We start from the raw sequence: 72,089 nt of genomic DNA, 5'->3' as shown, positions 1-72,089 counted from the left end.
TAGAATTATGGCGCGACGTGCGTCACTGTCGGCTCGGTGCGATCAGACAGGCAGCACTGTCTGCAGCACGCTGTGCGGGTGTCAAATGGCATTAGACTGTTACTTCCCGACCCACACTCGAGGCCTGCACATTGAAATTAAAATTATACTATAATTAATTCTCAGACTCTCAGTTTCGAGTTGTATCTCACCGGCGTTCTGAAGGCTGCTGGTCGGGCCGCCGGGGAAGAGACAGTCGAGATAGTGCCGCCGGCGCCGCAGTCAGAGACGGAGAGTTCTCTCTCTGAATCGTCGTCGGTGACAGTGGTGGCGTATTTCTCGACCCTAGCGGGTGGCGGCCGGGACTCGAGGCGCGTGACAAGTGTGTCAGTGTGACGCGTCAGAGGCTAAAGCAGCAGGTGGGGTGCAGTTAACTTGCACACTGCGCACAGCGCGCGGCGCGGGGGCTGTCCCAGGGCCGTCACGTCGTCATAGTACGTGGGCTAAGAATGATTGACGGCCCTGGGACTCAAACTGCTGGCAAGAGGCTGGCTGGGCTGTGGGCAAGAGACAGTGAGGTCGATGTGAAACTGGTACTGAAAGAAAGTAAACAACAACGCTCGCTGGCTGCCATTGGGTCGGAGCCGGACTCTGAGGCCGCCAAATCCTGCCAGGGGCCACCAGTGCCACGAATGATCCAGTTGTTCCGATCTCGTCGTGGTGGCCCCTGGGGTTTGGCGGCCCTGTGCAGGTGCACACTTTGCACGTGCCTAGGGCCGGCCCTGCTCTAAGTGTGAGCGCGTCATCTGCACTTCTGCAGCTGCGAGAGCAGCCAGACTCCAGAGAAACAGTACGATGAGGTAAGATCAGGCCCGCAACACCTATTGGCTCCAAAGTGCTTCAGCCCCCGCCCCCCTCCTTCTCGTGTGTGGCAGCCCGGGCTGAGACAGCTTCCCGGGCACACACACAGCTGCACCCCAGTACTTCACAGTTCTTTAAAGGACCATTCACTTTTTAACAAGGCTTTGTTGGTTTTTCACCCCTTCTAGAGCCCCTGCATCGCCACATTTAAAATGCAGTGGCTGGTGAATGGTTTTAATCTCTAGCTAAGCAGAGACATGTGCGCTTTTGGCCACCATAAGTGTGGCAGGGTATGCTCAGACGTGAGTCCCTTGCTCACTCTGCCACTGGATTCAAGCAAGCCGGGCTGAAGACGGCTGGAATGCCAGAAACCGGTCCTCGGAAGCTTGTTTCCGGTCCAGGGAAGACATGGCTTGGCAGTTCGGGCTGGACTGTTCCCATGAGGCACAGGGTCAGACTGATTTGCATATAGCCATGTCTGAACTGGGGTGGCAGAGTGGGCTAAAGAACGTGATGGATTAAACCCAGATCTTTTGACTGGGTGTGAGTGTTTGATTGATTCAGATGCTCCGTCCATCACCACCCCCTTTTGTACCGCTTTGTAAGACTGTCTGTGAGCTTGGAAAAGACCCTGTGCAAGCCCACCCGAGCGCGAAGCTTACTGAGAACAATGCCTATGCCCTATTATATACATATATAGGAGGACACATACTTGCTCCATCGTTGAGGTTGAACAGATCCTCAATTGGTCAAGATCCCCCAGGGCCGCCCTGCGCATTTTGACGCATACGTACAGACCAATATCCACCCACTGTTTATTTTCGGTTAACAAAAGTGATGGGAAAAAGGAAATCAGTGGAGTGTGTGGGGGCGGAGTGGGAGGGGGAGGGGCGGGCAAGGGGAAAAAAGTTAAGAAATCGACAAGATATGCAGGTGACAACGATGTTTTAGACCGCATTGATTTCCTGCTAGAGGAATGCGAGGTCATTCTAGTAAATAAACCAGCAACTTCCCCATGTATTGCGGTTAATCAGACTTCTACCAGTAACACTATTATTATTATTATTATTAATTGAGTTTTGTAAAGCGCAAACAACCCGGAGGCCTCGTAGCGCTGTGTATAGTCAGACTATTATAAAGTAAAAGAGGATTAGATGAACAGGTGAGTTTTTAGTTCCTTCCGAAATTTTAGAAGGTTGGGTTCACTGCGAAGGGAGATGGGCAAGGAATTCCCAATAAATAACACTAGCCCTAGAAGTTTGCCAGTTATTCCGGACATGTGGTAGTAAGAGTAAGAGTGCCCCCCATGGTGAACAGGAAGATGTAACATATATTGCGAGAGTCTACCCACCCCTATCCGAACCCTATTCTCCAAGCCAGCCTACCTCAGCACTCTTATGTAGTAACAGAGTCACCCCCCTTTTAGACATAACAGATGACCTGGGGATTGACAACATTAACCAGCCATTAGTGACAGCGGATAAACCTACACTAAATTCTCACTGCTGGGACGAGAGCAATCAACAGTTTATCAAAGAGCTAAGAGCAGAAGTGGGGGCAATGAAATCTATGATTGAAGGTGTAACAGGGCTATTGAAGCGATTCATGTGGAGCAACCCAAGACCATCTCCCCTATCGAGTCCACCCCGAGAGTAGATTATCAACTATGCCATTCTCCCTCAAATCCACATCCAGTCACCATGCCTATAAGGGCTCCCCCTTTACATAGGTGCTTGCAATCTCAACCCTTCGTCAATCCACACACATTCAAGCGCTACTAGAAAACAATACCCCTAAAACTAACCCTAACACTAACCCCCACCCCAACACTATGGTATGGAGGGGTTGGCACAACCACTTTGGCGTACCAAGCAACAACATGCACCGGGGAATAACTCCCAGATGACAAGGCAGGCCACAGATAGCCCCTCTTTCATTGTTGCCTGTCCAGAAAATCTACATAGTAAGGGGTTTGAGGGAGAAAATTCACTAACCACCAAAGCAATTCACTGGATTCGCCATGTTAGGGGATCTCGCTCTGTGATACGTGACGACATTGTAAGGGCAAGAAGATGTACAGCTCATGACCAGCCTGCCTATTGCATTGAATTAACACTTCTAGGAGTTGAGCTAGCTGAAAATCTACTCGCCCTAGAATTTCGAAATTGCCCCCAGACCCATCCCTTATCCAATTCAAAAGTGATATCCCCCTAGCACGGTTCAATACTAAATTTCCCCTTACTATCGATGGGACAACTTGTAGTTCACATTTGTGGGCTGTTGATTGACTTTTGGGGAAGGATCACCAGCAGGAAAGGTACTCTTCCATTTATTTTATAAGTCTCACACAAGAGGGCACTCAGCCCCTAATCCATAGGGGGAGCCAGGCAGGGCATATGAAATAGAAGGGCAAGGTTTAGTGAACATCCACAGGGGGGTAGATTCTGGTAGAAATACAATTTTAACAGTAACAATCCAGGACCCCATTAGCCCCCCCCAAGCCACTCTGAGTTCTGCACTGCTCCCTGGCCCGAACCCAATTATCAGCTCAATACAGTATCCTGGAATGTGGCAGGGTTAAACAGTAAATTGGCCCTTCCCCATTGGAACAACTTAACAGAGGGATTCGACATATGCTGCTTCCAGGCAACCTGGAGCCTTGTCCCCTTATAGAAGCCAGGGTATATTTGTTATTGCTCCCCAGCACCAACTAGGGGGACAGGTCGACCAGCAGGGGGTCTGATAATATGGGCTAAGACTGCTTTGGGGGGCTTAATTATCCCCCCGTCACTGGCAGCGCAGACATTTTGCGGATCAGCATCGAGGGCTCCCCAGGAAAATCTGTTGAGTTTTACAATATATATATGAGGGGAACAAAAGGGGGCAGACCTCCACTACACTCACACAACTGGAGAGGCTACTGGATAAGAGCTCCGGTCATATTACACTAATAATAGCGGGTGACTTTAACACCACATTCGAACCTTTAGATAAAGACGACATAGGTGGTACAAGTGAAGACAATCTGAAGTGGGCTGTTCCTCTCCTAGACCCTCCCCCAGTCAAGAAATGGACGCAGTTGGTGCTTCAGGTAAACGCCCTAAACCTAGAGTATGGACTACGTGCTGTGAATGGAAGAACGCCATCAGGTAGTCAGGGTGCAAACACTTTCAACAGGATAAGTAGTCAATTTCGCATAGACTACATCCTTTTAGACTTGAGGCTCTGTAGAAGTGTGGTCAGTATGAATGTGGGGTTTACAATGGATAGTGATCATAACCTCCTCTGCATAAGCATGAAGTCTTTTCTGGGTGGCCAATCAATGGGAAATCGTTTCACAAGTATTTCAATGGAAGTTTTTCCATTAAATGATCACAGCAGGCTGAAATGGTGGAAGGTAGCCTTACAAGAAGATAAGATTAAGGCCATACAGCAAGATCTGATGGCTGGCCTATACGAAATTGCAAAGGCTGATTTGGCCGACTCCCATCTCTTTGATAGAATAAGGGCTTACTTTGTTGCAAATGGATGCATCTCAAGGGTCAGCAAACCAAAAAGTGGGGGCAGGTTCCTAGTATACAGGGATTGTAGAATCAAACATCAAAACCTAGCCCTTGAAACCCAAAGACATGGATCAAATTAAAGTCTCTAGATGGCAGTATAAGGCAGCCTTACATTATGAGAAAAGGGCATTGGATGAGTTCAGCTGGCAACAACTTAAGGAAGCGTATGCTGATAAAGATCTAAGATCATTTTGGTTCCTATTCATTTGGGGCAAATAAACTGGGGCTCAACCTCCCCCCAATTATAGCGCAACCCAAGCCTGGTTCAACCAATTCAAAAAGCTCTATTCAGAAACTGTCATTCCACTCGCTGGATAAAGCGGTCTTCCCCACCCAGTTTTCAGGAGGCATCTTCTTCACCTTGAGCGTAATCGAGGACTCTATTGGCCGAATAGTACAGTTCAAAGCCCCAGGGCCTGATGGCATCCTGGTGGATCTCTTCCTTCCTCATATCGGAAACTGGGCCTGCTATATTCTTCTCCTTTCTAATGCTATAGTGAGCAGTGACCCAGTCTCAGGGTCTAGGAAGAGGGCAGATGTGGTCCAATTTTTAAACAAGCATTGGCATAGCCAATAGATCTCGCCTCTGGGATCTTGGAAGTGTTTTGCCAGAGCTATTGGCTTTACCAATGTCGGGTGGTCGGGACTTACTCATGGAGGTGTTTGGAAAAAGATGCAATTTAACACAAGCATTGGCATAGCAAATAGGTCTCCCCTTTAGGACCTTATAAATGTTTAGGTATCCAGTACAATATCCTTGGTGCAACAACATCAAGTGTTGCATGGCTAAACATTTATAAGGTCTCAAAGGCGAGACCTATTGGCTATGCCAATGCTTGTTAAGCTTAGTGTTGGCATTTCTTTTCTTGGTCCTCTCGTTCTTTGAGCATTTATTACTTTTCCCCTTTCCCCTTTGCAAATATCTTCTTTAATCAGTTATAAAGATTGTCATTTGCTGATTTCGAACTTGGATAACAGCAGAACGATAGAGACAGCCTGGGATTTGCAGCTAATGCAGCTGTTTCTTGATACATGTGCACAGGCGAGCTAAAGTAAGTCCAATACAACAACCTTCTGGCATGGTGCTGTACTCCAGGGGTGTCTGGTTGCAAGGATACCCCCAAGGTGTAAGACGGTCAATCACTTGTCCTAGTGGCTCTTGGTTGACACTTAACACCTTTGTCAGTGAATTGCCCTCTCCAAGAAACAGCTAACAGGGACAGGGGGTGTGTCTTGCTGAAACAAACTACAGAGTAATGAGCAACATGTGCGAATAATCATGGCTACAGACCAAGAACATTAAAATGCAGGACTCCTCGTCATAGGATCGAGAGCGGCTCACAGTTAGCAGGCTTGTGTAGTCCTGAGACCGCGACCGGCCGCGCGTGCTCGGATTCATGAGTGCACAGGTGCTCGTGTTCAGCCCTGCTCTGCAGCTGCACTTGTTCTTATTCATGTTGGTTAACTTTCTATATCAGATGTCCTTGGCTAAATCAACTTACAATTAAAAGATCTTGTGACACTGATATCCATTTCACTTATATAAAAGCTCCAATAGTTCATACTCTGCAATGATCTTGAAGGCTTTTTCACCTTCCACTTCTCTTTCCTTGTGAATCTGTTTGCTGAGACCTGTAGCGGTACAATGATATCTTCACTCAGATAAATGCAGTATACCTGCTTCACTAAGTGCTGTGCTATGTTTATTTCTACTGAATATGTTTACTTTTTTTGCATACTCTCCCTTCTCATCTATATTTCTCTATCCCTCGCACTCCTTCCCTCCTCACGTTCCCTTTTCTCTCACCTGTCTCAAACATCTCTGTTAACTGACCCAAACTTAACTTCCATGTTACGATATCCTTCTACTCTGGATTCATTCGGTCTCCGTTCTTTGCCTAGTACTTGCGACATCGCCTTTAAACCAAGGCATCAGAGTCATACGCCCTACTTTTAAAAAAACAGGAGTACTCACAGGCATCATTTGCGTGAAGTTGTGTGCACCTTTTACAGTGTTGTAATAGTTGTTGAAGTTTGGCAGTGGTTTTGTCCTTGCTGCTTTGAAGCTGCTTTTACTACACATCACTGTTACTGCATAGAAAAAAAGTTTTACACTTTACCAAAGTGGTGACTGGGCGCTGTGATCAGAGCTGAAGCAGCTCTTTGCTGTGAAGTTGAGCCGTGATAAGGAGGTTGCAGCTGCAGAAGATGATTTCATTAGTGTGAAATGAATAATCGTGTGTGCAGTTCTAGATTGCAATGACAGTAGGGGTTTCATTATCTTCCCTGAAATTCAGGTATGCAACATATTGTGTTTCCAAGTATTGTTATTCTGAAAGCACCCAGTAGAGTAGACCAAACAAAATAAACTACAGTCATTAGGGCACACATCTTAGACCAGCATGCCCACCACTTTTTTTGTATAATCAGAAAAGCTGAGCTAGTTGCTTGTGCTCTCGCTGATCATTGATATCTGTTTGATCTTCCCACCAATACAGTCAGGAAATTCTGCAGTAGAGAGGGATGGGTGAACACGCGAGGGGGGGGGTGAGCGGGGCAGCGTGGTGAACGCGCGAGGGGCGGGGGTGAGCTCGGCAGCGTGGTCAACACGGTATTTAGAGCAAGATGGCGTTGGACTGTCCCCAGTCCGTACGGACATGCGCATGCTGTCTGCTTTGGACAGATGCCGAGACAGCCATCATTGTCCATGCAGATGCGTGCATGTACCCACAGGGAGAATTGATTCCAAAAGGTACTCTCCAGGGCAAGAGCAGCGCAAGCGCAGCTTTCGCCAGGCAAGACCAAAAAAGGGGACAGAGGTGAGCCCTGCAGCTACAGGCCAATTAGCCTGATAGATGCGCTCCCAAAGGTTTTTTGCAGAGCCCTGCTTTTCAGATTCAGACGTGGGTGGAAGGTAATGTAATACTATTGCAATCCCAAGGCAGGTTCAGAGAAAAGACAGGGACGATCAACCAGGTATTCCGTCTTCTGCTCCTTTACTGGAAAGTTTTAGTGATTCAGGCCCGGACTGGCCATAGCGGGCACCGGGCAATCCCTGGGGGCCGATTTTGTTACAGGGCCGATTTTGCAGCATAGCTGCAAAATCGGCTCTGTACCAAAATCGGCCGAAAACCGGCCCCGGCAAACAGCTCGGCGGCACCTCCACCCCCCCGCCCCCCCCCGAGTGGGGGGGGGGGGGATTGGGCCGAGCACTTTGCCAGGGCAGGTTGTGGTTCCCAGTCCGGCCCTGTAGTGATTGGTCAGGGCAGCCTATATCTAGCCTTTATCGATCTAAAGACAGCCTTCGACTTTTCCCAGACAGAGGTTGTGGCATGTTTTAAAAGAAATGGGAATCCCGATACCCATCCTTAATCGGGTTGTCCGTCTGCATGAAGACAGCTTTACCCGGATAAGATGGGGCTCTCCGGGCCAGTTTATGGGCCATATCACAGTCAATAGAGGAGTCTGTCAAGGCTGTGTCCCAACCCCATGCTCTTTTCCCTGTACATGAATGTAGTGGTAGCTTTTCAATCACAGGAACCTGCCGATGTTCCCTCACTGTGCGGAGAAAAGGTAGTAACCTTTTAATTTGCAGACAACACCTTGTCGGTGTCTAAAACACCGGAGTGGCTCCACATATTATTAAACAGATTCAAATTAGTTTGTGACACCAGAGGCCTGGTAATAAATACCTCAAAAACAAAATACATGGCCTTTAATCTGCATAAGCCATACAAAGGCAGACCAACCTTAGGAGGGGCACCCCTGAAAAGAGTCAATACTTTTGACTGCCTGGGAGTTAGACTCACTGAGAGAATGTCCTGTAAGCCTCATCTCACAAAGATGATTTTGAGCCACAAACGCGTCACTGGGGTTCTAGCGAAAAAACATTGTTCCTCTCACAGTAGACTTGTTGCTGCTGCTCTACAGGTTTATGACCTTAAAGCAGTTAGCTCTGCCCTGTATGTGGCAGAGCTATGGGGTTTTGACAACACCTCCGAGCTGAGTAGAGCAGAGCACAAATTTCTAAGGAGCTTAGTGATATTGCCCCAAGGAACCCCACTAGTCCCTCTTTTGATAGATATGGGACATCCTCCCATAAATGATATTGCCAAACTCCCCCCATTATTGTTTTGAGCAAGAACCAGAGGACTCCTGAGCTACTATATTATGCTAAAGCCCTGTCAGAGGTCCTTCGCTAGGGCACCTGCAATAAGATAGGATGGATAAGAAACATGAAATAGCGTGTGTCCCAAGTAGTGAAGATTTGGAAAAAGCAGACTCACCCCTACTCTAAAAAGACATAGTAAGGCGCCACTACTGGGAGTGGACTGCGCAACAAGATTTTATCAGATCTGATCAGGGGAATTTCACAGTTGAATTCTTAATGCATGAGCAGACCAGACTCCTGGAACCCTATTTCGACCTAATCCAGGTTCCACAGGATAGGAAAATGTACATACAATTCAGGTGGGGCACTTTGCCTGTTAATGAGATAACAGCTAAATGTCATACCAGCGAACCGAGCCTTAGCAACTGCTCTTGATGTAGGGCACCCGTGTAGTACGTCGCCCAAGTGCTGGTCGTATGTCCAGTTTATGTGCGTTTAAGATCTAAATGGATAAAACCTGTTTGTCAGTAAGTGGGCTCTTGGAACTACCGGGATGTCCTGCGCATCCTTAGGACACACACCAGACCTCTGTTTGTTGTTGCAGTAGCTAAGTTCCTGGGTCATACGTGGGCAACCAGGAGAAAGGCTCACGTGAGAAGTAGGGTTGGGTGGAGCTGGCGTAGTGCCTCTATGCGAAGTTCCAAAGAGTTTGAAATAAACTCAGTGGAACTCCACTCCGCTCCCTCCCCCTCCTAAATTAATTACAAATTACAAAAGAAGGCACTTACCTGCGTGGCTGCCTCCTCCTCTGCCTGGCCTCTCTCCTTCCTGCTCCTTGCCATCCTTCTTCTATGAAAAACTCCTGTGTTGTAGGTCTTGCACGTGCGCATGCCAAAATATAGAACCATTTTCAACACTTTATAACTCAAAAACTACTGAACAAATTTACATCAAATCACAAAAAGCACAAGCTGCAGAACCCAAAATCTAGCTTCTTGCCAAATGAGGTATCATTTTATTTAGCAGTCTCTGCTGTAATCTGTCTTAAAAAAGTCTATGGAAAATGCATGCCACCTTCCCCGGGGCCTGTCAACCTATTTCAGGGTGAGGGATGCTTGTGACCCCCATGTTAAGACCTAGTTGGCCCCGGGAACTCAACCCCCAGGGCGTACTACCATATTTAATGGGGAGGGTGGCATACGGCCCCCTCCCTGGCTGATGTTGGTCCCTGAGACTCCTGGGACGTGGCAAAGTGCACAAGTGGCACGTAGTCTCCTCCTTGGGCCATTTGCAGCCCCGGGGACTCCATTCCGCCTGTCCCATAACCTATTTAAATATGGCATGCTGCCCCCCCAATTCCGGGCCACAATTAGCCAGGGACCCCATCAACCTGGGGCCCAGCCTTTTAAAAATAGTTGAAGGGGGGAAACGGCCTTTGTTACCAGTAAGCTGCTCGCTCGGGAGGGCGCGCACAGGGTCTTTTCCAAGCACGCAGACAGTCTTACAAAGCGTGCATGTCTCTGCTTAGCTAGAGATTAAAACCATTCACCAGCCACTGCATTTTAAATGGTAGCGCTGTGAAAAGTAAGGTCTTTCAGCAATATGCAGAGTGGTGATGCAGGGGCTCTAGAAGGGGTAAAAAAACAACAAAGCCTTGTTAAAAAGTGAATGGTCTTTTAAAGACCTGTGAAGTACTGGGGTGCAGCTGTGTGTGTGCCCGGGAAGCTGTCTCAGCCCGGGCTGCGACACACGAGAAGGAGGGGGGAGGGGGCTGAAGCACTTTGGAGCCAATAGGTGTTGCGGGCCTGATCTTACCTCATCGTACTGTTTCTCTGGAGTCTGGCTGCTCTCGCAGCTGCAGAAGTGCAGATGACGCGCTCACACTTAGAGGCTTCTCTACGAGTCAGTATCTATCGTCTTCCGCGGAAGGTTTGCACCTCCCGAAACCACACGTCTGTTTTTTCTCTCAGACAGGGGGCCTATTTTTGATGCACCACTTGATGTGATGACACACGGGATCTCTCTAGGGCTGGTGGGCGAACCTCGCCATCACTGCACTCTCTGCTCGCCAGTGTCTGTGCAAGGGTTCATTTTCGGGTTCTCTTTATTTCTCCCACAAGGCTCTTCTACTTTGATGGGGTTGCCTGCCCATCAGGACGTAACTCTTGTATTTCCAAGAACGGATGCATTCTTTCATAACCAACTCACCTCCAAGAAGTGGAACCGGAGAAGAGCCCTCTCTCACCTATCGGGGAGGGAGGTTTTGAGCGCATTTCGAGGTCCTGGCCCGCTGCTGTGGGCACTGATTGAATCAGGTGGATGTATCCTTAGAGAGTCTTTGCTGCCGCCCCTCTCTCCAATCAGGTTACAGATGGTGGTCGAGGCCTCTTTCGGCCACCTTAGCTAATGCTCAGTTCTACGACTGATATCAGCTTTTTATGCTTCTTGCATGCTTCATCTGTCAGCTAAGCATCATTTATGCTCATGGTTTAATCAGATCGTAGCTGCTTGGGCAGAACCGCGTCAATATTGAAAATGCACCAGGCCGATCTGAGGCAGACTAGGAGAAGTAAGCACGCCGGCTCCAGAGAAGCGCTGTACTTGGCACTTGAGACAGGCAGGCGCGAAACTGAATCCCCAAACCAAGCCATAGTAAGTAAGTATTTGTAAATTACGTAGCATATAACATGACAAATAATTGTTGACGTTTATTAATACTGTTTGTGTTTCAGTTTAGAACATAAATTGGACAACCTGATTTATTATTCTTGGGTCGAATCGAAGATACAACTTTCGTTCAATATCAGCAATGCGCCCTGAGATTGTTTTAGCGATGGGTGTTCATATCCGTCGTAGAGCAAATTTATAGCATTTTGACTTTGGGTGGGCGCTTAGCTAGAGATTTAAACCATTCACCAGCCATGGCATTCTAAATGTGTTTACATCTAATATTTAGGGATAGTGAGGTGCGTTTTCAATATTGTAACACAGCAACAGTTCACTAATAGCACTGCAAATAATATCTGTAACATATGAATATGTCAGGTTCTGCTTTGATCTGAAAGAATGAAAAATAAACTCATAATTTCTTTGCAAAATGTCTGTTTCAAATACCGTTTTCCTTTAATTTATTTTGAATAACGGGGGATGTGTGAGAATCCATCACAATCTGTGTAAGAATTATTCAGGGTCAATAGAGCACGCCCCTGAAAAGCTGGGGTCCTGGCCCAGAGCCCACTTTGCCTATGGGTTAAAGAATGTCTTAGTAGATCTATAAAAACAAAATGGATGTGAGATAACGCTCAATATTTTTTCAATGAGTATCCTGATAAATGTATACAAGAAGTACATTTTATCTTTCCTTTCTCAGGTTTGCTGAGTGATATTGACCTATACCACCTGCCGTTCTTGAATGCCCAACCAATAGCATGCTTTGTATTATGTGGCTTGTCAGCCATGTTCCAACATTTCAGTCATCAAGTGCAGACTGTGAACCAGGATTAAGTCACTTAAACATTATCAAGTCTAAATCAAGAACTAGACTGGAGAAGAATCACTTGGTTATGCTGATGATGACAAAGGCCTAATTCTTAAATAGCAAAGTTGACCTTGATATACTTTATCAGCAATGGAAGAATGGCATGGACCAACGAAAGAAGCAAATGTGTCACACATCTAGTGATGGCACTTGACTTGTCTGAGCCACCCTTTCCCACAGTCTATGTTTGGCCTAGATGGGCACATTTCACACACTTCCTCTTAGCAAAGAAATTAATCATTACATTGTACATCAAAATGTAACTGTGTTATGTAATTATCAACTTACTAAATATATATTCTATTGAATAGTCTTCCAGCAATCCCCACCAAATGATTAGTGCTCCAATCAAGAATATTCAGTAAAATCTTATAATGGGCCCCCCTACTGAGTCTTGTCCTTTTCTAAGCCTGAAGTAAAGGTGCAACTAGGATAAACAATTAATGTCATGATGATCTGTCTCCACAGTGCAAAACTGTCACAAGACCCTGTTAATTAGAGCTGTAAGTGTGTAATCCACTTGTTCACTCTCTCATTACAACCAAATCTTTTGAGTGGTAATTGCCACAGATGTATATACTTGCAGGCTGCACTTGCATACTTGGCACGCATAGCCTTGGCTGCAGCGCTTATAGATCTTGCACTGCTGCACACAGAAGAAATAAATTAGAGGGAACATTGGACACGGCCCACCTCCTGAGCCGATATTGGCCCCTGGCAACCCATACCAAGGCTAGGCCAATGTCTAAAGGGGGACAAGAGCTGCATGGCCCCCTTCCCAGGACCGATTTTGGCCCAAGGGACCCCATACCCCTTGTCCCAGCCAAAAAAGGGTGGGAGCCTGCCCACCTAGGGCTCCCAACACACCTGATTGGGAGCGGATGTATTGTTTGCTCCCACTTGGCTGGAGTTTTGAAATTGCTCCCACTGAGCTAGAGCAAACACAGTTTTCCCTGTGCATATGAGCCAGCCCGGGAGAATGGGGTCCACAAGGGCATTAATGGTTCATGGAGGGCGGGCCACCTGTCCTCTCTCCCCTTTCTAATTGTGGCCAGGGAAGGCCTCCCTCCCCATTACTTATACCGCTGGGCACGGGGGATGGGGTCCTTGGGGCTGAGATTGGCCCAGGGAGGGGAGCTGTGGCCCCCTCCCCCTTTTTGACCATGGCCAAGCCCTGGGAGTTGGGGTCCCTGGGGCCAAAATTGACCTGGGACGGGGGTTACCTGGGCCCCCCTCCCCCGAATATATATATTTATCCCCCCTGGGACCTGACCCACCCGGGAGCATAAAAAACACAAGCGCAGGAGACTAAATTCACAGCAAAATGTAAAAAATAAAAAAATGTTGGGCCATAGGCAAGGTCACGTTGGGACCCCACCACCAAGTCAATGGTGTCAGGGTATTCCTATCCTGAACCCTTGTGTTTTTTTTTGTGGTTTTTCTTGAGACTCAGGCCAAGTGCCAAGATGGCTGCCACCACTTCCTGCATTAAGTGGTGGCAGCCAATCAAGTCATTGCTATTTTCACTTGGATCTTTCAATCAATTGGGGGGTGGATCACTTGTCCTGCCAACCTGGATTCCTCAGGTATTTGGTATGTCCCTCAGTAAAAAACCCTCATGCACTCGAGTTGTTGTCGTAAATAGCGGTATATCTTGATTCTCCGCTATGGCACTCGGGTGTCTGCATAATCACAGGGTAAGTTTGTATGCAGCCTCCACCAGGAGGTAGTCATCCAAGGTTATGTGCAGTAGTGTCCAGTGATTTGTGAAGGTGGTGAAGTTTAAAATAACTCGATAGCCAGAAAGTGAATTTATTGTTCTGGATTCGAGTTAGTTGTGGTGAAAATATTCCTGGTATGCGTTCAGAGAGTTTTTAGGGTTCTCTACGCTACCTATTTTCGTGGTCTAAAAGGTCGACATGTTTCAGCCCTTATCGTCAAAATGATCAGTGGGCTTTCTTCAGGACCGGGGTGTAAAAGTGAGAAGGCAACATATTAATCCCTTCTTCTTAGAGTCAATCTTTGTGCCTCTAAAATAAAGATATGTCACCTTGGGGGAGGGTGAAGGGACTTATTTTACATATTAAAATGAACATCCAGCTTTATATTTTTGCTGGATGTAAGTTATCAACATTGCCATACATCGCTTAGCACTTGTCCTGCCTCGAGTAACCACATACCCAAGCCCTACCAATTATAAAACTGGTGGTTTCAAGTCTTCAATTTTAATCACAATTCATTCGCATGCTTCTAGTATCCATATCTATGTTCCTTAGTCATGAATTCAATTATAAACCATCAAACTCTCACTCTTTATGTGATGTTTTTCAGCATTTAGTAAATCAGATACCACATTCTAATAAATATTTAAAATGATGCAAAATTATGCCCATGCTCAACATTGTTTGTTCGTAACCAAAGGGCATAATCTCATGTTGCCAAATGTGCTTCCAAAGGATGTGCATTCGTACTTGCCTTTGTTAGAAACTACTCATTTGTACTTTTACTTAAACGCATTATGTTATTATGCTAATACTTGTCATTCGCGCTTTCGACAGAGTGTAAGTATCTATATTTTTGCCATTTATCGCAAGCGCTTACTCCAAAAACGCGTATTGGTTAGGTCAATAATCTCTGTTCGTACGCTCTATATTAGCATGTGCGTTATTCTCACATGAGCCCTGTTCATTTGCCCAAATTGTGTTTTTATCGTTCTAACAACTAGTTACTCCTTGCGCACTCAGTATCGCATGCAGTCCATGTACCTCTGCACGTGTTAATACGTGCTTCCTCGGGTACCCAGGGAGTCTGTGAGGAGGTCTTTTTCTATAATTCAAGAAGGAGGCAGGGGTTGGTAAAAGATAAGAAGATTAATAATACTTATCCGTTTGTCGAAAGGTTACGTTTCCCTCGTGCTACCTGTTGATCCTCCTGTTGCCGCTTGTGCTGACTCTGCCGTCCTGGACCCGGTAGGGTTGTCAGGTTCACGGAGAGTCTCTTATCTTCCTGTTCTTTCGTATAGACAGTGAAAACAGACTATTGCGGCCGCTTTTTACTTTCATTAAAGTTTAGTGATAAATATAAAACGGCCTTGTTACAATAAAGATAACCTAATTTCTCGGGTATCTGTTTTCATGTTCCTAAATATTGTCAGATATATTTTGTTTTCTATGTCATTACTTCACTTGGGGTTTTATTGGAAGATCTAAAATCATAATGTTGTTGAATTATTTGTGCACTCCTGTTAATGCACTTCGTCCTGCATGTAATCAGGCCCCTGATTTCAATAATATGCATAGTTCTTGTGGTTTTATGCCTATTGGGTAGCTCATGAGTGGTTGGAGAGAGATAGTCTTGTCTCCCAGAAGGGCCTCTTAAGTAGTGCCCGAAGCGTCTTATTATGGTATCTGACAATGTGAGTGGGACTTGATCTCAGGAGATATGGGTTACTAGTGTACCTATATCAGACCTTTTATTGTGTGAATGTTCATGATCTACTCATGCTTGCCCATGGAACATTATCGTTCAAGCCTCGTGCATCCGTGCCTAATCGGTGCACCCACCTCTGTTCTTTTTCAAATAGGATGCGTTATGCATTGTGGTCTTTGATCTGTAATGTTTCTAGGATTAGCCACTGCAAATCGTCAACTGTGTGGCCTTTTTCCAGATAGTGTGTTGCCATTTTTGTTGTCGCCTTCCTGCATTTGACGTTGCTGCGGTGTTCGCAGATTCTTAGTTTTGCCTTTCGGCACGTCATCCCGATATAATTCATACTGCAAGGACATGTAATCATGTAAATTACATGACTAGTGTTGCAGTTTGTGTGGCTCCGCATGGTCCATTTGAGATTTGGTAAAAGCTGTAGTTCATTCATTGGTCTTGTAAGTGGGCATACTGAACAAGAACCACAGGGAAAATGTCCCACGGTCGGTGGTAAATTCAACAAATTGGTTTGACTTAGAGGGGCGGTGGGCCTTGGTCTCGTATGGACCAATTGATCTTTCAAGTTCCCAGTTCGTTTATTGGCAAAGCGTGGTTTGGGCCAAGAGATGTTCGCAGTGGTGAGAATTCACCAGTGTTTATTTATGATCTTCCATACATGGCTAAATGCGCAAGATGAATGGCTTAAATTCACCTACACTGCTGACAAGAAGAGCATAGACTTTCTAGATATAACCATATTTGTGGAGAATGATCACCTCTACCCCAAGACTTTTTTCAAACCAACCTCAAAAAACAGTCTTCTGTCCTTCAACAGCTACCCTCCCCGCCCATTAAGGGAAAATCTCCCTTACAGCCAATTTGTACGGCTTCGAAGGAACTGCCGCAAAACAGAAGATTATAAGTCACAAGCCAAAGACCTCGGTACCAAACTAAAAGCACGTGACTATCCAGAAAAAGTCATCAATAAGTGCAAAAAGAGAGCCAGAAATCAAAATCGAGAGGGTCTCCTGGAAAACACAGTAAAACATCCACAGGAAGATCTCCTCACATGTGTCACAACGTATAGTCCAGTTGCGAACCAAGTAAAGAAGATCATAAATAAACACTGGCGAATTCTCACCTCTGCGAACATCTCTTGGCCCAAATCACGCTTTGCCAATAAACGAACTGGGAAATTGAAAGATCAATTGGTCCATACGAGACCAAGGCCCACCGCCCGTCTAAGTCAAACCACCTTGTGGAATTTACCACCAACCGTGGGACATCCCAAAAACCGACTGACTGCTCTCTCTTCTGCACTTCGCTAATATGGAATCCTCTCTCCTAGTGGAAGGTTCCAGCCAGTAGCCTCCTCCCACCGAATCCATGCACCAGGCTCCCTGCTCCAGATGCCCCCACAGTGATCAACTGCTTGTTTCGTCTAGAGACTTGAGCCCAGGGACATTTCCTGATAAGATTCAGCTCCGGACAGTTCTCTCCAGTTTGCAAAGAGCGAACAACACCTCATAACTAAAACATCACCTTTACACTGCAAGCATTTCAGTCTGCAGAGGCAGAAAGCAAAATGGAGTCTCTCTGGTTCTGGGCCTTGTAGGCCCGAAAAGGATGAAATAGACACTTAGCTCTGTCAGAGTACATACACAAACCATACCAATATGTAATATAAAGTCAGGACTACAGGGTCCACCCTCTACTATAGGTAGGATGATGAAAGGACAAATAATTATGTCAAAGCCAATAGGCAATAGATGGATTAGAGTCAGGAATAAGGGATCTATCATCATATAAAGCGGCTATCCTCTAGTTTATGCTTCTAGGTCTGAAAAGAGGCCTAAAAGGACCAAAACAAGCTAAGAATAGGGATCTAGGATGGTAGCAAGCTAAAGTCACCATCACTCAGAAATAGAGCAAAAAACCCGGTCACTGCATTCCACCCTTGACTTTAACTTGCTAACATTCGTAAACAACAACAAACACATAAACAAACATCAATATAATCTATCAACAAAATCAAAAACAAAAAGAATCCCTAAAATGAATGACAACGAAGAAAAATACCACCTAAAACTTGAGGTAGGGAATATAAATCTAACAACCAATTGAAAACAAATCAAAGCACCCTTGACCTAAATGTGCCTCAACTTCTAGTGATAACTCATGAAATCCATTGATGTAGGGAAATGTTTGTGAAATAAAAACAACAAAGGGCCTAAATGAGGCCTAACTACTTCGGTCAACTTAAGAAAATCTGACAAATAAACATAACATAGGGTCCTCAAAGTCTGGGCAACTATTACTAATAGATCTAGGGCATAACCTGACTAAAAGACACACCTCCCAGGACAACTTAAAGTCTAAGGTGACCACCCTTGGAACTAATCCCACTGTTCTAATTAAGAGTTCATGGATCAATGTGGAAGTGTAATAGTAGGGAAACAAGGATAACCCCATTTCTACAAAATAGCTGGTGTAGCACTATGCATATTAAGCAAGAAAATCAAAAAAAGTCATGTAAATGTGGTGCATATATTTTTCAAAAGATAATTCAGACATAAATAGTCTGTCCAGAAATCCCTATAGCTAAAATAGCTAAATCATAGACTAAAAATTGGAAAACTGAATAATAGTAGACCATGCCAAAGGCAATAGTCAAAGGTCATAAGTCATCTAACTCAGGAAACAGTTTGCACCTAATCCCTCTGTATCAATCTGTGGAACATATGTGTGCACCATCATTCAGAACACTGCTTTCCCTTCATTGGCAAAACTGTTTTACAGAAAACAGGAAAACTATAAAATAGGTGAAAGATAGACAAGTGTAAAGTCAATCTGTATCAATAATGAAATAGCGTAGCATACTAAAATCAAACTATCATGTATCACAGGGCATCAGATTATTAAAGCAGCTCACTAATTATATACTGCACCCTATGACTTTCAAACAGTATAATTTGCATATATCAAAAGGAATCATTGGACCAAAAGCCTAATCATTAATGTGGCACTGCATCTTTTAAACTGGAAAATCAAAACCATGAACAGGACTGGAAAATAAAATTAGCATTGGGGCCTGTTTGTGGTAACTGCAAAAGTGGCATAATGTCCATCTGAAATAGAAACATGGGAAAAATGCAAGACTCGATAATGCAGGCCAAGAAATTACATTGCAGACTCCTTTTGTGGGAAATATCATCATAACCAAAATAGAAATGGGTTCAATAAAATCATCACTTGCAAAAATTCAATTAATACATTTTTTTTTTCAAAAATAGAACTATTGGCTTTGTCAAAAAAATGTTTTTAGGAAATCCAGGTAGTTTTAACCTGACTGCTGAGGCAGCCAACTGTAGATTGTAATGCCAATTTCAAAAGTTCAGTCAATATATTTAAGTGAAAAAGTTCTCTTCTATAGAAATCCATTGTTGGTTTCTCCTTAGGAAAACAGTTCATTCGTGTAGGCCACGACCCTCCATCTTCATCTGTATCCTTTGCCAAGGAAGCACGCCCTCCAGTCTGGTCGTCTCCAGGCACGTCAGCTTCCGGTCTGGGTCCAGGCTTGGGGGTTTTTGGGGAGGGGGCACTCACTCCGAAAATAATAAAAACACACCACTCCAAAATAAGAAAAATACAACACTCATACAGGGCCCCCACATATCAGCCATCTGAAACGAAAAACAAGCATCATCAATCTTGCAAAAACAAATTTTCCATTCAAAAACCACCCCATTTGCTTTTCATTTCTGTAAGAAACCTCCTAATTCATGAAAAGAACTCTTCCAAATCCAAGGAATGATTTGTTTGGGCAAAATCTAATTTTTTCATACACAGCCATAAGGGCTGGGATGGCTAACTTCCTCTCACTCCTTTGAGAAGCAGCCCCCACCTCCAGAAAGATGTCCGCGACTCAGAGTTTTGAATCAGCTCCAACCATAACAAGCAGTAGACGGGCTACACTGCGATCTAAAATTGAATCACTGCCAAATGCTGATCTCATTGTAGGAGCGAAGCTCCTGCCAAGTTTTTTCTCTACACTGTCTTCCCCTCATCGTGATGTCACGCACGGGGGGCCTCCACCCTTTCAAAACTCTGTGAGCTAGTAGCTCCTGAATATTTGCCAAAAATAAAAAAAAACAAGGCAAGGGCAAGTCTGCCTCAGACGGACGCTCCAAAAAGGGTCCCTCCTTCCAAAACGCTCCTGAGAGCCTGGCTGAGCTATCATATCAGCCAAGGTCAAAAAACAAATTCCTTCTAACTACAAACATACCCGTTCTCAAGCTTCAGAGAAACCCTGCCTTTAATTTGAAACACTGCACAATTATTTCTAACTAATTTAAGCAAATCAGACTTGATGAAAAGCATCCTGAAAACACAAATTAATAAAGACATTTTTGCAACCTAGACACATGCTAGCATTCTCAAGTAAGAAGCAAAATATTTCTGCAGGCTCATGAAAAAGTAATCTAAGACAAACTATATACCATATTGTACTGTTACTTGCTGAAAAGGAAAGACATTAAGCAGCAACATAGAAAATCACGACACATTTCTTAAAATAACATGTGGGACACCATCAATTCAAACAAGGGGAAAAAAAAGTTATACATGTAATTTTGCAGAGCATAACCAAGAATTCATAAATGTGTGTGCAAGCTTTTCTATTCTAAGTATTAAAAGGGTCAGATTTATTTTTGCAGATAGCCTTTTTTCCTAACTGAGTGGGTTTTCTCTCACGCTGTACTGCTTCATATCAGCGCAAAATACAGAATCATTTGCATTTGAACTTTAAACAAAAGGGGCAGCTTGCTTCAGGGAAATAATCAATTACATTGTCTATATGTGCAAAATACACTACAGAGCATTTTTTTTCAAAAGCACACGGTTGCATTTCACTGTTTTCAAACACATTCTACATTGGATCTGTTGTATTTCCACAACCGGTGAACACTAATTCTAAAATACTGGTTTGTTTATCTCTCTGCACCGTCCGTGCTCAGCTGAAAACCATCTCCTAAAGCTCATTTTAAAACACCCCCTCGCAGTCTGACTGGTTGATTTATAACACTCTGAACTCCGAGTCAGACACATTTAATCATGTGTTCAAAGGCAAACCCACACAAACTCGTGGACGCATATCAAACAGTATGTTTAATGAACACTGCTTTTTTTTCTTCCTCCGTGCAAGATGTTACCCTTCCGTCAGCTAGCTGTCAAAGTACATAGGCGAACCCTGCAACTAATTAAAAAGTCAAATCAAACCATCTTTAATCCAAACATTCACTGACTTTTAGTGTCAGCTCTTGTAACCATGCATATTAAATAGCATATTGAAATAAACACTGCCTTCTCAATTCAAGATATTAACCCTTTGGCAGCTCAAACACAATCGTTCCCCAATGTCTGCAGATACATGGGGAAGTCAAGAACTTATCTCTCCACGTTGTCATAGAACACGTGCACAGTCTGTAAAATATTTTCTCCAAGCACTTGAAAGAGATCCAGCTCTCTCCTGCCTAACGTAATGATAACATGCTACGTACAAGCCATATTCACAAGGCCCTATTCACAAGGAACACAATGATAACATGCTATTCACAAGCCATATTCACAAGGCGCTACAAGCCATATTCACAAGGCGCTATTCACAAGGAACATGCTATTTACAAGCCATATTCATAAGGCGCTATTCACAAGGAATTCAACAAGTCATATTACACTGAATACATTTCACAATTCACAGCATAAGCAAATGCAGCAAGCCATTTAATAGGCAATTTACAAGCCATTTTCAGACACATATTTACAACTACATCATCACCAAGATGTAATTGGCTCCATCAAGTAATGTTACCCTTCAAGCCTGTCAGTTCAAACACCAAGATGAAAAGCATTTCTTCTACACTGCATAAGTCAGATGCCATGATGTACTGCAATCTCCTTACACACCAACTGTTCAAGCCCATAGGTCAGGGACCACACCTTACCATGCAATTCACAGACTCTTCCCAGATGTCAAATTTTAAAGGGTTTTAAGTCCAAACACATGTCCGGGGCTCCCTCCTCTGCGCTTTATTCGAAACTGCCGACTACGCCAAATGTGACGACCGGATTTTCGGACCAGATAGAATAAGCTCACAAAACACCATCAATCCAGCCGAAACGTAACCATCTCCTTCCTCAGGACCCATTTATCCAGGCACCTGGGTACCTACCTGAGGATGGGGAATTAGCAATATACAAGCTCATATCATCAAAAACACCACTAAATCTATAGGATTACTAGGAATACTCACTGATTACTAAGGACGTCCATGCTCTACACCACACTCATACCTTATAGTCTCGCGGCAACTCAGAGCCAGACTATGCTACCCTCCAACTCATAGTGAAGGGGGCAGTTCCAATAACTTACCATTACACACGGACCACAATCAGTGCTCACGCAAGCCACAATCCGGTGGGTATACACACTGACCACAATCAGTGCTCTCGTTATTTCCTACATACACAAGCCACCGTATCCTCCCGGTGCTCTCTCAAGCCACAACCCTGTGGGTATACACACTGACCACAATCAGTGCTCGCTCAAGCCACAATCCTGTGGGTATACACACTGACCACAATCAGTGCTCACTCAAGCCACAATCCTGTGGGTATACACACTGACCACAATCAGTGCTCACTCAAGCCACAATCCTGTGGGTATACACACTGACCACAATCAGTGCTCACTCAAGCCACAATCCTGTGGGTATACACACTGACCACAATCAGTGCTCACTCAAGCCAAAATCCTGTGGGTATACACACTGACCACAATCAGTGCTCACTCAAGCCACAATCCTGTGGGTATAACGCCGCTACACAACGACGATCACTTTCCTATGAATACCTTCTGCTCTCTCTCTCTCTCTGTTGGGAAGTTTCTCTCATACATCTAATATCTACTGGGGATGTCTCATATGCAATTGTTATATTTTATGTGGTACACAAGAATGGTCAAATCACAATATGCAAAGGTTATTATCAAATACAAGTGCTCCTCTACTCCCTTGCTCAGTTACCATTTACATAGACGGGAGATGCATCCGCTCACATAACAGCATCTGGCTAGAAGAAAGGTTAACCTTATTATGAATAGTAACAGTTACACAATGGTACTAAATGCAAAGGTTATTCTCTGATTTAGGCACTCCTTCTCCCTTTTGATCCATCAGTTACCATTACAGCATCTGGCTAGAAGAAAGGTTAGTCTTATCATGAATAATAACACCTGCACAGCTGTTCACTAAGAACTGGGGTTCCTTTATTACACAATATCAAATTATAACATCCCAATAATTAGCAATCTAGACATAGCCTGAAAAGTAAAGGGGAATAGACACATACACAGATCTGCGGGGTCTCTTTATTATAATGGAAAGCTTTATTACTAACACATAACTGTAGATAGCTAAAAAGGGAACTGGATTATAACAGACTGCACACCGCTGAAAGAAAAAGGATTAATCAGTGTAGGGAATCTAACCTAGGAAATAAAAGACAAGATTAATGTATAGGGGCACTAATATAACAGGACAGATATCTTCTGATTAGTATGAAGTCTTGTTCTAGCTGTCATCTGGGTTCCTCTCTCGTCTGTGCCTTGGCTCATCTCAGATTCTCCCCTGCACTCTTGGACACACATCTGTGCCGATCACTCTGCACTGAATTCCTCTCCCCCACGAACTGTCTTCACCTTCCAACTTCAGTCTAATGATATAGTTTCTGCCGCTCTGATAACCGTTCGCTCCACTAGCTGCTTCACTCTGTCTGATAACTCAGCTCCAATGTCCAACTCACTCCAGCTGCTCCCACAGACTAATCCACGATATAACTTCAGTCTCTTCCAAAAGGCATCACTCCAAACTCCAGCTGTTAACTGCCTGCTCCAAGTGATCACAACTCCTTCTGATAAGTAACTGCTTCTGACTGCTTTCTTCAGCTCCAAACATCATCTGATCACAACTGCTTCTGACAACTACAGCAAACAACTGACTGCTCTCTCTGGTTCCAACTCACTGACTGGCCTCTATCATTCCAAGAACTGACTGACTTGAACCATCCCAAAAACCGACTGACTGCTCTCTCTTCTGCTAATATGGAATCCTCTCTCCTAGTGGAAAGTTCCAGCCAGTAGCCTCCTCCCACCGAATCCATGCACCAGGCTCCCTGCTCCAGACGCCCCCACAGTGATCAACTGCTTGTTTCGTCTAGAGACTTGAGCCCAGGGACATTTCCTGATAAGATTCAGCTCCGGCTAGTTCTCTCCAGTTTGCAAAGAGCGAACAACACCTCATAACTAAAACATCACCTTTACCCTGCAAGCATTTCAGTCTGCAGAGGCAGAAAGCAAAATGGAGTCTCTCTGGTTCTGGGCCTTGTAGGCCCGAAAAGGATGAAATAGGCACTTAGCTCTGTCAGAGTACATACACAAACCATACCAATATGTAATATAAAGTCAGGACTACAGGATCCACCCTCTACTATAAGTAGGATGATGAAAGGACACATAATTATGTCAAAGCCAATAGGCAATAGATGGATTAGAGTCAGGAATAAGGGATCTATCATCATATAAAGCGGCTATCCTCTAGTTTATGCTTCTAGGTCTGAAAAAAGGCCTAAAAGGACCAAAACAAGCTAAGAATAGGGATCTAGGATGGTAGCAAGCTAAAGTCACCATCACTCAGAAATAGAGCAAAAAATCCGGTCACTACACGTGCCGAAAGGCAAAACTAAGAATCTGCGAACACCGCAGCAACGTCAAATGCAGGAAGGCGACAACAAAAATGGCAACACACTATCTGGAAAAAGGCCACACAGTTGACGATTTGCAGTGGCTAATCCTAGAAACATTACAGATCAAAGACCACAATGCAGAACGCATCCTATTTGAAAAAGAACAGAGGTGGGTGCATCGATTAGGCACGGATGCACGAGGCTTGAACGATAATGTTCCATGGGGAAGCATGAGTAGATCATGAACATTCACACAATAAAAGGTCTGATATAGGTACACTAGTAACCCATATCTCCTGAGATCAAGTCCCACTCACATTGTCAGATACCATAATAAGACGCTTCGGGCACTACTTAAGAGGTCCTTCTGGGAGACAAGACTTATCTCTCTCCAACCACTCATGAGCTACCCAATAGGCATAAAACCACAAGAACTATGCATAATATTGAAATCAGGGGCCTGATTACATGCAGGACGAAGTGCATTAACAGGAGTGCAAAAATAATTCAACAACATTATGATTTTAGATCTTCCAATAAAACCCCGAGTGAAATAGTGACATAGAAAACAAAATATATCTGACAATATTTAGGAACATGAAAACAGATACCCGAGAAATTAGGTTATCTTTATTGTAACAAGGCCGTTTTATATTTATCACTAAACTTTAATGAAAGTAAAAAGCGGCCGCAATAGTCTGTTTTCACTGTCTATACGAAAGAACAGGAAGATAAGAGACTCTTCGTGAACCTGACAACCGTACCGGGCCCAGGACGGCAGAGTCAGCACAAGCGGCAACAGGAGGATCAACAGGTAGCACGAGGGAAACGTAACCTTTCGACAAACGGATAAGTATTATTAATCTTCTTATCTTTTACCAACCCCTGCCTCCTTCTTGAATTATAGAAAAAGACCTCCTCACAGACGTATTAACACGTGCAGAGGTACGTGGACTGCATGCGATACTGAGCAAAAATATAGATACTTACACTCTGTCGAAAGCGCGAATGACAAGTTTTAGCATAATAACATAATGCGTTTAAGTAAAAGTACAAATGAGTAGTTTCTAACAAAGGCAAGTACGAATGCACATCCTTTGGAAGCACATTTGGCAACATGAGAATATGCTCTTTGGTTACGAACAAACAATGTTGAGCATGGGCATAATTTTGCATATTTATTAGAATGTTGTATCTGATTTACTAAATGCTGAAAAACATCACATAAAGAGTGAGAGTTTGATGGTTTATAATTGAATTCATGACTAAGGAACATAGATATGGATTTAAATACTAGAAGCATGCGAATGACTTGTGATCAAAATTGAAGAATTGAAACCGCCAGTTTTATAATTGGTAGGGCTTGGGTATGTGGTTACTCGAGGCAGGACAAGTGCTAAGCGATGTATGGCAATGTTGATAACTTACATCCAGCAAAAATATAAAGCTGGATGTTCATTTTAATATGTAAAATAAGTCCCTTCACCCTCCCCCAAGGTGACATATCTTTATTTTATAGGCACAAAGATTGACTCTAAGAAGAAGGGATTAATACGTCGCCTTCTCACTTTTACAACCCGGTCCTGAAGAAAGCCCACTTATCATTTTGACGATAAGGGCTGAAACATGTCGACCTTTTAGACCACGAAAATAGGTAGCGTAGAGAACCCTAAAAACTCTCTGAACGCATACCAGGAATATTTTCACCACAACTAACTCGAATCCAGAACAATAAATTCAGTTTCTGGCTGTCGAGTTATTTTAAACTTCACCACCTTCACAAATCACTGGACACTACTGCACATAACCTTGGATGACTACCTCCTGGTGGAGGCTGCATACAAACTTACCCTGTGATTATGCAGACACCCGAGTGCTATAGCGGAGAATCAAGATATACAGCTATTTACGACAACAACTCGAGTGCATGAGGGTTTTTTTTACTGAGGGACGTACCAAATACCTGAGGAATCCAGGTTGGCAGGACAAGTGATCCACCCCCCAATTGATTGAAAGATTTGAACCAAAGGAAACTGGATGGATCAGGAATTTCCTTCTCCCCACCCCCATTGATTGAAGAGTATTTTCACGGCCCATTGCAGTGGATCCGCCTCTTTAGCTATATATAAATCTTTTTTTTTAATTACTCAAAATCTACTGAACAGATTTACAGCAATTACAAAAAGCACTCTTTCTAGACCAAGATCAAGTTTTCTGACAAATTTGGTGTAATTCTGTTAATCGGTTTCAGCTGTAGTCGTTTCTAAAATCCCTGTAAGAAACTGCATTGGGACCCCCCTTTCTTTTGGCCCCCACTTGACGAATCACCGTAAAATGTTCCAAATAGCAGCTGAAGTGAATGGCAAACTGGTTTAGAAATTGTTGTAATGATTCCTCAAGTGGTGCCAAAATTATTAGCAACACAAAAAAGGATTCTTCTAACGAAACTAGGTCCTAACTATAACTACCAACTATTAGGTGATAATATATTAAAAACCACTTTCTTATGGAAACTAGGTCCTAATTTTAACTACTTACTGGTGGTCACGTCAGCTGCTGTCACTTTTTCTCTATGTTAATTTTGATAGGAAACTGTTGACGCAGCTACAGTCTAAACTGCTGAATGGAATGACCCCAAATTTGGCAGAAAGGTAGCTCTTGGTCCAGAGTGCGCACTTTTTGTTAAATAGTGTAAATCCATTCAGTAATTTTTGGGAAACGTAAAGATTTCTCAGAGATGCAACTGTGGCCACGGTGGATCTGCGTACCCTCCCGATCTCGTGCCTGGGATCTGATTGGTTGCCAACACTTGAAAAAACAAGAAAAGGGGGCATGGTAGAAACAACCTGACCCCCTGGGCCTGTTCAGTGCGGGCTCAAGTGGGCCCCCGGTTGTGCCAGGTCCAGGGGGCAATAAGAATTAAAGATGCGGGTGCCCCTCTGGGCCCCCCAGGCCTGGGGACTGCTACCTCCCTGGGGCTAGTGCTTTGAAGTGCGGGGGTCACTCAGTCCCCCTGCAGCCCCGGGGACCGCCACCTTCCCGAATAGAATATTAGAATCCCTACTCAAAACATGACAGATTAGCCACAATATATTTCCTCACAGCGGTGCACAAAGATTTTAGGACACCACCTAGCAGGCCAATAGTCAGTTCAATGGGAACATTATTGGCGAGCACCACAAGATATCTGGATCTGTTTCTGCAACCATATGTTACAAGCTTACCATCGTATCTCAAGTACTCTACTGACTTTTTGAAGACAATAGATGGCATACCAAGGAAACCTGAATACATCATGGTTATGTTGGGCATAATGTCGTTGTCGTTTCAAACCCCTTTAATTTTTGTGGGGTTCTCCTCAGGACCGGATTGGTTCTTAATCCAATAGTCAAAAACACAATCAATGGCGGGCAGGTGAGTTTCCAAAGTGAAATTGTATTTCCCAATAGATGTAATCACAGCAGCCGCTGGCGAACAGCTTCACACTCGCTGCTCTGTCATTAGTTTTGTGGGCGACCGCTCCTTTGCGATGTGGGAGCAAGGCATCAGTCCTTCTCCTTAGGTGGTGTGCATGGTTCACACGGCTGGAGCCCTCGAGGATTAAGAACCAATCCGGTCCTGAGGAGAACCCCACAAAAATTAAAGGGGTTTGAAACGCGTCGACCAGTTTTTTGTCCCGCATCTGGTCACTATTATCACTTTGGAACAGTCGTTGCATTTATTTGGGTTCATGAGAGATCTTGTGACAACTACAACTACAATTGATCGCAAAAATATGAAAAGAAATATTTTCCACTGATTTATTGACCGATGCCTGGACGCACTGTTTTCTTATTTTCAGTTGTTTTGAATGGTCAGTGTGTGAATGTATGGCCAAGTGTGTTTGAAATTGAGTATTCATTTGTATGTATATATTGTATATAAAACCTATTGCATTTTGTATTTTGTATTTTCCATGCACGACGAATAGTGTGCCAAAAAAGAAAAAAGAACGTTTACTAAAATAGAATAAACTTGTATGGTGTAAAAGAAAAACAGGTTGTTTTTGCTTAAATCAAAGCAGCTTTCTTTGAAATTGATTAGTTGATGAATTGATACTCCAGTATTGGCTCTTGTTTTGTATAATAGTATTAGTTGGACTCAGCCATTCTGAGTAATGAGTCAAGGCCCTTTTTTGATTCTTTAATTATCAGGCAGACCTATTGAACTTCTGGAACATACACAGATGATGATGGATATGTTAAGATCCTGTCTTACACACAATGTCTTTACCTTCAACAAGAGGATTTACTTGCAACAGGGCATGGCTATTGGTACATTCTTTGCCCCGCCTATGCAAATGTGTTCATTGGGTGGAGGGAGAAGGAAGTAGCCTGGGCAGAAGAGAAGAAGCAGAATATACAGAACGTTGTGATCTGGACCCGCTGTATTGATGACCTCTTCATGCTATGGGAGGGCGACAACTTCGATGGAGAGGTTTATAAATAAATTGAACACCAATAATTTTATTTAAATTTCACAGCTTTCTGGAGCAGGAAACAGTGCCAGTTTTTGAACATTGACTTGAACACCAATAATGGCAAGCTAATGACCAGCATTCACAAAAGGGAACAGCCACAATCTCCATACTACGTGCAAGCAGTGGACATCCGGTGGTATTGAAATGGAGTATACCGTATGGACAGATGTTGAGGGCAAAAGAAATTGTGGAAATGAAAAAATGTTTTGTGCAGCATGGTTATCAACCTAGTGTTCCCAACAATGCACAGGAAAGAGTCCAAAAGATATCAAGAGAGGATTTGCTTTATGGGCAGAACAACATATCATCTAAAATCACTAATGACAAAAGTTTACATAGGGTGTTCCTAGAGTTTAATCAGGCACAGACAGATATCAAACGAATGCAAAAGAAAAATTGCACACATTGGACAAAGATGAGCATCTGCAAGGAATGATATGCTGCGAGGCACGACTGGCTCTAGCCCACTGATTACCGCCCCAAAAACATTTTCATTCCGGGACATTTTGATACAGAGTCACTTTGTTCCTGGAGTGAGTAATTGGCTAACAGAAAGGGTTTTGTGAAATGTGCTACCTGCAAGGCTTGCCAATATGGGCAGAATTGAAAATCTAACAGAACATATGAAGGGTGAACAGTCACGATACAAGACAGGTTAACATGCAACACTGACTATTTTATCTATGTACTGCAGTGTGAATGTAGCAAACTCTATGTTGGCGGCACAATCATTAGACTGAAAATAAGAATCCATCAACAAATTAGTACCTGATGGTTAGCTCACTGCCCTATAACTTACAACTTTTAGTGGTTTTTCAGGTTTAAAATGTAACACTATGACTGATATTGTCAACTAACTTGAAAGTCCCTTTAACCATAGTTTTTTTCAACAAATTCTACTGATTTTGTTACTGTAAAGTAAGATCTTAGTACAAGTCATAAGTCCACAATTGTCTCCTTATTAATAACAAAATACCCCACTATAGCTCTTGACACTCTTATGGTAGTACAATAGAGCAGTCCAAAGCCCACTTAGTGCGGATGGTATGGGATAGCAATCCTAATTCACTGGTATGCAACAATAACACATCATAAATTATTGACCACTCAGTGCTCTTTCTGTAAAAATGTACATACAGTACAAAATACTACACATGTTAATAAAATTGCACTTGATCCCTAGTTGGTAATGACCGGATAATAGCTTTTACCCACCTATACCAGATGCAACATCCATACTAATATAATAAAGAGAGAGCCCAAACCTTTGAGGCGGGTAATCTCAGGAACCACAGCACCAATCACAACACCCAATACAGCGTTGGAAAGGGCAGTTGCAGCAGAAGGACATAGGCTATGCAGACGCCCACCATATACATTTAAAAGGTAAAAAAACCGTGCCAGCAAAGTAGTCCCTTGTGGGCGTGTCTGCGTTGTGCTGTGGGCGTGTGCTGGGGGAGTGTGGTACGTTCCGCCCTTCATGCCATGTCTCATATTGTGTGCTAATCCCACCCTGCTTCCTTTAAATACACCTGCGCCCCATAATCATAACCTACCCTTACTCCTTAAAATACCCCAACACCCTTAAACACTAACCCATCTTAACCCTATAAATATACCCTGTACCCCAAAACCCAAACCTATCCCTAAACCCTAAAAATACCCCTGTACCCCAAAACCCAAACCTAGCCCTGAACTCTATAAATACCTCTGTACCTCAAAACCCAAACCTACCCCTGAACCCTAAAAATACCCCTGTACCCCAAAACCCAAACCTACCCCTTAATACTAAAAATACCACTGTACCCCAAAACCTAGCCCTGAACCCTAAAAATACCCCTGTACCCCAAAACCCAAACCTACCCCTTAACACTAAAAATACCACTGTACCTCAAAACCTAGCCCTGAACCATAAAAATTACCCTGTACCCCAAAACCCAAACCTACCCCTGAACCCTAAAATACCTGTGTACCCCAAAACCCAAACCTAGCCCTGAACCCTAAAAATACCCCTGTACCCCAAAACCCAAACCTAGCCCTGAACCCTTAAAATACCCCTGTACCCCAAAATCCTAACCTACCCCTGAACCCTAAAAATACCACTGTACCCCAAAACCTACCCCTGAACCCTAAAATACCCCTGTACCCCAAAACCTAAACCTAGTCCTGAACCCTAAAAATACCCCTGTACCCCAAAACCCATACCGATCCCTAAACCCTAAAACTACCCCTGTACCCCATAACCCAAAACTATATCTGAACCCTTAAAATACCCAAACACCCCAAAACATATACCTCAGTACCCCAAAACATATACCCCTATACCCATACTTACCTTATCCAAACATTAAAAAAACATGCTTTTACCATTCATGCATTTACAATGAATTTAGTTGTAAATATATGCGTGGTAAAAGCATATAAAATGTAATGCCATGCGATATAATGGCATTGTGGAGTCATGGTACTTTCGTAATGAAAGTATGCAGAGTGATGGTATGCGGAAAGAAAGTTGCGGAATGATGGGTGTTTACCCCCACCCTGGTAAGTACATTGGTGGCACGGCGGCCCACATCTCCAGCAACATACTCATATTTTTTGACCACCCATTTGAAAAATGCACAGGTCTCTCTCATTGATGGCCAGCACCGACATACACTTTTAGACACACCTCCCGCCACAAGTTCTAAAATTGCGAACTTTAGAGCTGGGGAGCTACGTTCGAATCTCGGCATCAGCTCAACATCCTGTGATTCCAGGCAAATCGCTTTGTCTCCCCGTGCCTACCACAAATGAATGTATTCTTCTGTAATGTAAATTGTGCTCATGCCATGTTGTCGAGTTCTCGCTATATAATATTGCAAGGAAAAATAAAGTAGGGAAACTCGAGTTCACACACTACTGAACGCGCACTCTTAAGTGCATCAGCAGTGCACTGTGAATCGGAGCGTTTCACAGGCCTGTCACAGATAAGAAATGCTATCAAAACGAAATCCTACAAAACAATATACTACTGGCCGGCAGCAATTCATACCCGGACAACGTCGGGACGGGCTGCTATTCACAATATAATGGGGTGTAATTTCAAATAAGGGAGGCTACTGGATTTGTCAAGGGGTCAGAACATAAGTATACAAAAGGCAGGCCTATTGGCTTTTTCGGGGGATCAGCATATCAAAATATAAAAAGCAGACATATTGGCTTTGTGAAAAGCTCACCACATAAACAAAGCAGACTCATGTTATCATTTACTATTACAGCCAATGGAATCAATAGCCATAATCCAATGCATTTATTCCTAATACACACATTGCACTGGAAACTAATAGAAATTGTCACTGATATGTTTTAAATAAAGCACATTTCATCAAAGCAACTATAAAAATGTGTTTGACTCTTTCTTTAACACTCCCCAGGCCATATAAAGCAGGCATAGTACCAACTACAAGGGGTCCCTACACTTTAGCTGAAAAGTATACAGTTTAGGCATGGGCACAATTTCAATTCTGCCGGAATAATTCCTCATTACTGCGCTGCACATTACACAATTTGCACCCACCCCTAATACAGCTCCAACTTGAAATGCTTTAAACGTTGACAAGCTCTCTTGGGGTCATGTATTCAATAAACCAGGAGACTTACTATAAGCTTTCTTTAAATGTTTCTGGGGAGGCTACTGTGCTTCCTGCAGTCACCCACAATATTTGAACAAATGGTTGGTGGTGTCCTTGCCCCTTCCTGGGGCACCACAACAAAGAAAATATACATAAACAAAACCCTCTCTGGGCATTATGGGGTGCTACTCTCTAGAGCAGTGAATAATTTACGAGCTGCTAGGCTTCTTTCCACACTTTTACTGCAGACTTACTCTGCAGATGTTTTATTATTATTCTGTGGATGGCTTGGCCCATTCGGGGAACTCACAACTCAGGGTATTGTTGGGTGCTACAGGGAAAAGCTCACGTCCCAATGGCCTCACTGGCTTCTCTGTCAGCACCCATCCTGGGAGGGTGGGGGGGGGGGCAGTGCGAGAGCCAGCCACTCTTCTTGTGTATTATGTTTGTTTTTTGTTGGTGCCACTGTTCAAACTGGTGCACCCACAACTCAGGGTCCTGTTAGTGGCAAGCGGTGGCACAAGGCTCCATGGCTGCCTAAACTTCCCACCCAGAACCCTTGTCAGCTGTCCGGTTGAGAGCCGGCCATAGTTGTATGTGCTCTTGCCCGACAGAAGCACACCTTTCTTAAAGCTTCCACATGTGCAATCTAGTGTTCCCTGCCTTTTGTGGAAAGGGAACATTCCTGCCTCCTTGAGTGTCCAGGGGGATGGGGTTCCCGTGCACTAAAATGCGTTGCACCCTGGATGATGTTAACCTTGGGGTGATTGCTTGGCTTGGGGAAGACGGCCACACACACACCTCACTCCCCAATATATTTTTACCAAAGAAAAGTGAAGACTTGCATTGGGCCCCAAGAGATGGGGTCCCCAAGGCCAAACATTGACTCAGGGAATGGCACTGATTCATGTCCCTCTCTTCACATTCATTTTAAAATATAGAAAATATGCAGAACCCCCAGGCTCTGTCCCTCCCAGAGAGGATTTTAATGAAAAATGTTGACCCACCCTAGTTTAAATTATTTTTTCCTGAGGTCCCATGGTACTCCCACAAGGGCATCCCTCAAGATGGTCAGGGTATCCCTAGCCAAATCCCTTACATGATTTTTAACTTAATTTTCAGGACAGGGGAACCAATGGCCATCCAACATCTCTGACTTTGAGAACAACCAATCAGATGTTATCTTTGGATTTTCCAGTCCCTAGCCACTAGATATCTGTACATTTTGAACCGTACTTTCTCAAAAACTACTGAACAGATTTACACCAAATCTCAAAAAGCACACTTTCTGGGTAAAGGTTAGCTTTCTGTCACATTTGGTGTAATTCTGTTCAGCCATTTTTCCTGTAGTGTTATCTAAGATTCATATGGGAAATTGCATGGGAAAAATGCGTTTTGGGACCCACCCTTTTTTATCGTTAACTGTAAAGGGATTGACCCAACCAACCAAGGGACTGTGTACCAACACAAACCGTGTAACATAAAATTTCCCTTGGACTTACTGTCATTGATATTCTTTCAAACTCATACAGTACTAACTCCACACTGGTGTAAAAATGAGGAATCTCCCCCGTTACACACACAAACCCATTGTAATGAAATTTTTTATCATTGTAATTTTAATCGTTTTTATTGATTACATAATACATTTGAATATTGTCCTGATAATTTTGGAGTCACATTTCAAAGGGTTTGTGTGTTTAACGGGTGAGATTCCTCATTTTGACACCAGTGTGGATGAAGTACTGTATGAGTTTGAATATCAATGACAGTAAGTCCAAGGGAAATGTTATTTTACACCCACCCTTTTTTAGCCATTGCTTGGCGGATCACTCAGAAACTTTACATGGAAAAATGAGGGGGATGAATTTTTGGGGGCAAGTTTTATGAATATTTGGGGAACAACTGGTGCCTTAAACCAGGTCAATAATGATTCAATTACTATGCACTCCATGGTTATGCAGAACCACCTTGCGCTAGATATCCGTCTTGCAAAAGAAAATGGAGTCTATAGGGTTTTGAAGGTGAGGAAAGTGCTGCACCTTCATCCAGGATAACAGTAAGATTCTTAAGGCACATGTAAATAATATAACTAATATTTCTCGTGAAGTCAAAGCTTTTAAAGAATATGGCTTATGGGAATCACTTGTTCCTGGTTTGGCAAGACTGGAAAGGGCTAGAAAGGGCTTTGGAAAGGTTAGTAAGTGGTTTGACAGTTTGGTAGGTGGTACGCTGAAGGTTATACAAACTCAAATAATCATTGTGTTAATTTGTACAATCATCTAATTGCTTTTGATCAAATTTTCAAAATTAATCATTAATAGGTTGGGTTCATAATATGGGTGTAAAAAGGAGGAGACGTTGTAGTCAAGTCAAGTCAAAACCACTTTATTCGATTAATAAAAATCATAAAAGTATACTATACAAAATCATTTCCTGGTAGTACATATAATGACAATAAAAACATTTTAAAAACAGGTTAACCTTTAAAAACAATTTCATGATTTCAAAAGGAATTATTACATCAGATAATGTAGGTGGTCTTTCAATCCTTCAGTCTGAGTTTCCTTCCCCGAATAGCTGCAACAAAGAAATTTGCAACACTAAACATTATCAGACGACATTCCATTAATTGCAAAAACAGTAATGCTGGTTTAGCCTGGGTAAACCCCTTTTCTTTTAACAGCTGTACAATAAACCTTTTCCTAATTCCTTTATGAAATGAGCAAAAAAAAGTAATATGCATTGTATCTTGGATTGAATAGCCGTCACATTTACAGGGGGCGGCATCCTCTGGCCTACACCACCCTATAGTTTCACTAAGGATAAGGTTGATCAGGTTTATTTATTTATTATTTTATTTATAAAGTTTTATATAGCGCGAACTTGATCCCGAAGGATATCAGAGCGCTTTACAATTTGAGGCAACTTTAACAAATCAGAACATTAGTCTAACATTGGGAATCTAATGGCATGTGGTTGAATCGGAATTTTGTTAATAGCCAACGAGGAGACGTTGTACAAAAAGAATAGGTATGAGATAGAGAGGGAAGATGTCAGAGATCAGGTCTACAATCAGCTTAAGATGTTGGAGAAATCAAAACGGAAGAGATAGAAAGTCATGCAGACTATAGTGTATATAGTTTGGGGATTTCATTATGATAAAATCATCAGAGGGGGAAGTTGTTAGCACATTTGTGTGTATAAATCAAAATGTGCATTATTAATAGTGTGTAGAACAGTTAATCTGCACCTAAATTCACTTGTGTATACTGGCACAGAACAATTACAGTTGAAACAGATTTCTATGACCTGTTAAAGTGTGTTTACCTAGCTTAGGCTAACTGGGTCTCAGTTAGGCTTCCTTGCCATCCTGTCCAAAATGCATCTCACTTCACCATCATGTTTATTTTCTGTTTCTATTTCTGCCTGAAACATCTTGCAACAAGATGTGGATTTGTTTATTTCTGAATAGCACTGTTTTCGAAGAAAGCCTGATAGAGTTTTTGTAACATATTTTTAAGGATCTCCTGCTTGCATGCAGTATTGCATTCATTCACAATGGTTTGCTTTTGCTTATGAAACTCGTTTGTTCGGACACCTCTAGATGACATTAAGTCCAGAGGGCCAAATTAACATTCACGTAATGGGTTATCACTAAGATGATAGGGTTATATGGTGTTTTATAATGCTGAACTGATATGTTGAGATTATTTGCTTAAACAATGATGATTTTGCAGCTTCAACACAGTCTTATGGTGGAAATGGATATATAAATTTGGGGGTTGAGCCAGATAGACCTTGCCTGCTAATAGGGATAATTATGTACTAATTTGATACCTGGTCTAATGTTGATTTTGCAGATAGAGAGCTGTCGATGGGGAATAATGTCAGATGTGTCCTGGCTGGCAGGGCAGGACATGTTAGCTGAGAAAAGATATGGAGGAGGAGTCATATGAAACACTGGGAGCCCAGATCAATGCTGACTAGTTCCCAGTGAAGCAAATAGAGGGTATATCCAGTGCTTGTCATTTTACATCTCGAGGCCCAGTTTCAAAACATAAAGATAACATTGACCAATCTCAACTTACAATGTAGAATCAGGCTTTTGACTTGCGCCGGTCAGAACTCACAGGGTTTCACTCTGTGGAATGCCACAGAGTTACATGAAAACTCAGTGAAATTCCGCTAAGTTCTGCAAATGTGCAGAAATTGGCACATCGCGCTGCTCGCACTGATTTTTAGCTCAGGGAGCTTATTCCACACTGAAAAATCATCGGGAAAGGCACCATGTGGAGTGCCAGAGGGTGCTGCTTCTTGATTTGGTTTTGCTGCTGCTTGAGTACATTTTCTACTCAAGCGGCAGCTTTCTCACTGTGAACGTTTATGAATGCCCACGACCCCCGCGTTGTGAAAATCTCACGGGTGCCCTTCTAGCCCCCTGAAAATCGCGCTAGGTGGTGCCAATTCTAGCTTGCACCTGCCAGCATACTGTTGGTGAGCCACATGTAGAGAGCCACCCGGGCCTCTCTATACATTGTAGCCACAATCTCATGCATCCCCACAACCCCGGGGCGGGCTCGCTCCGGGGTATATAATAAAGAGGCGGAAGACCGCTCGGGGTCTTTTCCGGCACCCAGTAACTGAGCATACCTGTGTCCATTTATCTGCTGCTGCGCCCACGTCCGAGGCCCAGTCCTCGCACACCACATTGGCGACGAGGCCGGTATTGACCTCGCGCGTGCCCCGCATTGCCTCCTGAGCCTTTACATCGGCGCGATGCCTGCGCCGGAGGAAGATCGACGCGGAGCCCACCCGCTCTGGCCAGGAGCCTACCTGGTTCTTCACACTGCTCGCGTGTCGGCTCAAGGCCCGCCCACGCGTCTCTCTCTCTCTCTCTCTCGAGCGCCTTCAGCTGGCGGGACTCGCCGCGCGCCTGACGGGTGAGTGGTTTGTCCTGCGGCCCCGCCCGCGCCGAACACAAGCGGCCTACATAGCCTTGGCCCCGCGTGCTCCCATCGGGTCACACAGCCCCCCAGGCGTGCGAGAGACACACGCGCAGCCTCAAAGGGGAGGGGCGAAGCAGAGCGACGTTGCACGTCAGCTCCATACTCCTGCCTGCCAGCCCCCGTCTCTCCCAGCCAGCGCGAGGCACCGCTCATCAGCCTCAGCATCAAACGCGGCAAACAAGCATTGGTAGCTGCAAAAGATAAAAGGGGCATTGTGCAAGTAGTGGCTCTCTCAGTCACTAAAGCTGCACTTTGGAGGCGAACTGCAGAGTGGCACCACGTTCCCTTGATCCAGCCCTGCCTACACTACTCACCGATAGCCATACACACCAGTAGAGACAAAGAGGGGCAGAAGACTGTCCAAAATAACTGCGACACCATCACGAAGGGGAGAGCACCTCCCGGCCTGCCACATCCCAAGAGGCCGCGACACAACTCGTGAAGGTGTCCACCATATCTAACCCAGCGCCAGGGGCAGCAGCGCCCACACCGACATCACCTGGCCCTGCAGGAAACACCCAGAACCAAGCCATAGTTACAGGGCCCCAAGTAGTCAGCCATGCCCACACAGGGGTTGCGCCCCTTTCCCCGTTCAGCGAGTCGGCTGACCCTGCGACGGCTGCGCCGAGGTGGAAAGCATGGCTCGGGAGACTCAACCTATATTTCAAGGGAACCCGCAAAACAGACGGAACAGTCAAGAGGTCCCTCCTCATCCTATACGGAGGCCCTGAAATATATGACCTCTTCGAGACTCTCCCTGACACCGGACGGGAGGACAACTATGATGCGGCAGTCGACGCGCTTAACACCCACTTCGACCCCCAACTAAACAATGATTTTGAGAAGTTCAAGTTTAAGAGGGCATGGCAAACAGAGTCCGAGTCGGTCGACATGTACTACGCAAGGCTGCGCCGGCTGGCCAGCAGCTGCCCATTCCTCAATCCTAGAGAAGAGATAAGAGATCAAATCATCGTGGGGTGTCGCTCAAAACTGCTAAGAAACCTCATCCTCCGACAGCCTGGAATAACACTAGATGAAATACTTGTTCTTGCTAAGCATGGGCGAATTTTGCGAATTCGCGATCCGCGAATTTGCGGATTTGCGAATTCGCGATCTGCAAAATTCACGAATTTGTGCGAATTTTTTGGTTTTTTGCGTGTTCGCGGGGTTTTTGCGTGTTCGCGGGGTAGATAGATCGAAAGAGAGAGAAAGAGAGGGAAAGAGAGAGGGAGAGAGAGAACGAGAGAAAGAAAGAGAGGCCGGATCTCTGAAGGGCCAGATTCCTGAGTTGCCCCTACAGAACATACAGCTTTTTATTTTTAGAAAAATGCATATGAAAATTGTGCTGTAAAGGTCTCTTTTAGTTTAACCCCTCCTGACAACTCAAAATGGGTGTATTTGCCATCCTCTCCCTTCTTCCTGTTTTTTATATCTGTAAGTGCTTCCTGATGCGGTTTAATTCCTTGGACAGGTGCCTCGTTGCCTACTTGTAACTATTCTCTGACCCTGCTTCAAGGGTCAGAGCAGGGTCAGAGAATAGTTGCAAGTAGGCAACGAGGATCCAGGAAGCAATTAGCAGCAGGTGTCCAAGTTGAAGTTAATTTGTTTGTAACCCTTTTGTAAAAGGTTACAAAGAAATTAGGTTCAACTTTTGCACCTGCTGCTGTAACCCTTGCTTGGCTGAAAATTCGTCCCCGCTGATTCGCTGATTTTACCGCGATTTCGCGAGATTCGCGGATCGCAAAATCGCGGAAAATCCGCAAATTCGCCCGCGAAACGGATTTTATGCCCACCCTTAGTTCTTGCCCGTTCGCACAAGCTGTCGGATGCGCGGTCCGAAGAAATGGAGGCTGCCCTACGCTCCCCGATGGCGCTTCCCGCAGTGTCCAAAATGGCGCCGATCAAAGAAGAAAGAGTAGACGCGATACAAAGAAGACCACAGTACAACCGTCCGCGACAAATGCCCTCCAGGGGCACGCCGTGCGCATACTGCGGGGAGGACCACCCAACAACTGCGACATGCAGTGCAAAACGCAAAAACCTGTCTAAAGTGTGGCCGACTAAATCATTTTGCAGCGGTGTGCCAGGGAGGGAGATACAGGCCGAACGCACCGAGGTCTCGCGCAGGATATGGGCCTAGGCAACTGACACAGCGAGTCCGGCAACTGTCTCTGGAGCCCGAGCATCCGCCCCGACAACCAAGCTCAGGAAAGAAGACCACGGTATGAGGATGATGATGATGACGAAGTATACGTCATCTCGTATGTCAGCAGGGTGTCCACGAAGAGAAGACCACCACCTATGTGGACCGTCTCCGTTAAAGGCACCGAAATGCGAGCACTCATAGACACAGGAGTGTCTGTGAATGTCATGGACTCGGAACAATATGAGCAAATGTCACCCAAGCCTGCACGGTTACCCTCAAGTGCACGCATCTACACTTACTGAGGCACAGACCCGCTCCCACTGCGCGGAGTCATCAGCACCACCATCGTGAATGGCGAATACTCGACAGAAGCTCGATTCCATATCACCGAAGGAAAGAAGGGCACTCTTCTGAGCTGTCACACAGCCGAAGACTTAGGTCTGGTATTCTTCGCAAATCAAGTGCATCAATCGCATGCGGATAATATGCTGCAGGAGTTCCCAGCTTTGTTCAGCGGACTGGGGAAGCTCAAAAGGGAAGAAAATTCGTCTACACATAGACACCTCAGTGCGCTCAGTCGCTCTCAGGCACCGGCGTGTGCCATTCAACCTCCGACCACAGGTGGAGGCGGAACTCAAAAGGCTAGAGGATCTGGGAGTCATAGAAAAGGTGTCAGGTCCGACCCCATGGGTGTCTCCACTGGTCGTAGATCCTAAACTCAAACAACCAGGCGCAATCAGGCTGTGCTTCGATATGAGGCTCCCCAACGCCGCCGTGTAGAGAGAACTTCATATTACCCCGACCATGGATGACATCGTCGCGGACCTGAATGGGGCAAAGTGGTTTTCCAAGTTGGATCTTAACTCGGGGTACCACCAACTCGAATTGGAACCCGAGAGTCGCTATATAACCACTTTCTCGACCCACGTAGGGCTCCGACGGTACCGGCGGCTGAGTTTCGGCGTATCCTCAGCCGCTGAAGTATTCCAGAATGCAATACGGGAGGTGTTGTCATGGCTGAGTGGGGTAATCAACCTCAGCGATGATATACTCATCTACTCCAACACTCTCGAAGAACATCATACCCATCTGAGAGCCACACTGCAGCGGCTGGTGGAACACGGGCTGACCCTGCATCAGTCCAAGTGTTCGTTTTACCAAGAATCCATCGACTTCTTCGGATACACGTTTACACGAGAAGGGCTGTAGGTTGACCCCAGAAAGGCGGAAGCAATCCGGACTGCGAGCACTCCGCGAAACCCCTCCGAGATGCGGAGCTTCCTCGGCATGGCCACTTACTGTGGCCGGTTCATCCCCAGTCTAGCGGCTCTGGCAGAACACCTGAGGGCACTCACTCGACAAGATCACGAGTGGGAGTGGACCAGCACAGCTAACAAGGCGTTCCAGGACATTAAAGCAAGCCTTCTCGACAAGACAGTAATGGCATGTTTCCAGCCGCGCCGGAAGACAGAACTGATCGTGGATGCCAGCCCAGTGGGCCTGGGAGCCGTGCTACTGCAAGAATATGGGTTAGATGAGTGGAAACCCGTGGCATACGCGAGTAAAGCCCTGACTGACACAGAGACTCGGTATGCTCAGATCGAGCGTGATGCCCTGCCCATAAAGTAGGCATGCCAGCATTTTCACTTATACCTATGCGGACAAGAATTCACCGTAGTGACAGACCACAAGCCATTGTTGCCTCTGTTTGCGGGATCATCCCGACTCGCGCCCCCACGGATAGAGCAGTGGGCCGTTCAACTGCAAGGATACATCTTCAAACTCTTGTTCCGACCAGGAGCACACAACCCTGCAGATTATCTCTCCCGGCATCCGGACTTGACGAAGCAGGCTCTTCCTCTCGCTGATGGACCAGGTGTGGAAGAGTTTGTCCACATGATATCACAAGCGGCCTACCCCGACACAATGATGTTGCAGGAGATAGGCGAGGCCACAGCCAGTGATGAAACGCTATCCCGGGTCAAGCGCGCTCTCGAGGAGAATCGCTGGACACGTTTCCTTGACGGGATCCAGAGCCTGAGGCCAGAAGTCAGTCATGCCCGGCAACTAATTTGGCAGGTCCGGAATGAACTGAGTGTAGGAGACGAAGGAGTCGTACTCCAAGGGCATCTGATTGTCGTGCCAGAGAATCTTCAACGGGGAGAAAATTACAAAAAATAATTTGATGGACAGAATGTAGATCAATGTCTTACATTCACCCCAGTACAAGGATCTGGGCCTAAATCCATCGTTTTCTGCACTCCACACCACCCTGGGTCAGATAATGGCTTTATGCAAATCAGCTTTGACCCTGTGCCCCATGGGAACAGTCCAGTCCGAACTACAACAGCCATATCTTTCCCAGACCGGAATCAAGCATCCGAGGACCGGACCGGTTTCGAGGTAACACCTCTCATCAGCCCGGCTAGCTTAACTCCAGTGGTGTGGAGGCTCTGGGACCCACGTCTGAGCTACCCCAGTACACTCAGGGAGAGAATCTTCAACGATACATGCTAACGATCGCCCACGCAGGACACCAGGGAATGGCCAAAACCAAGGCAAGGCTGGGAACAAAGTCTGGTTCCCCGCCATGGACAATATGGTGGACGAGATGGTACGCGCTTGCCATGCCTGCACCATTACAGGAGGAGACCCGGTGCTGGCGCCAGTCATTACGGAAGATGCCCCTCAAACTCCATGGACTCACCTTAGCATCGACTTTGGGAGTTTCCCCGATGGCAGACACACGCTCGTAGTGGTGGACTCTTTTTCCAAATTCCCAGTGGTAGAAGTAATTCCATCAGTTGCTTTTCCTCAAGTCAAGAAAGCCCTCGACCACATCTTCGCCACCATGGTGCTCCCCGAAGAGATAAAATCCGACAACGGACCGCCATTCCAGGGAAGGGAGTTCCAAAACTACCTAGAGAACCTCCGAATCAGACACCGAAAGATCACACCGCTGTGGCCCCAGGCGAACGGGGAAGTAGAGAGACTAATGAGAACACTCAACAGAGCTCTCAGAATTGCTGTGGACAATGGAAACGACGCAGAAACAGCTCTGGATCAGTTCTTGAGTGCCTACCGGCAGACTCCTCATAGCACCATGAAGTGTGCCCCAGCACACGTGATATTCAAGAAGGCACCTCGAGGAAATATCCCGACTGCATCCAACTGGACGCCTGAGGCAAGAGATCATGAGGCTATCCAGTCCCGGAGACAAACCACCAACCAAAAGGCGAGTGAGGCTCGGCATGCCCAACAACCGAGCCTACGAGAAGGAGACACTGTGGTGGTTCAAGATCGACACCCAGGGGGGAAATTCCGAACGCCCTATGAGCCCGAAAAATGGACTATAGAGAAGATTCAAGGAACCATGGCCACTATTCGTCGGGGTCATCAAACGGTAACCCGGAACGTATCCTGCTTCAAGAAGGCGGGAGGGCCGGCCGGCTTTCCCGCGGGTGTCACCCGTCAGGAGCCCGAAGAAGACTACACTCAAGATGATGGCGAGCCATGGGTCGGGCCCCCCTCCTCACAACCAGGTGGAGGAAGGCCGGTCGGAGGTGCCAGTCCCACTTCCGCACGCAACATCACCTCGTTGTGCATGGCTTCTCCGTCCGTGAGGAGCGAGACAACCCCGGCTGGGGTTGTGGCTTCCCCGGCATTCCGGAGCCGCCAATACAACCTGAGGTCCAATCCGGGCCCGAGCCAGAGACTGAGAGACTTTGCCTGGACTTCACCCTGATGAGTCCCCGGCCAGAAGGACAGACTAAATTGAAGGAGGGATGTAGAGAGCCACTCGGGCCTCTCTATACATTGTAGCCACAATCTCATGCATCCCCATACCCCCGGGGCGGGCTCGCTCCGGGGTATATAATAAAGAGGCGGAAGACCGCTCGTGTCTTTTCCGGCACGCAGTAACTGAGCATACCTGTGTCCATTTATCTGCTTCTGTGCCCACGTGCGAGGCCCAGTCCTCGCACACCACACCACACACTAAAAAAACACTCCACCACACGGAGGTTGGCAGAATTCCCCCGGAACTCTGCATTACAAGGGTAGCACGGAGTGGCCGAAATTCCGCCAACTCCATTGGCAGAGAGGAATTTATCGCCCACCCCTTCTGTTGACCAATAAACTCAAGTAAGGAGTTACCTGAGCCAATAAGAGGCCGCCATCTATTTCTCACCACATAAGTGGTTTTGTTAATTGTTCCTATTGATTGACTGCGAGTTGCAGGGTGCCACAGACCTGGGCCTTCTTATCGCAGTTACCGTAATTACTGACAGAAAGTTGCAATACAACAAATTTCACTTTCGCAATAGCATGAAAAACTTTGTTTGCTCCAGCTCTCCTACTCTGGCTATTCGACATATCCAAGAGGCCCATTGCAGATATTTCGACATGGAGCTCCCTGCCAATATGTCAGGGGGCGAATCCATAATGGAACGTGTGGGAAACATATATATACAAACTAATCGTGAAAACAGATCAGAGACTACCTTGAGGACCCATGCCAAACCATCCTGCTAGCCTACCGGGCACTGGGGACACTGAATGAGGATCAGGTATTCCCCACAAGAATAAGTTTGCTAAGCGTGGATCATGATAGAACTGGCCAGTTATTTGCATGCCCCATGACATGTGCATCTGGGCGAAATAACAACACCCTAACTTGATTGATTCACACATGTCCCCCCCCCCCCCCTCCCTCCCCTCACCCTACCGATATGAGACAATCCATGATGGAGTAACTATGCTCTAGCAGACAATAAAGACTGGTTTTGTTTCACAGTTAATTTGGACAGTTGAGCCCCTGTTGGGCATCGTTCTTTCAGCCATGGGGGCACGCCTGGTAAACTAAGACACATTGACTTGAGTGTGTAATTATTTTTCTTTTTATTCCCACCTGTTTTTGATATTGTGTATGTGGTTATACACATAGGAGCTCCAAAGTACACAAGTGAATCTGCCAGAATGTATCCACTCCTAACGCAGTGTGAACAGTGTTACAGCTGTATTGTGGCATTGTCCTATCTTATGCTCTTGCTCTGCATGGTGCTTATGTATCTACTTATTGAAAAGTCCAATAAAGATCCACTGAGAAAAAAAACAAAGGATTTGACTTTGAAGCGCAACATATTTGAGGTTGTGGCTATACTAGAGGCAGAAGACCAAAATAAAATGTTTACTTGTCTGATGAACTATACAGAGATTAAATCTTCGCGTCCCTGACTCAAACTCTCTTGTCCCAGGCGTCTGGTGATACAATTTCAGCACCTCTGAGATGAAGTACTAAAATCCATCATGAAGACTAAATCATCCAAGCATTACTGATCTGACTCCAGACAATATTGCCAAAGACCTTGCTCTACAGCTGTTTCCCTACAGGACCAAACTAGTGACTCTTTCCCTCAGCCAGATAGTGATCCCTGACAGCCTGAGGATGGGCAAGTCACCCCAGTTCACAAAGAGCTCTGTGTGGACCCGAACGATCTGAACAACTATTGCCCTGTATCCAAACTCCCATTATCCAAATGTCCAACCTCCCTGAATCCACAAGTCATCAAACACTGTGTAGCAAAGCAGCTTACCCAAAACATCCAAGATGAGCGCCTATGGGATATATAGCAGTTAGGAGTCAATCAATAGAGCAAAGCTGTGAGGTTGTCATAAATGTGTTTAACATTTCACGCAGCTTTTGCAGCAGGTGCACTGACCCACTGCATTCATTTTAAGTCATTTAAAATGTTAGCGTGGGTTTACAACGACATGTGTGTGAGTCAGGAGAATTCCTGTTTGCATTAGCATTGCTCATGCTCTGGTGATAGTACCCTTTATTTCATGGGAAAAAAGGCAAGCTCCCACCTGCAGGCACGGGTTTAGGGCGTGTCTATTTCGCATCGTTTACACAGTGAATATGAACGGACTCGTTTCTTAACTCGTGCGGAACCTGCAGCAGTTTCACTAAGTCATGAGAATTTGACACGGTCGAAACCTCTGTTTCCGGTGCCTTTTTTGTCTATCCGAGTCACGAGTTCTGGTGGCTGAGGAAAGGTAACCTGAGGCTATAGCTCTTTTATATTTTCTATTAGTTCAATCTATTCCTTTGGAAAGTCGGAATTCCCCATTTTAAGATTTGCTATTGTCATTGTGCCCCTTGGTATCCCATGGTACCTCTCAGTGAAAATAACGGCCCGTAAAGTGTCTATGCAAAGCTTTTTAAGAATATTGACTGAAAATAGAGGATTTTACTTACCTTGGCCAATACACAACCCAGGTACCAGTTGGGCAGTCCTAGGGATAGTTTGCCACTCTCACAGAACAGGAACAACAACAGTGCAAACTCTTATGCCGCAAAGAAATTGTACTGCAGGTCGAGGACAGTGCAGGGTGTCACCCTGAAGACCAAGTAAAGCATCAGCAGAGCAGGGCTTAATTTGAGCCTGTGGTTTCCGGTGCTGGGCACTGGCACTTAATTGTCAACACATGTATGGCAGTCTGCCACACAGTGGCGCTGCTCATCTAATTTAGAGATGAGCAGAACAACGGTTGTTTATGAATACAATATACTTTAAAAATTGGGGCGCTAGAGGGCGCACTGCTGCATGGCCGCACTTGCGTGAGGCTCCAGCAGCCTGGCACCAATATCCGTGATTTATCCTTCCTTACTGCACGCACCCGCCTGAAAATCCCCACGGAGGGGCAGCTGGCCACTTTTCACACTCGGTGAAAATTTGGAGGTTCTACTCCCAGGGACTTCGGAGTTGTGGCATGCGGAGTCCCCCTGGCTGACCTGGACCTGCGGCGACGGTGCCCGCTGTCGGCCCCCTGATCTAGGCAAGCCCGGGGATCACCACGAGGCGGCTAGGCCTCCGGAACATCGTAAACGCCGCGCTCGGGACTGACACTGCAGCGGATGGTGGTCGGAGGCTGAAGGTACGGGCGCCACGACTTAAACAGACTGTGGGGGCTGGGAAGGCAGGACGCTCCCGCTGATCGGCCGAAATCTGCCACTACTGGTTTGGGCAGGTCTTCGTGGCGCTACGACGGGCTGGCAGAGGGACACAAGTAGGAAGCCTGAGAAGCCCAGCGACCAGCCTTGCAGGCTCACCACACGACCTCGAGGCCTGCCTGATGCCGGTGCCACCGCAAGAGGACGGCTTGTAACACCAGGCGCGTTTGCCGCCAACTTGTAGGCGCTACTTCATTGGGCTGCCCTTCCTGCGCTGTGAGGCCTGTCTGCTACAGCACGGCACTCCCTCTCCCGGGTGACACCCGCGAACGGCGGCTAACTTTGCCCAGGGGTCGACGCATCGGCTGCGTGATCGGCTTTGCTGCACAGCGCTACACAGAGTGAGATCGCCTCATCCTATACCAGCCTCCCGCCAACAGTGGTGCAGACGGCACTTAGGCGCAGTTGATCCATACTCATCTGGCCATCATGGGAAAGCCGGACAGTCGCCAACCCAAATTGCAGTTTGAAACCGCGGCGCAGAAGAAGGCGACAAGAAACACTGGAGACGTGGCGCCACCCCGGAGCCCGGTATCTGAGGCCTCGACGTCGACCCAGCTGACCCCCGATATGACCGCGATCCTGCAAGAAATGCGGCAGGGATTTGCGACGGTGGTCGACAAAGTAGATAGACTCACGTCCAGGATGGACGGCATAGCCCAGAAGATAGACGTCCATGAAGAACGCATATCTGAGGCGGAACGCAGAATATCGGCACATGATGACACAACCGCAGCTCAGGACACTCGCCTGGCCAGGATGGACAACGTCCTGAGGGTAATCGCTGCCAAGAACGAGGAATTGGAAGCGAGGAGCCGACGGAACAACATTCGAGTCACGGGCATTCCGGAATCGACCAACACGGGGAGGATGGAATTATATGTCGAGGCACTGCTGTCAGCAACTGTCGGGGCAGAAGCTCTTTCCGCTCACTTTATTGTAGAGCGTGCACATCGCTCTCTCGGGCCACAACCCAAGCCGGGGGCCCCACCGCGACCCATAATTGCTCGCCTCCTAAATTACCGAGATCGCGATGCGGCACTTAGGGCAGCCAGAGCAAATCAAAATCTGACATATAACGGCGTGCCCTTCTCGATATACCCTGACTTTACCCCGGTGGTCCAGGAACAGAGACGGAAATTTCTCGTTGTAAAGCGGAAACTCAGGGATTTGAACATTGACTATGCTCTCTTATACCCGGCCAAGCTTCGGGTCACGCACCAAGGTACGCAGCATTTCTTTCTCAACCCACAACAGGTCGATGACTACATAAAATCCTTGCCCAAAAGACCCAGGCGACCGGCGGATGCTGAGGACTTAAATGAATCTGGCCCTGAGTAAGGGGGCGACTGGCACTCTTCGGATACATCCTTTCTGCAAGTGGTGGGCTTGACCTCACTCCCCTAGCTGCTGGGGGAAATCCATTCGACTAGGAGATGGCTGCCGCTGCCCCTGGGGCACCGTGGACGGGTGCTGCATCGTAGGTGGTAATGTATGCCAGGCCCCACCCCCCCTCGTCCCTCTCTGCTCCACGAGTGACCCTAGGAATGGACATGCACGGAGTGGGATGGCTGGGGGTGGTGGACCGTGCACCTCTGATGACCCCTAATGGGTGTTCCCCAATGACATTGACTTTGTTGCTTGTTTGTTGGTTGCTATCTAGCACTGTTTTGGGTAACGGGTGGGGGGTGGGACAGGGGCACTGGCAAGTTGGGGTGGGTTCAGTGGGTGGGGGGTGGTGGGGAGAATGTCAGGTAAAACGGCCTTACACTGGGCGATGTAGTTCTTACACTGGAATTGCTGATCCACCTCGCTATTTTTGGTTGCATGCGGTGGACCGTTTGTCCCTTTTTCAACTAGGCCTGATGCCTGGAGGTATCCGGGGGGATTTGGGGGGAGGGGACTGCTGGGGTTACTGTTGGGTTTCAAGTTTTGACATGTGCATGTGGTGGTCTGAACTCGTACATTTGCCCTTTGGAGGGCTCCGTGATTGTGGTCGGGGGGTGGGGGGGCGGGATGGGTGGGCTGCGCACTATGTGCGGTGGGGGCGGGACGGAGGACTGGGGGGTGATTCGATTCTACTTCAGTATCTGCTTTCGTTTGAGGATGTAGAACTGGTCCGAAGGTATAGTGTTTTGCTTGTTGGGGGGATGGGAATGGCAGCCTGCCGTGCTCTGATCCCGCAGTTATGGTATTACGTGTACACATGGATGACACACGCCTGAATGTGATTACTTGGAATGTGAGAGGGCTGGGAGATCATAGGAAGAGGAGACAGGTATTGAGCTACCTGGATCGCCATAATGTTCACATTGCTTTCCTACAGGAGACGCATTTCGCGCCCCACAGATCGCGAGCCTTTGGGAGCAGATGGGCTTCTCACTCGTTCTTTGCTAACTACTCCTCCTATGCCCGGGGTACGGCCATACTGATTAAGAGATCCACGCCCTTTCGTTTGGCAGGCTCCAAGGTAGATCCACAGGGGAGGTACTGTGTGGTGTGGGGTAGGCTGGGACACATGTCAGTGACACTTGTCTGTTGCTACGAGCCCAACACGGATGACCCGCAATTCTTTACCTCACTGTGGGCGGCGATAGTGGAAACGGGGCCACAACACCTCATATGGGGTGGAGATTTCAACATTACCCTACACCCCCCCCTGGATAGATCACACCCAGCCCCACACCACTATACCAACGGGCGCGAAGTCCTTAGAGCGACCATTGATGGCAACCATCTCATTGACGCCTGGCGATCACACTGCGGGACTAGGGAGGAGGGTACTCACTTTACTGCGCAAGCTAAGTCATGGGCGAGACTTGATTATTTCCTTCTGACCTCACAACTGTACACAGCACTAATACATGCATCGCATCTCCCAAGGACTTACTCTGATCACTCTCCCGTTTTGATCACATTGGCTGGTTCTGAGCTAGGCCCCCCAGTGACGGCCTGGCGCATGCAGCCCGCTATGTTATTAGACACGATATTCCAGGAGGAGCTCCGTGAAGAATGCCTAGACTTCTTCAAACGCAACAAGGACTCCGTCCAGGACGTTGAGACCATATGGGACGCCTTTAAGGCCACGCTCCGAGGCTTATGTATATCGAAGGGCTCGGGAGTGCTTAAGAGCATACTCACTCGATTACGCAGCATAGAGGCTGAATTACGCAGTGCTGAAAGCCGTCTTAGAGCACACCCTGACCAGGAAACCCTCGCTAACATCCGCGATAAATTGACAGAATTCTCGGAAGAGGCTGCCCGTGAGGTAAAGTTTCGGAATAAGTACTGGGTGGCCAGAAGGTATGGAGAGGGGGAGAGGCCTGGGAAAGCTCTAGCGGCAACGGTCAAACTGATGCGGTCACCGACGATAATATTAGAACTTGAGACGGCAGAGGGGCTGGTACTTAGAGACACCTCCCAAATCCTTAACGAATTTGTGCGACATTACAGTACATTATACTCCACTAGCAGACGCCATGACCTTACGTTGGATGACTATCTGGCCGATGTCTCCTTGGGGTGGCTGAGTGATGCGCAGAGAAACTTCTTGAATGCCCCTTTTGAGCTGGATGAGGTCAGGGAGGCCATAATGGGCATGAAATCGGGCAAGGCCACTGGTTTAGATGGCGTACCTGTAGAATTCTACAAGACCTTCATTGACTTCATGGCTCCGGTGTTGCGGGAGGTCTTTGAGGACGCATTGGAGGTGGGCCATCTCCCTCCCTCCATGAGAGTCGCCCTCATTACGTCGCTGCTTAAGCCTGGGAAGCCCGCCTCCAGCTGCGACTCTTACAGACCTCTGTCCCTGTTAAACTGCGACGTTAAAATACTTGCGAAACTGATTGCGACGCGCATAAGCCTCCTCCTGCCTGCTCTTATCCTTCCGGACCAGTCTGGATTTGTCCCTGGACGGGCGACGTCGCATAATCTCCGTACCTTTTTTTCGGTATACGACTCCGTCCATGAGGATCTTCCTATGGCAGCCATTTTTTTAGACGCCACTAAGGCGTTTGATTCGCTCGAATGGGACTATGTGTTTAAAGTTCTGGAGCGAATGGGTTTCCCGCCTCTCTTCATTTCCTGGATTAAACTATTGTATACACATCCAACTGCCAGAGTGCTCATCAATGGGAAATTGTCGCCGGAGTTCCCGATCACCAGGGGGACGAGACAGGGGTGCCCCCTGTCCCCCCTTCTATTTGCCATAGCCACTGAACCCCTGGCGGCTAAATTGCGGCAGCATCATCAGGACAGGGCAATGCGTTGCTTTCAGAGACAATTACTCGTCTCTATGTATGCTGACGATATCACCCTCTATGTTCGCCACCCGAGTGATAACTTACATCCTATCCTCCGTGAATTCATTCGGTTTGGTGCCCTCTCGGGGGTTCAAATCAACTGGAAGAAATCGTGTATATTCCCCCTTACTGCCTCGACAGTTCCTTTCCCACTGGAATTCCCGCTTGCCTGGAGCACGGGAGATTTTAAATACCTGGGAATACATGTAGAAAAGAGTAGGGAAGAACTGATGCGTGCAAATTATGGCACAGTGATGAACAAATTGAGCGACAATGTGTCTCGGTGGATCACGCTCCCTCTTTCTATGGCGGGACGTGCCTCATTGGTCAAGATGGTCATCCTCCCTCAACTTCTATATCTCTTCTTGAACATACCGTACCACCCAGGGTCCTATTTTTTTCGTCTACTACGTTCAGAACTGCTCCGACTAGTGTGGGGTGGTAAAACGCCCAGACTCAGATGGGAGGTCCTTGTCCGGCCATTTGCGCAAGCAGGATTTGGCATCCCTGACTTCGAACTTTATTATAGGGCTGCTCAGGCTCATTATGCGTACTTTTGGGTCCGCCAACAAAGATACATGCCTCAACTGGCGGCTGAGCACTGGTTGGCACACCCGATCCCCATTGAAGGAGCGCTCTACTCCCAGGTGGAGGGTAGGGATAGGACCCCTTCCACTGTGTCGAGCACTGTGACGGCATGGCACTCTATTGTGTCCAAGCTGGACTTGCACTTCTTATACGCACCGAAACTGCCGCTGGCCTACCACCCACAGCTGCCGCTCCTGCAGGAGATTGGCTTTCAGAGACTATTGAAAAAGATTGGTGTCACTACGTGGGGGGACTTATACCTGGATGGCGTCTTCCGAACCAGGGAACATTTATATGAGGGCATCCACCCGACCCCTCTGGACTTATTTTACTATGTCAGACTCAGACACGGCCTACAAGCTATCACGCCTGATTTCCCCTGCGAACCCCCGGTGCTACCCCCCTTGCAGAACATGCTACTTCACGATCAGCCTCTTAAACTAGTATCTACACTCTATAAATCCATACGGGCCAACACGACGTACACTGCTCTGCCCGCCAGACAGAAGTGGGACCGTGATCTAACCCCGACTCTCACGGACACTCAATGGGAATTTTGCCTGCAGCAAACCGAGCGCATTTCATCAAACAGCCGTTATAGAATAATCCACTATAAATTTCTGCACAGGCTATACCACACTCCAGCGCGTCTGCACAGATTCAAGCTTAGGCCGACGGATGCCTGTGACAGGTGTGGGGCCCTAGGAGCTGACTTCCTTCACCTTGCATGGGGATGTCCTGCAGTAAATGAATATTGGGTGCAGGTATTTCAGGCCCTCTCCAAGATGATACACAGGACGATAAACCCATCACCATTGATGGCCCTTCTGGGGTATGTTGCATCTCTTCAGGCGGCTCACCGCAAATATGTGGCACTGGCTATGCTTCTGGCTAAACGCAGGGTGGCCTGTAGATGGGGGAGGGGAAGGGCGCCCAAATTCAAGGATTGGTTGAGTGATATGGTGTACTGCCAGGAACAGTTGCATACTTATGCTGAACTACTGCCGCCTACTTCCAGGCCTACTGACATATGGGCCCCGCTACAATGCTATCTGATAACTGAATCGCCCGAAGATGACAGCGATTGAGGGTGGGCGGTGGAGTTTCTTGAATGCTGTGTCCTGATCTCGCAGTATAACAGCTGACTGCTAGACATGGCTTGGTATGTTTGCTGCCTCTCCCCGTTTCCCCCCCCCCCCCGCCCCCTTTCTTCCCCCTCCCCATTCCCCCCCCCCCTCATTCCCCCCCCCTCCCCTTCTCTGCCCCCCCCTCCCTGCCCCCCCCCCCCCCCCCCTTTCGAGACCCTATGTGAAGAGCCTCATCCTAAGCGACATCCCGGGATGCCTTTATGCCCACCACTTCCGATACTGCGGCTCAGCCGCCCCTCTTCTTCTGTGGTTGTCATGACTCTGCCACTCTGATAACACCGTGCTTTCCGTGAGTAGATATGCCCGCCAGGATGCCTGTGTGCGCCCCCCTCCTCTCCCCCCCCCCCCCCCCCGCCACCCGCATCATTTCCGAGTTTGTATGGACACTGCACATGTCAATGGTTATATAAAAATTCACAAAATCGAGACCTATTTATTTGACTGTAAGACGCGGCACTTGTCACTTAGATAGAACTGTTGGCAATACTGTTTTTAACGCACATGCATGTCAAAAGTGATGTACATTTCTATATGCACTGATAGCGGACGGCCTCCGGGTTGTTGGCGAGACGCTGTGTATTCTTGACAATGCTCAATAAATGTCTTGAACCAAAAAAAAAAAAAAAAAAAAAAAAAAAAAAAAAAATATACTTTAAAAATTACAAATGCCTACCTCCCCAGACATTCCTTTAGTTTTGGGGACCTCAAATAATCTGAACTGTCGCACTTGCAGGCGACAGAGTTATTTTGGTACAGTCATTGACAGCAATGACGGGCAATGGGGGGTGCAAGCTGCTGTGGTCTCCTGGCCAGGGCCCGGCAATTATTATTTTTCAAATTAAGCACGGCAGCAGTGCATGCTCTTTTCCCCTTACTGAACAGGTACATCACAATGAACAGTATTGCAAGCTTCCCTTTGCCACATGGGCAGCAGCAGTACAAGACTTACGCCCCATGTACAACACAACAGCAGCAGAGTAAGCTTCCCTGAGGGCAGAGTTAGCACACATCAGCCAGCAAAAGTGTTGCAAGCTTATATTCCTCGAAGAACAGGTGCATCATGACAGCAGGAGTGCAAGCTTCCCTCCCTTGTATATAAGGTTCAGAATGGCAAGCAGTGCAAGCTTCTCTCTGACAGAAGAGGTACCAACTGGGCAACAGTTTCTGGCCTTTCAGGAAGCTCCACCTCACAGAGAAAACCCTCATCCTAACCTTTCCTTCCTTGCATGTTCAAGATGAAACTGAAGGCTGGCAGCAGACTCAGGAGAGTGCCCTATCGACAGACGTCAGGGAAGCACACTCCTAAAAACAAGAGATCGGGGTGAGGAATAGACCCCACTGGCTGGGTCGAGGACGACTCACTCTCCTTTTCAGGAGTCATTGCACAGTCCTGGTAGGCATCGTGTAAAGAGGCTCTAGTTCAAGAAGGTAGGCACAGGACTACATTTTTCATGTTTATGCCATACAAAAACTCCATAAATGTGATGTCGCTGGGAGGAACCACACACCAGTAATTGTCCTGCCAGCGGAGGCATTCTCAAGGTCACGTAATGCCTCACCTGAAACCAATAAACACTTCCTTGGCTATACTAAGGGTTAGTTAAGCCAGCATTGATATATGCTTTGTATCCCTCAACATTTATGTGGCATATCCCCCTAACTAAACACCAATAATTGTGCTAGAGACTGTGATAGTTTAATTCCTAGTTCACAAAGTGATGGAGAATTATTATCTCTGATTGTGTGTGAAAATATAAGGCATCAATACTTTTGATTTACTGATTATCACATCCTCAAGTGTTAATTGCCATTACCTATCATTGACTTTGTTGATATTAAGTAAAGAAAATACCCACACCAACCTGTCCTCTCCTATAAAATTCTGATGATTTCTCCTGAGTCCTAGAAGCATTATGTAACACATATCAAGATAAAAAGTAGTCCTGTAAAATAAATTAAGACAGTCACTTAAGGAGGTTAAACTGTCCCAATCTGTGTGTAGCATGCGATTTACATATATGTTGCACTTACAAATATGCAGGATATTAAGTATTAGCAGTCGGTTGACACCGTACCAACATAACCTGTCTTTTTTTACAAAAACAAATGTTGATTCTTGTCTACATTAAGATCATTAGGTACTAAAAAGTTAATAGTGAGAAGTTCACTTTGGCCCCTTCCTGGTCTACATCTAATTTATGATTTGTCTCTCTTAGCTGTTCATATACTCTACATATTTTCGTAAATAACTAGCATTACTATCACTATTCTGGGGTCTTTGAAATGAATGGCAATTGGCTTTTTGCCTCTTCTGATGTCACCAACATGTTTAAAAATTATGAATTTAAGTTGCTGAATTTTACTACCAACATAAAGGGACATAGCAAAATATAAATGATGTATGTTCTGCTGTAATGAATAATTGATTTACCTTCACATATGGTATAATTTGGACTCCTTATTTGTTTGCCTGTGTTAATAGCAATATTGCATATGAAACGGCAGCCACTTTTATTGAAACCTTTATCAATCAGCCAAGTTTGATATTGTGGCAATGTTCAGATACATTCTTAATTATTTTAGATCAGTTTGTGAGCTCTGAACCATGTTACTTTAACTCTTTCACAAAGCCCCTTTTGTTGTGGTAAATCACACCTCAAGAGACAATGATGCTTCTCCACAATGTTTCTTAATTTGCTGGTTGTATCTATTAAATCAATCATCCACTTTCATACTTTTTTCCTAATTTTTAGTTTTGACCTCTTTTACAAATTCACTAGCTCATTTCCTATCAGCTTTTTTTCTGAACTATTTCAGCTTCTTAGTTAGGTTGATACCTGTATCCTAAATCATCCCATCCACCTTTTTAAAATAATAATCTATAAAAGTACAATTACACTTAGCTCCCAATAATACACCAAAGGGAATGCAATTATGCTATGTTTAGATGACAACACTCTGTACATAAACTAGAGACAGAGATGAAGTCTCTTTTCTGAGACAGGATTGCTAATCATATAATTGATGACCTTGATATGAAGATCAAGAAATTCTGTGTCATCAGATTTATCAGTGCTGCTGATTGAAGATTACAAGATTTGGTTTGAAGTAATGTAATGCACAATAGCACTTTCTCTATTTGTGAGCTCCAAAGAGAAATACATCATCATAATAGTATATCCAGACTTGTAACTCTCTTATATACTCCTTTAAGTCAAAATCCCTTGTGTGTGCAAAGAGGACCATCAGCAAGTTGACGTATGATGGGGCAAATACAAATCCCATTGCTGAGCCAGTGCCACAGAATTGTAAACAAATGTATCATTACACTGAAAATAATTGTCTCAAAAATAAACTTAGTCATCTCAATGAGCATTTTCGTGTCACCCAAATAAGAGGCAGATCTATCTGAGAGAAATAAGCGTTAGTGCCTGAATCCAGCACAATACTTTATAGATGAGAGCATAGGCTAAAAGAGTTAAAAAGCAATTCTTCTATGATGGCAAACGTTCATGCTTTACTTTTCAGATGGTCCCAGAACAAACGCCATACTAAAGGTAATCAGGAGCTCCTCAGGTCTTATCTTGGCAATGAACAGTTGAAAGTAAAAGTATCGCAGCTGGAAGTAAACACCTGTTTACAGACTTGGTGTCTGATCAGCGCAAACAAAGACACAAATTGTGTCACTTTATAACATAATAAGAGATTAACTGAGATTTGCTAGTGTTTTTGATTCTCAAGCTTTGTTTTGTATAAGCTCTTTGCTTGCCCTTAAGATTGTCATGTATTATGGTCTGTGTGTGTAAAAACCCCAACAAATATTAATTTAGCACTTACGAACAGAAGGGTCTCTGAAACGAAAGAATTTACCATACCAGGAGATTACATTTTATACTTTACAATACATTCCACGCTGTGCTTTAAAGCAGACACATTAGGGGACTGATTTAGAGTCTGGCGGTGGAGACCATCAGGGTGGAGGAGGACATTACCTCTGCCACCTGATGGACTACCCCCACCAAACTTTAGAGCTCAGCGCCAGTTTTTTCTGTGCATTAAAGGGAACCACTGTTTCGTTTAAATGTAAATAATATTTGTTGAACAGTCTCCATTGGTTTTGAAAGCCAGTCATCAAACTTTTAAACTTTTTTTTGTTTTTCAAAAACAGATTCCTAAAGTACAAGTTTGTTTTTGAAAATGTAAAAGCTATTGGTCCCCACAGCTTGGGAGTTTTCTCCCAGGGTCTGGAGGTCATTATTGTTTTTTCCTGTCTCTCACTGCCAGGTTTTTCTTGGCGGTCACAGGATGGCAAAACAACTGACATTACACTGTCCACCTTAAATAGGGTAAGTGGTGTAATATCCCTTCCTCCGACAGCTTCTACTCTGTGGTCCGTCAGTGGATGCATTCGGTCAACACAATCAATGGGGACTCCATCAATACAATAGTTAATACTCAATCAAGACAAAACTGCCTGTGGTCCTGTCGCCTGTGCGGAATTTCGGAGAGCCAGCTGGGGCATAAGTAAGGGGGTAGCGTGACACACAGCATCCTGGGAGCCCCACAGGAGGAGATAGTTAATAGAGGGTGAGGAGACTCTCTCCGGTGGAAAAGAGAGGGAACCAGAATGGTAGCGGGTTGGCTGCCTGTGACAGCCGAGGCTTCGCTGAGGTGAGGCGCTGACAGGAAGTGTTCTCTCCGCGGTGCAGGCCCAGAGGAGATCAGGAAAGTTTATTCTGAAGGGGCGGCGCCGAGACTCAGACGCGCCACTCCTGCGCAGCCTCAATACCCCGTGGCTGCTCTACGGTGAGGAGCGGGCGCATCGGAGGCTAGAGGAGAACTCTGCAGCGTGGAACGAAGGAAGCGTCTCTCTCCCAGCGCAGGCCCGGTCAGGTGATACGGCCTTGCTGGGGAAGGGAGGTGAGCGCTTCAATTGTAGCTTGCCGGCTTCCCCAGAACATTGAACCTGAGTCAAGCCACAACAAGTAAGCCGGGACCTGGGGGGCTGGGGAAGGATAATAAAGCAGAGGTATCACCACGGAAATTAGTGAAGGAACCCTACTTTGAAAACCTGAAGGAAACTTAAAACTAGACCAGGGGAGCCTGGATGGAAAAGACTGTCACCCTGGGACAAGTGAGCTGTAATTTGCAGTGCAATTGCTGGTGCTTTCTCAAGTAGACCTGTGGTTAAAGCCTCACAGAGGATACGCACCAAGGTGTGCTGTAGCTGGAGTTTACTGTATATTTGCATCTGCTCAGGGGTGAAGCAATCACATGTTTGCCAATGAAATCTCTATTCATAATGTATGGGGAGTGTCAAATGTTCCACAGGGCTTAAGATTGTTTGCTTCTGCTCCTCTGAACTGAAGTGGGTGTGTACTCACAGATAAATGGTAATTTGAGTCGGAAAAGGGCTGATCAGAATTTAAAGCAATTGTAGGAATAACTGAATTCTTGTTAAAAGAGAATAAGGTTCTGAAACCGAATGTGATAATGGACTCTTAATAGTTCTGGAATTTAAATGTGAATGTGCTAACCATCAAATGAGCAAAACCTAAACACTGCTAAGAAACCAAAAGAAACCACAAAGAGAATTTTATAAAACAGCCCGTATTTTTCTAAACTGGTGTAGTGTTGTTATTTTCAGTGGTGGAGCGCTGGGTTACTGTGAGTGAGTGATGTAGGCACAACACAATTGCCGTTGGGGATTAGCTGTTCCTACTCTGTGCCAGGCTACCCTATGTGGACTGGTAACCCCAGGTCTAACATAATTGGTGTCCAGCGGTGGGATTAGAGCTTGTGCTTACATCCACTTAGTAGTAGCTCGGTGTGCACCACATGCCTACACCTGGAGTTTTCTCCTAGCGGACTCCCTAATTAAAAGGTTTTTTTCTCAAATTCTTTCCTGGTGGTGGGTGGAGGTAGCTTTTAATTATCGTCCTTTCTAGACTTCTTCCAAGTGACTGTCAGAGACCCTGTCGGCAAAATGGAATTCGATTTGGAGGAGTTGGAGACCTACACTGCGGCCCAACTCAGGGAATTCTGCCAAAGTAGGGGGGTGTTTTTCAAACGTGGTGCTAAAAAGGGGGAACTCCAAACCAGTTTGAGAGCATGGGTGGCAGCTCATCCAGATGGAAAGAAGGAGGAGGAAGAGGGGGATCGGGACACTGTCATCGGAGTGGATGAATTGTACCAAACCGAAAGGGGGAACCTATTGCAAGGTCCTAGGACACTTTCGAGGGAGGGCAGCAGTGTCTCTGTGAGGAGCTTAACCGAAGCCGAATTAGCTGACTGGAGAGAGGAAAGGCAGTTGAAGTGGGAGTTAGCTAAGTTGGAGAAGGAGAGGGAGGAACAGAGGCTGGCTCATGAATTGAGTTTAAAGGAGTTAGACCTCAAGGCCCTGCAAATAGGGGCTCCTAGTGCTCCTGTTGGTGGCAGCGAACTCAAAGAAATAACCAGGGAACCCAGACCCTATGTGCCAAAAGACGTAGTCGCCAGTTACAGTACAGGGGACGATATTGCGAAATGGTTGGCTGCCTATGAGGTCTCGCTAAGAGCCCATGGGATATTGGAAAGACACTGGGGGGGTGGCCTGTATAAATACATGCCTCCTGTAGGAAGGGATGCACTTCTGGCCCTAGAGCAGGAGGAGCAGACTAACTACCCCACCATGAAAGTGGCGCTGATAAGAAAGTTTGGGCTGACTCCTGAGAAGTACCAACAAAAATTCAGGAACAGCCACAAACTGGCTACACAGAACTGGGTGGATTTCCTAGATTATGCCAAGAAGGCCCTAGAGGGTTGGGTGCAATGCAGCGAGGTGGAGGACTATGAGGGGCTGTATGATTTAATCCTAAAAGAGCACCTACTCGAGAAATGTTTTCCAGAGCTGCGACAACACCTGGTGGACAGCAAGCTTACCAGCCCCAGGAAGCTTGCTGAGGAGGCGGACATCTGGGCTAGTACCCGGGTGTCCTCAAAGGGGACTGGAGGGGATTCCCAGAGGGCTGGTCAGGGCGCTCCCCAGAAGAAAGAGGGAGTTCTCTAAAGGCCCCCAAAACAGTTTCCAAGGAAAGGGATCAGGATTCATTCCTAGGACCAACCCGCCGAAAAAACCCTCATCCTGACCATAGTCAGCAGCCAAGGGTTGTCCGCTGCTATGAATGTGGTGGGGATGGGAACTATAAAGGAGACGCCAAGTGCCCAAAGAGACCACCCCCTCCCACTGGAGGAAAAGCCCCGGGAGTAGCCAGTGTAGTGCTCGGGGAGGAGTTGCCCTTAGATAAGGGGAGGGAGTGGGCGGGAGTCACTTTAGTGTCCCTGGGAGATTGGGAGATGGTTCCTAAGATCCAGGTGCCCTCAAATAATACCATGTATGGGCAGTGGGTCACCATCAATGGCCAAAGAGGGGAAGCTCTGAGAGACACAGGTGCCAGTATGACTATGGTAAGGAGTCATCTGGTGTCTCCAGAGCAAGTGATTCCACACGTGCTTCACCCCGCCGCGATGGCTGACGGCAGAATAGGTCACTACCCGGTGACCGAAGTTCCATTTGAATGGGAGGGGGTTGCAGGACCTCTTCGAGTTGCCGTAAGCCCTGCCGTGCCACTTGATTGTCTGTTGGGGAATGATACGGAGCACAATGCTTGGAAGGAGGTGGAATACCTGACTCATTCTGAGATGCTGGGTACACCTGACTGGGCCTGTGCCAGCACAAGGTCCGCAACTACTCAGAGGGGGAGTTCGCCTGGGCTGGAGCCTTTAACAAAGGCACAGCCGGCTGCCAGAAAGGGAAAGATCCGGGGACAGGAGAAGCCTGCCTCGGCATCCACGCCCCGTGAGATGGATAGGCCACCTGTGGTGGTGGACCCAGAGTCCACGGAGGGGGATGTTGTCTCTCTGGAGAACCTACCTATCCCTGCCGAGTGGCATGTGGAGGGGGGGCCTACCAGGAAAGAGTTTTGTCAGGGCCAAAAGGAGTGCCCTACCCTTGAGGGTCTGAGGCGATAGGCCGAAGCCCAGGCAGCGGGTAGCACTGTAGGGAACTACCATATTTACTGGGAGGATGGACTCCTCTACAGTGAACCCAAGGCTCCAGTGCATGGTTCATCACGGCCTCAGTTGTCCCCCAATGTTACCAAGACTTTCTTTTAGAACTGGCTTACGAAATGCCCTTGGCAGGACACTTGGGTCAGGAGAAGACCTTTGCCTGGCTTGTCCCTCATTTCTACTGGCCTCAGATGAGGGTGGCGTCCGACACTTACTGTTAGACATGTGTTTCTTGCCAAGCCAGTGGGAAAACAGGGGTGAAGCTGAAAGCTCCCCTGGAACCACTACCTGTCGTTAGCACCCCCTTTGAAAGGGTGGGCATCGACATTGTTGGGCCATTGGATCCACCCACTTCAGCTGGTCACAGGTTTATCCTGGTTCTGGTGGATCACGCCACTAGGTACCCAGAGGCAATTCCTTTGAGGACCGTTACTGCACCTGCAGTGGCTAGGGCCTTGATGGGGATCTTTACCCGAGTGGGTTTCCCCAAGGAAGTTGTGTCCGACAGGGGGACCAACTTCATGTCAGCCTACATGCGGGCTATGTGGAAGGAGTGTGGGGTTACCTACCGGTTCTCCACCCCTTACCACCCACAGACCAATGGTCTAGTGGAGAGGTTCAATAAAACCTTGAAAGGCATGATCAGAAGTCTGCCTGAGAGCATGCAGAGGAAATGGGACGTCCTCCTACCCTGTCTGTTGTTCTCATACAGGGAAGTGCCGCAGAAAGGAGTGGGCTTCAGCCCCTTCGAACTTCTGTATGGGCACCCTGTTCGTGGACCTCTCAGCCTGGTGAAAGACGGATGGGAAAAGACTCCCAGGAAGCTTCCCCAGGATGTGATGAGCTACATGCTGGCCTTCCGAAGCCAAATGGCTCAGTTGTGATAGCAAGCTTCTGACAACTTGGAAAGTATTCGGTTCCACCAGCTGTTACAAATGTCGCTGGACACTCAACTTCGTCACCGAGCAGCCAACCTCCCCCAACAGCCTGCGACCTCACTTCACAGGTGGTCTGATAAACGCCAGGTCGATGTGTAAACATAGTCAGGATATTCACGACCTCATCATTGACCATGACCTGGATTGTCTCATGATCACCGAGACCTGGCTTACTGAAGACAGTAACCCAGACATAGCCATCGCCCTCCCCCCTGGCTACTCCTTCCACAGACAGGATAGACAGAAAGGTAGAGGAGGAGGTGTTGCATTCATCCTAAGGAACACCTTTAGCTGCCACACCTTCTGCCTCGACCCCCTCACTGATGCAGAGGGACTAGGTTTCTCCATCAAACTCAGTCAAACTCTCTCCTTCTCCGGTGGCTTGATCTACCGCCCACCCGGCAATGCCGCTAAATTCCTTGACTCCCTTAATGACGCTCTCGGACACTTTCTACTCCATTACCCACATTTTACCCTCCTAGGTGACTTTAACCTGCATCTCGAGACCTCTGTCGACTCCCTCACCAGAAACTTTCTGCAGACAATGGATATTTTCAATCTGCAACAAAGCGTCAAGCTGCCTACTCATTCCCTTGGCCATACTTTGGATGGGGTCTGTTCCAATTTCCCGTCCATCTCCACCTTGTCCCCCATTCCCCAGATTTGGACTGATCACTGTCTGATCCCCTTCCATATCTCCAGCTGTCACCCTCCTACCTGCAAAAAACGCACATGCCAACACATTCACTCCATTAATTGGAAAACTGTCCAGAAAAATCTTATTTCTCATCCCTTTTCCCCCACCAATGCCCCCTCTCCCTCTGGTAACATCGATAAAGATGCAGTCTGTCTCAACAACTGGCTCTCTCAAGAAATCTCAAAACGATGCCCACCCAATAATAAAGATAGTACTCTAAAGAAAACGAAAATTAAAGCCCCCTGGTACACGCCTGACCTAACAGCCGCACACCTACTCTGCAGGAAAGCGGAACGTAAATGGCGTAGAACCTACGATAATGGCGATCGTAATAATTACATTCTACAGAGGAAAAATTATCTCTCAACCATTAAATCAGCTAAAAGAACTTACTATGTAAACGCCATTAAAGAGGCCAGTCAAAAACAAAAAACCCTCTTTTCCATAGTAAAATCCTTCACCAAACCAAAAGCTCTTCAACCAGAAATCCCCCCTTCTCAAGAGCTATGTGACAAGATTTTCGACTACTTCGATGAAAAAATCACCTCCATCCATAAAAACTTCCCCCCTCCCCTCCCTGTGCACTCAATTTCGGATCTGGACCAATCACGCCCGATTGCTAATAGTCTCAAACACTTTACCCCGGTGACCCTGACTCAGACCAGAGAAGCGATCCTTTCATGCAAATCTGGCTCCCCTTCTGACCCTTGTCCCCCTAAGATCCTCCACCTCATCATTGACGAAGTTAACCCCATCATTAATGAAATAGTCAACCTCTCCCTCAAAACTGGCTCTGTTCCCCTCTCTTGGGAAAAAGGTGTGGTTAAGCCTCTCATGAAAAAGGCAAACAAACCCCCTTCGGATTTGACCAACCTCCGTCCCATCACCTTGCTACCTGCGCTGGGTAAAATAACTGAACAGTTAGTCCACAAGGAGCTCAAGACCTTTCTTGATACCCATAACCTACTTCACCCCCAGCAATCCGGTTTCCGGTCTAAACATTCTACCGAAACCGCCCTGATCGAACTGACCGATACCATCAAAATCCTTCAAGATCAAAGGAAGAAGGCCATTCTGATCCTTCTTGACCTCACGGCAGCATTCAATACTATTTCCCACTCCATTCTGCTTAATAGACTTATGGACATCGGCGTTACCAACTCTGCCCTAGCCTGGATCAGTTCTTTCCTCAGCAACAGGCTTCAAACTGTCTCACTTGGCCCTTTCAAATCTAATGAGAAAAAGGTTTCCTGTGGAGTTCCCCAGGGCTCCATTCTAAGTCCCCTCCTCTTCAATATCTATCTCATCCCTCTGCTTACCCTTATAGAATCGTTCGGCATAACCGTCACTTCTTATGCCGACGATACTCAGCTTATCATCCCTCTCGACGACAATTCCAACACGGCTGAACTCAATCTAAAACACTGCCTCACAGCAGTCTTTCAATGGATGGACGCCAACCACCTCCGCTGCAACTCGAATAAAACCGAGATCTTGCCCATTGGAAAGAATGCCTCTTTCTGCCCTGCCCTGTGGTGGCCTGACAATTCTGCTGCTCCACCTCAGACAGTTTCATCGGCCAGAAACCTCGGGGTTATTTTTGATTCCGATCTCTCCTTCGATATCCACGTTTCGACCGTAGCAGGAAAATGCTTCGGCATAATTAAGTCCCTAAGAAATGAGGTTCCGTGACGGTTCCGTGACGACTTGAACCCGTGTTTTCAAGTTTGTCGGAAATACCTAATATTGGTATCAGTGAACCGCAAATGATCCATTTAGTATATCCTAGTGTTTTCGCTACGCTACGAGCAAGAGCACTCCTTCCATTGACATATTTCTGATATATCCACGGCATCCATCTTAGATCATGGCCGCCATTTTGTGTTTCCTTGCCCTCACATATGCAATAGCCTCTGATCACTTCATTCACTCCACTTTGATTAAGGACACGTAGCCGTAGCCGGAGATTCACCTCTTACATGACACGTGCACCTTAAACCAGATCACGCTGTAGCTGCATGACTCGACAAAGGCTGCCTCCTCTGCCCGAGGCCAGTCCTGCCAAACTGGTCTTCGTGTCCATTGTACCTGATCATGATTAGGCGGCCGAAGCCGGTAGCCTTGCCCATTTACAACCCACAAACATCCCTTATCCCACTTTTCTATCTTCCACACCTGGCTCTGTTTCTTTCTTTCTGAATCTTTATTAGGGGGAGGTAACGAACTTTACGATGAGGCGGTCCGGGTCCTGAATGCAATATTGACAGGGAATTGTGACAAACTAGTGGGAACCCCTCTCTTCGCAATGTTTGGCCTCAGATATTATCGACGGTTCCTGTGTAACGTCAAATATTTATTGTTTTAGACACAAAGGTTTTGGGAATGTATTACATGTAAAGAATTTGCCCCTAGCATAAAAAACCGTATATAAGGAGCAACCCACTTTGTACAAATCGAACAGGCTCCTAGTCTCTGCCCGTGTGTAGATTCTGTGACTTCTGTGTCCCTGCAGTAATAAACCTTTGGTCTTTGACGCCACCATCGAGAAGCCCGTGTTTCTGTTCATTTGTGCACCAAGGCAGGTGGAACTCCGGGGTCTTCGGGTGTTGTACCCTGACACCTCTGGACGGAACCAAAAAGTCCAGAACTCCAATTGGCGCCCAACGTGGGGCGACGTCATTCGGTACCGGTCCAAAAGCCTGAAGAGTTCGAGAAGCTTCGTGTGAAGATTCCTGAGGGAGGCGCCCCACTTCATCGATCCCGGCATATCGCAAAAGTGGCCCGAAGTTCTCTTCCACGAGGGTTTCCCGTTCAGGACGGCTGCAGTGGGCCGTTGCCTTGACCGTCGCCCTGTCTTGGACCCGAAGTGGTGCAGTCCTTAGTACGGCGAAACGTGACGGGTTTCTCCTTGGTGACGTCTTCAGTGACTCAGTTAAGTATTTAGTGATAGCTAGCTGGTTACTTTTGTGAGGATTGCTAAAAATCCTTGATCGGTTCTTGGTTTGGTTTGGTTTTGTCAGATTATCACTGGTTGTTCTAGTTACGATAATCTATTTGGTTTAGTTTTGGGTATCGATACATCAGTTCGTTTTGGTAGGCCTAAGTTTTTGGTTCGAGTGCACATATTTGTTCCGTGTTTTGTTTGTTTTGTGTTCCGGACTGAAAATGGTAAGTCGGAAAATGTTGTCTTGTTTTAGTTGCAACAGTGACTCGCGATTGGAGGACTCTTGTCTGGTTCCTCCGATTGGGACTCCCCTATATGATTTATATTGTAAGTATGGCGTGGGTCCTATAACTTATAATGAGATATGGGTTCGCTATTGTAAGAAGGATGGTGTCCTTAGTTGGCCACTGCATGGTAGTTTTGAGCAAGAGATTCTCGATAACTTAGAAGCGAAATTGTTCAAGAAGAAAGCCCGGCCGGCAATGTTTGATTCCTTCCGTTATTGGCGGAAAGAATCCAAACAGAGAGAAATGAGAAGGTTGAAGAAAGAGCAGAAAGAACAAGAAGAGTTAACTCTAGAGCAAGCGACTAAACAGTTGCAGGCTAACGAGTGTGAGAAGGTCATAGATGTAGCCATTAGAGAGCACAACTTAGCGATTGACAAGTGCTATCCTGCCTTGCCATCGAAAATGGCTAAGATACTGGAGGACTCCGAAAACGATCCTCTGCTATCTTATCTGTTACGGTCACCTCCACCGTATGCACAAGGTGCTACGACTCCACTCGTCCCGAATGTTCAATTGCCGGTTGCTGGACAACCTGGTGCTCCTGCTCCTATCCCTCAGAATCAAGTTCCTGTACCTCCTGTGGTGAATGTGAATGTTCCTACAGCTCCTCCTCTTCCTACACTGCCAACCCCTATACCTACCTCTGTACCTACTGCTCCAGAAACTATTTTCCTCGATACTCCTACTGCTTCCTCATCTATTCCTACCTCCACTGCATTCTCTATGTCTGCGAGTGTACTAACTCCACTTTCTGTTCGTCGAAGAATCACTGATTCGGTTACTAATATGCTGTCTCCTATATATAAAACTTTGATTAAGACTCCTACTCCTGACTCTGTACAGAGACGGAGTCAGCTTCCGAGTACTGAGGAACGGGGAGTTTTAGACTCCACGGCTCTCAGATGGATTTCGAAGGGTAGAAGATATAGTACAAGAGATGTGCTAGACACATTTATGCAGTGGGGAGAACCAACGCAACGATACGTCTTTGATGAGATGTGCTCGTTGTTACGTGAAGAGATAGAAGAAGACGATGTCGAATCAGATTTGGAAGATTTAATTAGGGTTCAAAAGGAATTTGCTGCTGGAATGATAGTGGGTGAGAAAATAAAACAAGCGATGGAACTCATTTTAAGTTTAAGGAATGATCCATCTCTTCGTTCACCGAGAGATTTAGAGAAAGGTAAAATGAAGCTAAGTCGCCAATATCCTATGAGGGAAGTTCCTCCAATCTGGCGCGAAGCAGTGGCACGTGATGATAATGCTGGTATTGCAGGTGCTCCAGCGCAGTTCCAACGAGTGTGGATACACATTCCATGGAAGCGAGCAGAAGTGTTAGCAGTGAAACAGGCCTTGCCAGATCCGCGTAAGAATCCAGCCGGATATTACAAGGAATTAACACAGACAGTTGAGGCTTGTATAATGAACTTAGCCGACATTGATATGTTGTTTGGTAATGTAGTTCCGCAACCAGTGTGGGCTAAAATACGTAGAGAAGATCATCAGGCTGCTTTAGGTGGTGATTGGGCAGCTATCACTGCAGCAGATAATCAACAAATAGGTGGTGCGAAACCTGAACCTTTGATCGCTAATCTACCAGGAAGAATAATTGATCTAATGAAGACTCTGATGCCAGCCTTGCGTGTTAATTGGGACAAGTTGTCAGCATGTAGGCAAAAGAAAGACGAAAGTGTCTCGGACTTCTTCACGAGGTTCGAAGAGACTTTTGTAGATCATAGTGGTCAGGACATGAGTACAGAAGGAGGGCAGAGACTGTTTGTAGATAAATTTGTGCATAATTTGTTACCTGAATTATGCAATAAATTAAAAGACTCAGAAAGTGCGTGGGCTGTATCTACGACAGCGCAAATACTTGCGACTGCACAGTACTACGAAAATAGAGATAAAGAGGAAAAGGAAAAATCAGAAAAGAAAACGAAAGATTTAAAAACTAAAGTTCTTTTGCAACAGGCGTATCCGCCTCGCGCGAATCAGACTAATACGCAGCAAAACTCATACCAAAGGACAGATTATAGTACGTCAAGACCTCAATATCAATGGAATCAATGCGCGTACTGCAAGAAAGAGGGTCACTATAAAAATGAATGTCCGATCTTAGCGCAAAATAATGCAGCAGCAGCTCAAAGAGGTCGTGGTGGTTTTGTGCAGAATTCTAGAGGACGAGGACGAGGTGCTATGCCTCCACAAACGAATGATCGTCCCTCCAATCACTTTGATCAGAGAAATGGACAATCTGTTCAGCAAAATAGATCTCAGCAATATCTTGTTGAGGATTATTGTGAAGTAGAAGAGGGTTTTCAACAAAATGGGTACTAGGACAGCCATGGACAGAGAGAGGGAGTAGTATCAGTTCCAGTGGATCAGAGTGGGCCTTATGTCGCAGTAGCAACATCAGGTGTAGTCGAACCGTTTCTGTTGGATACTGGTGCCGCAAAAAGTTCTATCATGCATGCAAAACTCCCTGGCGCACCTTTGTCTGGCTCAACAAATGTTTCAGTAGGTTTTTCAGGCGCCCCTGTGTACAACCCGATATCTGGTCCTTTGTCTATTTCTGTTGGACCGTGCCAATTGAAAGCACCCCTGATTTTGACGACAGGTTGTAATGAAAATCTGCTTGGTTTAGATTTGTTAAAACGACTATATGCGACATTGTACTGTTCTCCGGAAGGAGTACAGCTTACATTGGGTAAAAATATCACCTCTCCGATGTACTTGTCAATGGACGCACTCCCGCCGGAGCTACGTTCACTCCCTGATTCTCTTTGGGCGACTGGTCCTAATGATGTAGGTCTCCTAGAAATTCCACCGTATGTAGTAACTTTGAAAGCAAATGTGAAATTTCCAAGAATTCCCCAGTATAAAATATCGAGCGAAGGTGAGCGTGCACTTTTATTGATTGTGCAAGACTTGATTAAGAAAGATGTAGTTGAAGAAACTAGAGGAAATGTCTGTAACAGTCCTGTATTACCGATTCTGAAGCGAACAGACCCTACAAAACCTCCAGTTTATAGGTTTGTCATAGACCTTAGAGAAGTTAATAAGATTGTAATTCCGCAGTTTCCTGTAGTACCAGACATTACTGCCTTGTTAACATTGATACCTGCTACAGCTACATGGTTCTCAGTTATAGACCTAAAGAATGCTTTCTTTAGCATTCCGATAGCCGAAGAGAGTAGGGATATTTTCGGCTTCTGTCTAGGAGGTCGAAGTTTCAGATTTAAACGCGCTCCACAAGGCTATTGTGAAAGTCCATCAATTTATAGTCAAGCTTTAAAAAGTCAGCTAGATTCTTTTGTCCTTCCTCCAGGTTCTGCCCTAGTACAGTACGTAGACGATCTTTTAGTGGCTGCCGATGACAAGGAAACTTGCAAAGCAGCTACAATTTCCCTATTGCATCATTTGTCTAATTTGAATCATAAGGTGTCTCCTTCCAAGATGCAATACTGCTGCCAAGAAGTGACCTACCTAGGTCATCTCTTGTCAAAGGAGGGAAGGAAGTTGACCCCAGAAAGAATAAAAGCAATTACGCAGATGAGTGTTCCACGCACACAGAGAGAAGTACGTGCCTTCCTAGGTATTACCTCTTACTGTAGGCAGTGGATCCCAAATTTTTCTCTTTTAGCGAAACCATTGGTAGCTTTGACTGGGAAAAATGTTCCGAGTCCGGTGCCATGGTCTGATGAATGCCAAGAGAGTTTTACTGAATTACGAAAAGCACTGTGTTCAGCTCCTGTATTGGGTACACCTGATTACAGCAAGCCATTCACGCTCTACGTTCACGAGAGAGAAGGTTGCGCGTTGAGTGTTCTGACACAGAAGTTTGGTGATAAACAACGTCCTTGTGCGTATTTTTCATCAACATTAGATCCGGTAGCCAGAGCGTTACCTAGTTGTTTGAGGGCTACAGCGGCAGCTGCAGCTTCCATTCGACAATCTGCTGGTTTGGTGATGAATAATATGCTAGTGGTCATGGTTCCTCATGCAGTGGATACACTCATGAACCGAACGAAGACACAACACCTTACTAGTGCGAGATTATCTGGTTACGAGCTGACATTATTAGCGAGTCATATTCAGATCAAAAGATGCAATGTATTGAATCCAGCAACATTGTTGCCGACTGATCAAGAGTCGAGTGATTCTGAGCCACATGACTGTTATTTCAAAACGGAGGAAGAGACAAAAGGACGTATCGATTTAAAAGATACTCCCCTATCCAACCCAGATGGTACGCTATATGTGGACGGGTCATGTTTTAAATTGGAGAATGGTGATGTGACTGCTGCTTACGCGGTAACGACTTTGAAGACGATTGTGGAGACTGCAAGAGTGAGTCAGAATTCTGCCCAAGCTGCAGAATTAATCGCTCTTACGAGAGCGTGTGTTTTAGCTAAGGGAAAGAGAGTGAATGTGTTTACAGATAGTCAGTACGCATTTGGCGTGGCCCATAGTTTTGGCCGGTTGTGGAGAGAAAGAGGTTTCATTACGTCCCATGGGACTAAGATCCAACATGGTCAGCTAGTTAACGACTTGTTGGAATCTCTAACCTTGCCGACTGAAGTTGCGATTGTGAAGTGCAGTGCTCATAAAGCAATCACGGATGATGTTGGTCGTGGGAATGCCTTTGCTGATGAAACCGCTAAGCAGACAGCTAGAGACACGATGAGTAGAATGTACGTTGCTACGTCTGCAAGATGGATTGCTGAGTCTGGAATGTGTGAGGACACTATGGAAAGTGTGAAAGAGATTCAGAAAGAAGCGACTGAGGAAGAGAAACGTGTATGGAGAGAAAGTACGGGCAAGTTGGACTCGAATGGATGTTGGATTGATTTGACAGAACAGCAGCGTTGGATGTTGCCTGATGCGTATGTGCTTGCGGTAGTGACGATGGCGCATGGAGTAGCGCATATAAGTTCTAAAGGGATATGTAAGATGTTGGCTCCGGTCTGGAAGAATGAGGGAATCAGTAAGTGTGCAGAGAGAGTGGTGAAAAATTGCATGGTGTGCTTGATGCATAATCCTGGCAAGGGAACTCCAACTCCAGCTGGTCATTTCGCTCCTCCTTCCTGCCCCTTTGAAGTGATTCAGTTAGACTTCATTCACATGGAACGCTGCAACAATTTAAAGTACGTCCTGGTGGTAGTTTGTGCTTTTTCCAGGTGGATAGAAGCATACCCACTAAAAGACAACACTGCCCTATCAACTGCCAAAATTCTTCTCAAGGAATTTTTCCCTAGGTATGGAATGCCACGGATTGTATGGTCAGATAACGGAAGTGAGTTTATAGGGAAAGTTATGCAGAGTGTGTGTGCTGGTCTAGGATTGAAACAAAAATTCCATAGTGCAAACCATCCCCAATCTGCTGGTTTAGTCGAGGGTTACAATGGCACTCTGAAGCTTAAGATAGCCAAAATACAAGCATCCACAGGTTTAGCCTGGCCAGACGCACTTCCTTTGGCCTTGTTATCAACGAGAGCAACAGTGCATTCTAGAATAGGGCTTTCTCCATATGAGATTGTGTTTGGCCGCCCGGCAAATATCTGGGGTGTGCCAAGGCCTAAACAATTTTGCTCCATTGAATATCCTATGTTGATAGACTACCTTTACGACTTGACTGCTAAATTGAGTCTTATTCATCAACAGGTCTTCGATGCTTTGCCAAAACCTCCGGAGAGTCCAGGGCATCAGCTGAAACCCGGCGATCACGTGGTGGTCAGAAACTTCGCGAGGACAAAGAATCTTCAGCCTCGCTACATCGGCCCCTTCCAGGTCCTACTGGCAACGAGGACAGCCGTACGTGTCGCTGGCCGTAAGCATTGGATTCACGCTTCTCACGTAAAGCGTGTTCCTTTGCCGCTGCCCTACGACGACTGGGTGAAGAAGGGAATTGGTGCCTCCGAATCTGAAATCCCTCCGAAGTTTATCCCTTTCAGCGATGCCAATTTGATTACTGACACTTTGCAACTTGACTCTCCTCCTGAAAAGACTCCTTTGAACACTGAACGTTTGTCTCCAGCATCAGAAGAAACTCTGCTATCTGCGAACTTAAACTCTGCAACAGCTGCTAGTGATACATTATTTTCCGATCAGACAGTACCAGCGAAGAAGAGATACAACCTTAGAAGCCATAAAAAGGACAAATAAAGCAGGCAACTGCATATTGTGATTTTTGATATATTGAACTTTTGCCTTCAGCCAGGAAGTTTGCTATTGTTTATTGTTTTTAAAATTGCCTTGCCGTCTGGGTAGCCGTAGGGTCGTGGCTGTGTGCCTAGTTTGAATTTGCAGGGATCTGACACAAGGTCGATCTTTCTGTTGGTTCTGGGAACTCCCAGGGCTGATAGAGGCATTTTCATCTACGTACACATCATCAGTGGTCGCGAGCGGATTGTAGAAGATGGAGCTTCCTGCGCTGCAACGAAAGAATGTGATTTACGTTCGCAGAAACAGACTTAATAGAATTCTTCACAGCAAATGTTTCTTGATGCAATGTGCCGTTACATTTTTGATTGTTTTAGCAACATTGGTGGGTGGAATCG

The sequence above is a fragment of the Lissotriton vulgaris genome, unplaced genomic scaffold (genome assembly GCF_964263255.1).
Source record: "Lissotriton vulgaris unplaced genomic scaffold, aLisVul1.2 SCAFFOLD_1368, whole genome shotgun sequence".
Taxonomy (NCBI): domain Eukaryota; kingdom Metazoa; phylum Chordata; class Amphibia; order Caudata; family Salamandridae; genus Lissotriton; species Lissotriton vulgaris.
This window is presented reverse-complemented; position numbering follows the sequence as displayed.